Consider the following 60,948-nt stretch of genomic DNA (forward strand, 5'->3'; position numbering starts at 1 on the left):
CAAGCTGAATTGCGTGCGTTAGAAGAAGAACTAGAAATGCAATTCCAAGGAATTACCAGTGCATGAAAATGCAAAAATAGATGGATAATGTAGATATGGTTGCTAAGGTGTAGCTAGGGTAAACATGGTGGTTGCATAGTTTACAGAGAGTTGATAGTGTGAAGGTAGACAGTTTAAAGATGAAACATTCCAGCTCTAACTTAACTAGTGATTTCTATTCATGTTAAAATGTTGATTAGCTAACTTAGGTAATGATTTCTAGCAGTTACGCTAAAAATGCTAATTATGCTAGCAATGATAACTTTACTAACAATGCTAACCAGGTTGATTAGCTAACTTAGCTAATGATTTCTAGCAGTTACGCTAAAAATGCTTATTATGCTAGCAATGCTAACTTTACTAACAATGCTAACCAGGTTGATTAGCTAACTTAACCGATGATTTCTAGCAGTTATGCTAAAAATGCTAACTATGCTAACAATGCTAACTAGCTAACTTGCTAGTGAGGACTTTTATTTTGAAACATTTGTTGCTAGGGTATCCATGGTGGCCACTATCAGGAAACAAGAATTTACTGCAGTATAATCATGTTGGTTGCTATGGAAACGGTCATAAACACTTAATTTTAATGGTTGCTATGTTGGTTGCTAGGTACATGGAGGTTTCATGTAGTTGACTGGAGGCATAGTGGATGATAACTGACAGTTGGAATGGTTGAACAGTTCAATAGTTGAGTAGTTTCAATGGTTAAATGATTTAATAGTGTATTATTGCAGTGAGGACCTTTATTTTGAAACAGTTGTGGACAGAGGAAGTAGTGAAACAGGATCTGTAGTCTTAATGAGATTGTATGCTTAAAGCCTGAGACAGAAGGTGCCTCTCATAGCGTTTACGCGTCCTCTCTCGCTCCTCACTGATCTACATAAAGAATGATGGAGCGGCAACAATGGGATAGTCTAGCCCTTCTTCTATCTTTCTTTATGTAGATCATTGAGGATCGAGGAGCGAGGGAGGACATATAAACGCTGCTTGAGAGGGACCCACAGTAAATACTTTAAAAGTTGTATGTAGATAGTCTAATTAATGTTGATAGATAGAATGTTTAATGGATGTTGATAGGCAGATTGTTTTATATTGATTGACAGTGTAATGGGTGGATGAGTGAATGGTCTGAAGAAGATGAATGGATAGAAGGTTGGATGGAATGTGCCTTATATTCTTGTTAAGAGAGACACTGATACAGCTCTCTGAGAGTAGTTGACACAGGTGTAATCAATTTAACTGGCTAGTCTTAAGAGAGCCATAGTACTCTTAAAGCCTGAGACAGAGTAAATAATTTAAAAGTTGAATGTAGATAGTCTAATTAATGTTGATAGACAGAGAGTTTAATGGATGTTGATAGACAGATTGTTTAATAGATGTTGATAGACAGTTTAATGGGTGGATGAGTGAATGGTCTGAAGAAGATGAATGGATAGAATGTTGGATGGAATGTGCCTTATATTCTTGTAGAATGGAGAGACACAGCTCTCTACTGAGAGTAGTGGATACAGATACAGGTGTAATCAATTTAACTGGCTAGTCTTAAGAGAGCCAGCCTGAGACAGAGTAGATTGTTTAAAAGTTCAATGTAGAGCGTCTAATTGATGTTGTTGATAGGCAGACTGTTTAGAATGGGTGGATGAGTGAATGGTTTGAAGAAGATGAATGGATATAAAGTTGGATGGAATTAGGAGGACTTATTTTGATACTGTTGTGCACAGAGGATACAGGGGAACAGAATATGTAGTCTTCAGAGAGGAGCCTGAGAGAAACTGACAGTTGGTGCCCAGGTGGCTGACCAGCTGGGGTAACATTCTAATTGCTGCCGTGATGTCATAATGAGCAATGTTAAGTCTATGGGGGAAATGGTGATAGTTTTTAACTAATAGTTTAAAAAGTATAAAAGTTACAAAGTTGAAAAATACAAAGCACATATGGCATAAGCAAGACCTACGCAACAAAGTTTGAATGAAGTTTCTACGTTAAACGGTTGAAGCTGAATTGCGAGCGTTAGAAGAAGAAGTTTAATAACTAGAAATGCAATTCCAAGGAATTACCAGTGCATGAAAATGCAAAAAAAGGTAGATATGGTTACTAAGGTGTAGCTAGGGTAAACATGGTGGTTGCATCGTTTACAGAGAGTTGATAGTGTGAAGGTAGACAGTTTAAAGCTGAAACATTCCAGTTCTAACTTAACTAATGATTTCTATTCATGTTAAAATGTTGATTAGCTAACTTAGCTAATGATTTCTAACAGTTGTGCTAAAAATGCTAATTATGTTAGCAATGCTAACTTTACTAACAATGCTAACCAGGTTGATTAGCTAACTTAACCGATGATTTCTAGCAGTAATGCTAAAAATGCTAACAATGCTAGATTTGCTAACAATGCTAACCAGGTTGATTAGCTAACTTAGTTGATGATTTTTTGCAGTTATGCTAAAAATGCTAGCTATGCTAACAAAGCTAACCATGCTAACTAGATAACTTGCTAGTGAGGACTTTTATTTTGAAACATTTGTTGCTAGGGTATCCATGGTGGCCACTATCAGGAAACAAGAAGTTACTGCAGTATAATCATGTTGGTTGCTATGGAAACGGTCATAAACGCTTAATTTTAATGGTTGCTATGTTGGTTGCTAGGTACATGGAGGTTTCATGTAGTTGACTGGAGGCATAGTTGATGATAACTGACAGTTGGAATGGTTGAACAGTTAAATAGTTGAGTAGTTTCAATGGTCAAATGATTTAATAGTGTATTATTGCAGTGAGGACTTTTATTTTGAAACAGTTGTGGACAGAGGAAACAGTTAACAGGATCTGTAGTCTTAATGAGATTGTATGCTTAAAGCCTGAGACAGAAGGTGCCTCTCATATAGCGTTTACGCGTCCTCTCTCGCTCCTCACTGATCTACATAAAGAATGATGGAGCGGCAACAATGGGATAGTCTAGCCCTTCTTCTATCTTTCTTTATGTAGATCATTGAGGATCGAGGAGCGAGGGAGGACATATAAATGCTGCTTGAGAGGGACCCACAGTAAATACTTTAAAAGTTGTATGTAGATAGTCTAATTAATGTTGATAGACAGAATGTTTAATGGATGTTGATAGGCAGATTGTTTAATAGATATTGATTGACAGTTTAATGGTGGATGAGTGAATGGTCTGAAGAAGATGAATGGATAGAAGGTTGGATGGAATGTGCCTTATATTCTTGTTAAGAGAGACACTGATACAGCTCTCTGAGAGTAGTTGACACAGGTGTAATCAATTTAACTGGCTAGTCTTAAGAGAGCCAGAGTGTAGGCCTACTCTTAAAGCCTGAGACAGAGTAAATAATTAAAAAGTTGAATGTAGATAGTCTAATTAATGTTGATAGACAGAGAGTTTAATGGATGTTGATAGACAGATTGTTTAATAGATGTTGATAGACAGTTTAATGGGTGGATGAGTGAATGGTCTGAAGAAGATGAATGGATAGAATGTTGGATGGAATGTGCCTTATATTCTTGTAGAATGGAGAGACACAGCTCTCTACTGAGAGTAGTGGATACAGATACAGGTGTAATCAATTTAACTGGCTAGTCTTAAGAGAGCCAATCTACTGTCTTAAGAGAGACAGTAGATTGTTTAAAAGTTGAATGTAGAACGTCTAATTGATGTTGATAGGCAGACTGTTTAGAATGGGTGGATGAGTGAATGGTTTGAAGAAGATGAATGGATATAAAGTTGGATGGAATTAGGAGGATTTATTTTGATACTGTTGTGCACAGAGGATACAGGGGAACAGAATATGTAGTCTTCAGAGAGATTGCCTGAGAGAAACTGACAGTTGGTGCCCAGGTGGCTGACCAGCTGGAGTAAGATTCTAATTGCTGCCGTGATGTCATAATGAGCAATGTTAAGTCTATGGGGGAAATTGTAATAGTTTTTAACTAATAGTTTAAAAAGTATAAAAGTTACATAGTTGAAAAGTCATAGCACACATGTCCTAAGTAAGACCTACGTAACGCAGTTTGAATGAAGTTTCTACGTTAAACGGTTCTAGCTGATTTGCGTGCGTTAGAAGAAGAATAATAAGAAGAAGTTGCGGAAGAAGACTTGGAATAACAGTACAGTGCATTTTCATGCACTGTAATAATAAGAAGCCTAGGAAGAACAGTACAGTGCATTTTCATGCACTGTAATAATAATAATAAGAAGAATAGGAAGAACAGTACAGTGCATTTTCATGCACTGTAATAATAAGAAGCCTAGGAAGAACAGTACAGTGCATTTTCATGCACTGTAATAAGAAGCCTAGGAAGAACAGTACAGTGCATTTTCATGCACTGTAATAAAAAGCCTAGGAAGAACAGTACAGTGCATTTTCATGCACTGTAATAAAAAGCCTAGGAAGAACAGTACAGTGCATTTTCATGCACTGTAATAAGAAGACTAGGAAGAACAGTACAGTGCATTTTCATGCACTGTAATAAGAAGACTAGGAAGAACAGTACAGTGCATTTTCATGCACTGTAATAATAAGAAGACTAGGAAGAACAGTACAGTGCATTTTCATGCACTGTAATAAGCCTAGGAACAGTACAGTGCATTTTCATGCACTGTAATAAGAAGTCTAGGAAGAACAATACAGTGCATTTTCATGCACTGTAATAAGAAAAAGCCTAGGAAGAACAGTACAGTGCATTTTCATGCACTGTAATAATAATAAGAAACATAGGAAGAACAATGTAGTGCATTTTCATGCACTATAATAAGAAACCTAGGAAGAACAATATAGTGCATTTTCATGCACTATAATAAGAAGACTTGGAATAACAGTATAGTGCATTTTCATGCACTATAATAATAAGAAGACTTGGAATAACAGTATAGTGCATTTTCATGCACTATAATAATAAGAAGTAGTAGAAGAAGAAGAAGCCTAGGAAGAACAGTATAGGGCATTTTCATGCACTGTAAATAAGAAGACTTGGAATAACAGTATAGTGCGTTTTCATGCACTATAATAAGAAGATATCGGATAACAGTAGAGTGCACTCTAATAATAAGAAAAGGGATAACAGTAGAGTGCACTATAATAATAATAAGAAGTAGTAGTAGAAAAAGAAGAAGCCTAGGGATAACAGTACATTTATATGCACTGTAATAATAAGAATACTTTGGAAGAACAGTATAGTGCATTTTCATGCACTATAATTATTATAATGGATGTTAAATATTCCATAACCACTAGATGGCAGCATGGCGCATGAAATAAAGTGCCCTGCATCATGCTGCTAGTGGTTAGAATATTTAACACCCATTATTAATTGGAGGAGATGAGCCATCGACATTTTGTTGTTCTTTGTCACAAATCGTTTGGGTGAAAGTTTACAAAGAACATTTTGTCCGTTATATTTCATGTTCTTACTGAATTAGAAGTTATAATTTGCTGTTCCAGATGTTCTTGAGGATTCAGATAGGATTAATCATTTTTAATGTAGCCTATTTCTGAAATGTAAAAACAAACAAACAAACAAACAAACAAACACATAAACAAACAAACAAACAAAAAAACAGTAGGCTAAAAGTTCTCTGCTGTTGTCCGATGCAGTGGCAGCGCATGCGTTGAGTTGAGTGTTGAAACTGCCCCAAGTGTAATGTCCTCCAAACTGCGGGTCTGAAACTGAGGCTCTGCAGACAGATATTATTGTCCGCGTCCGCGAAGGCACAGAGCGCATGCCCCCATTCCTTCCACAGCAAAATGTCGTCAGTAGACTTTGATGTACCCATGGATCCAGATATGGAATTACTCGATGATGAGGACCTGGAAAGGTAATACTACATGAGGAGCTATTCCCAACAAAAGAGATTAACGTAAAACATTATATATCTGTTGGTGCGTACACTGAATGTTGCTGTTTTCAACACTCGTTGCCGTTAGCTCGTGAATTAGCAACATCCAAGTGGCCTTGTTTTAGCTGAAGCTAAACCACTGAATGGCTGCCTAAAAGTAGCAAGGCAAAGAGTTGGCCTGGCAATCATGCAGAGCAACTCCTGTTTCAGTAGACGATTTGTGTCGATGCTGTTTGCCTGGTTAATAGCTGTCAGCTAGCCTCAGCCTCTCAAAAGTATTTGAAGACTGCGTGTTGAAGACACGTTTTTGGCCTGTCTTGCTAGCTAGCCAGCTAACGTTAACTAAGTTGGGTAAATCAAGTGATTGTAGATAACATTGGAAATGATGACTTGGTGACTACCGCTAGCTGTCTTAGCTGGCTAATGATTTAGTTGTGAACTCGAGAGAACAATGGAAACGGGGCCTTTTCCCCCCTCATGAGGATAGGTAACCTAACCTTAAGTATCATAGCATCTGACGTTAGATAAAACGGATGTCGCAGCCGAGTGGCATTCAAAGGCACCAGGCTAATGTATGGTTGTGGTAACGTTAGTTGCTTCCGGTGTTACAATTTACATTACTAATCATATTGCTTGCTTTTTCACTTTCCGACTGTAGGGGAGGTGAAGTTGCAGCACTTTGTTTTCAATAATATCTGTGCGCAGAGCCGCCCGCTGCAGTTTTACCACAACTGTGATTAATCACAGGAGCGTCATTCCACCTCAATTCAACGGATTTTAGAGAACATTGCTGCTTGACCATCTCAGATTTTCTTCAAACGTTTACCATCTAAAGAGTAACCATTTAATCCATCTTGAAATTTCACAGGAAAGCCCATTTCATACCCTTTCTGGAGATGTGTTCAATTCATTGGTATAGCTTGTCATACCTCTGTAATGGGGAGATACAATATCATCCAAATTGATTATTTGTCAGTTTTGTGTTACAATACTTCCAACAAAAAAATTATATAGACACCTCTTAATTACTTTTTCAAAGACAGCTTAAACACTTCTGTAGAGAGACATAACCATTTGCCAAACATTTTGTTCATAAATTGTGTAATGGGGCACCCAATGTGGGGGTTTGAAAAGAATCTGCAATTTTTCTTCTGATTTCACAAGATTGAAACACAGTCAGTATCAACACATACGGCCTACGAATGAATATGTGAAATCTATAGGTGGCAATCATTATTCACAGAAAATGTGAAGTCTTTAGCTTGAAAACCTTTTGAGATAATGACAACTGAACTTCGCTGCAGATTTAGATGAGGGCACCAATATGCCAAAAATCAGAAGGGTACCATGTTCAACATTTTTTTTCTCTGGATGTATTAGGTATACCAATCTAATATTTTGGCCAAGTTAGTTTAAATGGTTACTCTTTAGGTGGTAAAATTCTGAAGGAAATCTGAGATGGTCAAGCAGAAGGCATTTGTTGAATTGAGGTGGAATGACCCAGCATATTTTAAACGCTTGATAAACTTACACTGGGCTGACAATTCAGGATTGTAGGACCGATTTTGGACAGCCTACAGCCTTATAGCCTGTGCAGATTGGGTGCATTTGAATAGTCAGTACCCAGATAGCAAACAGTCATTGAAACTATGTTAAATCAACATTCTGTTGGGTTACACAACTATGGGTTACACAAAACATATCCCCAAAGCTGTTAGCAAAAAAATCCCCTTAGATTTCACATCAGCAGCTCCATTCTTGCCAGCTTCAGTCCCTTCAGAATAGACTGTTTCTGTGGCCTGTTGCCTTTAAAGAGACCCTATGCAACTTTTTCATAGTCATAAAATCACTTAGAAATCGTTGTTTTGCTTGACTGACCAGTTTTATCGAAAACAGTCACATTTCCTCCCGCCCCTAGTGTCCCTATCCGCTATTACAACCTTGCAACTTTCTGATGAACGATCGTCTGCTGTTTACATCTGGAAGTCAGAGACGCGTAAGGAACAAGAAGAACCATGCTTGCAATTTATATATTTATATATAGCCTATATATGTATAAATATACACGCTAAAGCTGTCGGGGAAGCTCTGCAGAGAAATATGCAAGCATAAAACGAGCGAAAACGAAAAACGAAACCGAAACCAGAGATGAAATCGCCAATCCTGCATTGTTCCTCTTTAATGCAAATTATTTCTTTTTTGGCCACGCCCCACTCCGGAACCGAATCTATGTTTACAGCGATGGAGAATTCTCCACCGGAAAGCCTCCAACTACCAGTGATATAATGCAATTTGTTATGCAGGAAAAGAAAGGAGTGTGTAACAAACGACATTGACAGTTTTGTTTGAATTTCTGTGGTAGACCAATAGTCAAGTTAATGGAGTGTAGCTGAAACGTCTGCTTAATACTATATCCACTATATCAGAACCAGTTCAGACATCTGTATGTATGATGTAACATGGCCTAACCATGAAATCATAATGGTTAAAACTTTATTTAGGTCGGTATAAGCCTTCTCTATTCAACATCAACCACAGCTTGACATCATGTTCTCTCATTTGGACATGATTCTGATGAACCACCTAGGAGAAGTGCATTAACAAGTGCAGTAGGCTATCATGTGCCACCAGTGTAGCCATTTTATAATTTACCAAATAGTGGCACTATGTTATATGCATTGTAGACATGTGAGTCATTACCATATTAATTTACAACCTGTCAGGTTTGACCCAAATCAATCAATGCATGACACATTTGTCACACATGTCCTCTCTAGGGGTGTAAATATTAATCGATTTGCATCGATGCATCGATTCTACAGCCAACGATTCAATGCATCGATACGTCCGCAAGATAATCGATTAATGTATTTATTTTAGTATTTTTCCGTCTGTTTATTTTCAGCATATGCTCCTATGCGTAGTCTACTACCTGCTCCTAATCTGCGGGTAGCGCTATCCTCATTATTGTCTTCTACTTTATAGCCTAGTAGGGGTTTAAAATTGTCACCCTCTGCCACTCGCCAAGTGTGAGTGAAAATCTGCATTGGCGAGTAGAATTAAAAGGTTGTTGACATACATGCTTCACTGTAAACGTTCAGCACCGCAACAAAGCGTTTATAGGCTGCGAATTTTGTCATCATCGCATAAGTTGGTGGACTACGTTTTGCATTTAGTGACCCTCACTGTTAGGCCTACCATAGCTTCACTGATACACACGTTTTTTCCCTGTGGAAAACAGCTGATGGATTCGTCAGATCAAGTGAGCACGCTAACAGTGACGTTAGTCATTCATTATTATACGCAATGACACTTGGCCAATGCATTAGAGACATTTTAGTTAGGCTACTCGTTTTACAAGTTAGGCTACATGTTCTGAACATTTCTGTGTTCTGAGTAGCAGGTGTTATTTAATAACAGTTATTAGGAGGAAGTGGAATTGGAGAAACGAGTGTCCAAACGAATCAATTTAAAGTTTTGGGGAAACGTTTATCCCGTTAGTTGAACATGCTTCAGATTATGATTTGTGTTCGTTTCCCATACTGTCTTGGCTGAGCATGTTCCTCAGATTCAAAAAGTCCTCCAGTTGTGGACTGATTTATTTTGAACAGTGACAACTATCATAGCCTGTACCGCTACGACACGGCCAGGAAATCTTTCCAACTTCAGAACGTTTTCGCAAGTTCACGTCCTTAAAGTGACGGACACCTATTTAATCTCACATCGCCAATACAGTGAAGGCTGCCTATGACTTAAATTACCTAAAGTTAAACGTTTAGCTAATTAATCTTCTAATATTGATTACACACATGCAGATATATTGGGCCTACAATTTGTATTAGGTTATCTCACAGTCAGCAGGTAGCCTACTGTATGTCACAGCGTGTGGAGGAAGAAACTGCACTAAAAGGCTGGTAGAAAGATCATTTGGCCCTGTTTATACTGTAACATACACATCATGTGAATAGAATAGGCTACTGTTTCTGTATTCTCAATAAAAGGCAAATTATTTCTATTTTTCTAGATTTTTTAAACTTAATAGATATCATGTAAAAATCGAATCGAATCGAATCGAATCGTATCGGTGGGAATTCTAAATAATCGAAAAGAATCGAATCGCTGACCTAGGAAATCGAAATCGAATCGAATCGGCATGAAGGCTCCGATTTACACCCCTAGTCCTCTCTATATGATGAGATATGTCCTCTCTATATGATGAGATATGTATATTCATCCTATCGCTATTTCAGTATGTTATATTATATGAAAAAAGGTGACAATTTAAAATCGACAACATAATTCGCATCATGGTTACTAACTTTGACATGAACTGGATGAATTGTCTAGTAGGAGTGCTTCAAAATTGAGTCACCATTTTCACGTGATGTCAGCAGCTGGGTTTCAGTACGTCTCTGGTAGCAATATGCAGTCATAACGTCATTTAACTTTACTCTCAAATCAAGGTAGCTACAAGAGCAATGATCGTAAACGATAACTGAACATAACGTTAGTCCTAACGTTAGGAGACCCCTGCTATACATAGCAGCAACTTCAGCTAGCTAACATTAGCACCAAAGATGAAGTTGGTTTGATATTGGATATTCGGATATTCATTGAAAGACCGTTTCTTATTTTGATTATCTGTCGAATATCCAAGATCAAACCAACTTCACCTTCGGTGAAGCTAGCTGAAGTTGCTGCTATATATTAAGGATTAGGCTACTGACTTTACTCTCAAATCAAGGCAGCTACGTGACTGCAATGATCGCCAACGATAACAAGGAAAATGAAGATAATAAATACATGTGAAATATTAATCTTACCTCAAGCATTGTAACCGTATCACCATAGCTTTTGCTTACGTCGGATGTACTGATACCCAGCAACGCTTCAAAGCGGAAATTGTGTGACGTTACTGTGAAAATGGCTAATTTTTAGGGCTGGGTTCAAAAAAGATTCACGATTCAATATCGATTCCCGTTCAAAAAATATGATATCGATTCAAAATTTGCGGATCGATCTTTTCCAGTCAGCTAGGCACTAATGTTTAGGCACTACTTTGCGCGACTGCACAAGGAGTAGGGTTGCAAAATTCCGGGAATTTTCAAAGTTGGAAACTTTCCATGGGAATTAACGGGAATATACGGGAATTAATGGGAATAAATGGGAATTAATGGGAATAAACTGGAAATGTTGTATTTGGCAAGTTAGTATATAACGGAGACCTTAATGTAGTTGGAAAAAAACCCATCTTTCAGCATAATGTTAGTTAAAACAACCTGATTTAATGCAAATTCAGTTGAATTTCTACCCTGCACACACGTCAATTACATGCACACAACAATCAACATAGGCTACTAGACATATAAGAAACCTAATTTTCCCAGTGAAAACGTCATTCCAAACGTTATCTCATGTGGGAATAACTGGTGGGAAACTGGGGGAAGTTTGCGAACCGAGTCGCCCAGTTCTTGGCGTGTCATCACTGTTGTCCTCATGCAAATGGGAGAACGCAATTTTGCATAAGCTCTAATGGGATGGTTAATAATCATATGGTCATATTACTGGTCTGATTTAGCTTGGCACTTTTAAAATAATCATAGTTATTCTGTGAGGTTTGGGGTCATGCATGTATGTAATGTCGGTATTTTTGGCCAACTGAGGATTAAAATAAATTCATTAAACATTTTTGTAACAAGTTGAGTTCAGTCAGTGTTCACGGCAGTCTTGGCTGGTTAATGTAAGCTGCTAGTAAAAAACGAAATTCCCGTTAATTCCCTAATTTCCTGCAATTCCATCAAAGTTTCCACTATTGAATATTTCCAAAATTCCCCATCTTAACTTCCCATGGGAAATTTCCAGAAAGTTTCCGGAAATTTACCGGAACCCTAGCAAGGAGACCTATAAAAACGTGAGACCGGCAAAATCGAAACCTAAGGCAGAGCGAACCAAGCATGGCTGAAGCTGCCACGTTAAAATCACCAATCTTGCATAGTTTCTCTTTAAAACGCGGCTGAGGCAGTCAAAAGACTGCTGAGTCCTCAGACTGGGATGCTGTTACTTACATGAAAACATGTATCCTTGAACTATGCGTGACTATTTTCCTAAAACTGAATGAAACCCTTAAAGTGACAGTCTCTCAATTAGATCTATATACCACCCCTGTTATAAGTATTCAAATTACTGAATATTTTAAGCTATAAGTATTTATGCAGATCCTAAAATGCTATAAATTGTTAACAAAATGTATACAAATTATGAATTCAAAATATGAAATGGAAACAAGACAAGTCATTTTCTGTGTGTGTGGAGGGTTGAGCAGAGACTAGGATTGCCACTGCTGTGAATGATCTGTATCCCACTTAAGGTTTTGCCTATATTTTTGTAAAGTAATAAACACGGCCACAAAAACTATTTCAGCTTGGCCTATCAGTGCCTTCTTGCCATATTGAACAGATATTTTTAAAAATACTGTGATGGTGATAATTTTGGTCACTATAACCGTGGGGTTATATTTTCATACCGTTACATCCCTAGTGACTAGAATATGCCACAGCATATTGTTTAGACAGGAGATGAATATTTAAGGCATAGGTATAAGCTTTTCTGATCAACTTGGGGCCTGAATTTGTGTGCGGGATTGCGGGTATCCCGCATATTTTTTTCATTTCCCGCACCTTAATGATTCTAATTTGGGAGATTCCCGCACACTTAGTGCCCATAATAACCTCTCCAGACGGGCCCCGCAGCTCGTGAATATCATTGAAATGAATGGCCAAAGGGAGGAAGATCCTCCGCGGAAGTGCCTCTGTCAATGCATGTCAGTGCCATTGCACTTCCACGCTTTAGCCAGCGGTCCATGTTTACATGGTTGTAATGTTACTGCGTTTTTAGAGAGTGGATGTGCGCCCGCGTGTGTGAACTGCCTGTGCGTCTGCTGTTTTTTTGTCAGTTTTTTTTTTTGTAGACTACGGGGGGGAGGTGGGTCAATCAGTAACGGTTCAATTCAAGTAACATTGAGAACAGAAGGTAGCATTCACACTGATCCATTATTAGATTGACGTTGTCAAGGCACTTATGTGTGCGGGAATCTCTCTCATTAGAATCATTAAGGTGTGTGAAATAAAAAGAATATGCGGGATACCCACAATATACAATATGACCTTGTTCGCAAATGAATAGATATGCATCTGTTACCCTGTAAACTTAAAATGTCGCGCTGTAGAGTGAAATTAATGAGAGCTACAACACATAGGCTAGTAACTTTACAGCTAGCCTTAGGTCTGGACTTCATAAAACTCATACTAGCTAGCTTGCTAACTAACGTTACACACTTCAGAAACTGATTACCATTGTAAACAAAAGCTTAGCAATGTGTCACCACTGTTTTAGTTCTGTTAGCTGTTTTTTCTGGTTTACTTTTCAGAAACTCTTTGTGGAGTTCAGAATGATGGCTCTTAAGATCTGTAATTAAGTTGGTACTTTTTAGTGTCATGTTAGCCCTCATCGCATCACTTGTGCAAATAGCCATTATGTTATCAGTTTCTGTAATTGACCTTTCGCCAGTGTTTGATTGACAGACAATCTGACCAATCAGAACGCTTCTAATACCGAGCTCATGGATGTCCGCCGTTCTGTCCGACATCACAGCAACAACACAGCTGTTAACCTTTCATTTATTGTCTCAGCTGATTCGGTTTCCCCCCTTCAAAATGGTTAAACGGTGTTGTTATGGCAACACTGACTGCAGATACAAGGACTGGGTTGAAAACGTCGATTTAGTCCCTTTCCCGAAAAAAAATAGAAAAATGGTTACGTTGGATAAAGTTATGCGGACAACCACATCAACAGCTGAACGTCAGCACATTAAGAAATCACGGCACAGCTACCAGAAACATTTCTACGTTTGCTCAAAGGTAAGTCGTTTCAATTCTATATCGATGTAGGACAGATTAATGTTTTTGTACATCATGGTGTGGCATTAAGGTAAACTCGAACATTATAGTTGTTACTTGTTAGCGCTAGTTGTAGCTAACTAGAGGCTAGACAGTTGCTGTTACTAACGTTATCAATATGTCCTAACAACGTTAGCGTTAACTTTAAACTTAGGCTATGCTATCGCTTGTATCGTCAGAAGTTTTGTTTTAACGATAACCATTAGATATTGGATATTAGCTAATTCAAATGTCTGTGTAATTTACCAAAACAGGTTAGCGACTTAATCTAAACGTGTCAACAGTAATCTCCCAGCTAGCAGAGGCTACCATGGCAGTAAAACTGTACACTGATTTTAAAGCTTTGTGAGTTGCAAAGAAAGTTGATGTGGGATATTTTATATGTGTGGTTCTTTACCATGTAAACTCAGCATTTCTATCATCTTTCACCAGCACTTTGTTGAAGGCAAAGCGACCCAAGACCACCCTGATCCTCTGCAGCATCGCCTTATGATCGCCCATCATCTGTAAGGCGCCCACCACAGCTGCGAAGAGAGCCACAGCCCCTCAGGAAGAGTGCCACTAGGCTAGGTCTACTGAAACCATAAGGTAAGGATGTCTTTCAATCACAGATGATTTCTTTATTAAAGATACTGTGGTACAAATCTCAATCACATAGGCCTACTGTTAACAGTAACATTTATGGATATATCCATCTGCATAGGGTCATCATGGTGCATCAGGAGCCTACTCCACACACCCAGGACACTACTCCATACGCCCTGGACCCTACTCCACACACCCAGGACACTGCTCCACACACCCAGGACCCTACTCCACACGCCCTGGACACTACTCCACACACCCAGGACCCTACTCCACACGCCCTGGACCCTACTCCACACACCCAGGACCCTGCTCCACACACCCAGGACCCTACTCCACACACCCAGGACACTACTCCACACACCCAGGACCCTACTCCACACGCCCTGGACCCTACTCCACACACCCAGGACACCATGAACTGTGCTATTTACAGTTTTTTGCCCGTTGCATGAACACATTTTGCAAAACTTTGCTTACTGTGCCAAAACTCTACACACAATAACATAACGGCACACTAGAAAATATACCTTTCACATCTATGTAAAATTGAAACTCTACTATCAGTATGTAAATTCCAAACCTAACAATCCTTATATATAACTCTGGTGACAAAATGAAACACACTTGCATCATATGCATACACTTTCAGATCAGGAGGAACACACTAGTCTACTTTATATAAAACATTTGCTTGAATACATTTAGCAAAACTTCGCTCATTGTGCCACAACTCTACACACAAGTAAACATCACACAACACTGGGAAATATACTATTCACATCAGCATTCACAATGGCTAAACTGAGGGCTTTTTTTAGCTGGCTGATTGGTGTTCAGTTTTGCAAGAAAGTGCCTTCAAGTGTGTATTTGAGAGGTTGCAATTACCCGATGTGTTTTGTATTTTGGATACATGTGTTTAACAAATGGTACTCTGAGATTTAATTTTTGAACAAACTGTCTTATGTATGACATAGAGAGTAGTATGCAGGACCAAGTGTGTCGCATAAAGGAGTAAGTGTGTTGCAGAATTGCAACTAGACTGCAAAGCAGCACTTTTGTTTTAAGGTATAGGTGCATGTGTTTGAGATTATGGCAACAACACTTCAAGTTGTGTTACTTTAGTTTAAGCATGGGTCTTTAATTTACAGTTTTTGCCCATTGCTTGAGCACTAATCATTTTGTACATATATTGACTTAAGAAACACAAAACACCTTTATATTTATTTATGTATATTGTTGGTCATGCCTGTGTGTTTTTAAATGGCCCTTGGTCTGACATTAAAAATGATACTCTTCAACAACATGTGGCTCTGTTTTCTTTACAGTAATGTCATGTTGCAAACCTAATTTAAACTTGGGATGCCACCTCTGCATTAACGTTGTGCTTATTATGTTCATTGATAATACCTATAACCTTGGCCATTAGGCTACGGGGCGCCTTTTCCTCGATCGAACGGTTTGGAAATAACCATCTGTGAGACGGATTCTGATAATATATTTTCTCCACGTGGCTTGTCCCATTGCTGGGGCATACTTGTCGAAGACAGTAGGGTAGGGACATCTTTTATGCCACTTATTTTCCACTGTTCGAGTTGGTATAACACAGCATTGACACGAGAGCAGCTGCCATCACCACTGAAACAAAATCGTTATGCATTGATGGTCATTATGCGTGACATAGCCTGCGATACTTATGACAGGATAGTCAGCAGACGCCAACAGTTAGTTTAAGCTAATATCAACGTATGTATGTCCTACCCTTGTTGACACTTGCTAGGCCGTTAAGAGTTAAGCTAGCCGCTAATAACAAGTAAGACTATCGACAAAGATTTTACCTGTAGGCTACTATATTTTTGTACATTTTGACGCTATAGGCCTATGATCCCGATATGAATCCATATGCCTTTTTCTTTTTCGTTAAGGATATGCTGGATTCAAGATATGATAAGATAATGTCATCTGGTATATTGCTTAACTTTCTAAAGTCCATCATTGCGTTACTTTTGGTGTTTACTAGCCAGCTGATGTCGGACAGAATGTCGGACTTGACGGCAGAATTCTCCCACAATACAGGGGGGCGTGATTAGAACGCTCCTGGCGAAAGGTCAATCAAGGCGTTTTTCCACCAAAAACGAACCTGGTGTTGAACTGGTGCCGTTCAGAATTATTTGAACCGTAGTGCTATCTAGTGAACCGGCCCGCATTTACACCAGTTTTGAACCAAACCAAGGATGCGTCATCAACAATGGGTGGTGCATGCAAAAGCAAAAGTTAATGAGATGCATAAACGGGAGAGTGATATGACCAGTTCTCCCATGAAAAACGGCAGAAACTAGCTGTTTAACGTCAACGTCTGCAGTGTAATGCTAGTTGAATCGTTTTGTTTACTCATGGCAACAGTTGATATGGACGGAAAACTCCCCCACTGAATGGCACATGACACGCCCACTCAGGTTCGCAAGAAAAAACGAGTATTTTTTGGTTCGACTTCCCAACCAAGGTGCCACGTTCCGAATCGGCTTTTGTTTGGTGGAAACACGACAATCGGTTCAAATGTTGGTTCGCGAATGGGAATGGAGCCGGTTCTCTGTCGGTGGAAAAGGGCCTTTAGTGGGTTTGCTGCACAGCAAGGCCCACTATTGTTCTTCTTAAGCTTACTTCTTTATTATTTATTATTCCGTTCACCCACTCTTTGAGAACGTCTCTTCTCCTAGAGCATTTTAGCTATCGACGCGGTTCCAACACTAAAAAATCAGGCCCGGTGTATCCTGCCAGTTATTTTCGGGTGGCTGCCGGTTGCCGTTTCTCCGGTATTCCCGTTTTTCTCCGGTTTTCGGTCCCATTGAAATGAATAAGGGACTGTTCAGGCGTTTACAACACTGCCCCCTTGTGAGCAAGCCCACTCTTGCAGCTCCTCCGCGGAGATGCACATTTCTAGTTTTTAAATACTGCCACACAGCTAACATGTTGAAGTAGACTATGTTGTTGTCGTACAGAGAAACTTAAACATTTGCTTCGCTTGCACATACTTAACAGGTCACCTTATCGGCCAGGCACATCTGCAGAATTGTTCATCTGCAGATACCGTTGCTGTCATGCATCCCTATAATTAATTAAGCCACAAGAATCTGGGTTTCCTTTACTGTGTCTTTTTTCCACACCAGGAAGGATCAAGAATGTCTTTTTTTCTGAACTTTATTTATTTGAATGCAATGCCATCTTTATAGAATAGGCTTACTTTCATTTATAGGGAATGACTACATTAAATGTGTTTAGAGACATCAGATTGTATTGCATTGCACCACACGGTACTCATGATTAATAACTTTGTATTTGCTTTGCATATTGATTTCTAGGGAAGCAGAGGTGTTTAAAGAGCAAGGCAATGCCTACTATGTAAAGAAGGACTACACAGAAGCTTTCAACTACTACACAAAAGCAATTGGTAAGTTTTTGTTAGTTGAATTTGGTCATCTTGGTCATAGATGTATAATAACGTCCTCATTTTTAGATTTCAGTAAACTTTCAATATCAGTTTCAAATGGCGCTTTACAGTGTTAAACATTCAGAGAGGGCCCATGAGATTCTTTTTTTTTTCTTCCTGAAATGTCACACATTTAAGTCATCATAGGGAGGGAAAGTGATCTCATCACCCCCTACTGGTTGCGTTCCTAGAGGCTAGCGTGAGTGGATGGGATTTTCTTTTAGAAAAAATATCTCGCCCCACAATGGGAACTTCGTGAAATGCCTTCCATATGCTATGCATTGAGGTCAGCTCTATTGCTTCTAGTGGTCATACTTTATTTTTTAGGATCAGTTTAATTGTTTTGAGTTTCTTTGTAACATGGTGATAACGAACTGCAGTAGCATGTGACGTCACCAGTTTGGGCGCTTCGTCGCCAACTGATCAAAACGGCAATTTGCTAAACTGGCTCTACATATTTTTGTAATGACAGAGAGCAAGGTTATTACCTTTTATGTTATGATAACTTGTGTTGTGCTCCTACTCACACAAGAGCTGGCAGCAAGTGTAATTGTCAATGCTAACAGGCTAATAAACAAACCATGCTAGGTGAGTAACGTGGAAGGGTAAAGTCACGTCACTTGAAGGTGTAGTCCATTTATGAGATGAAAAGAGCAATTGCGTTTTTTTTAAGATAAGGTGAAATAGGGTCTGACATTTTCACAGTTAGTAGATTATTACAGTATGCAGACTGAAATATTTTTGGTGGATAAGATCGCTGGTATAGTGTAGTATTTATTTGAAAAATCGGTCTATGGGACTTAACATTGGAGCTGCTCTTCGATAGGAACGCAACCGCTTGGGGCGCTGGTTTTCACTTCCCCTCTCTATTGCATATCCACCAAAACAGAACCACCAAAAACATTTTTAGGTGTTTCCACTGCTAATATCTGCTGGGGCTCACATATGCAACCAAAAATGGGTGAAGTCCGACCAATTTGCACTGGGCACACTGGTGCACATGAAATCGTATGTTCTATATACAGCTGTAATAGGCAATGCAATCTACATTTTATTAGGCAGCTACTATGCAAAAATGTCAGACAACAAATATATAAAAAATATTGAGACACAGTGCCAAATATAATTCAGACCATTTATTCAATGCATTGAGACTTTGACACATTTCCTTTTTGTGGCGAGGTATTAAAATCATAACATATTACAGCATATCTATCTGGCTTACGGTAATGTCAATATCATCATTACCATGGTATTCAGTGTTTCCCCCTAGAAATCTTTCCAGCAGTGGTGCTAGGGGCTGTCTTTGTTTTTTATTGCATTAATGTCAAGTAACCCAGTAGAAATATATTTGTATGTGTCTGTGTGCAGATTGTCTGGAATCTGACCATATACCATGGTGGTGGGATACTCTATGACTAAGCAATGTACAAAAATGTTTGTACTGACATAATAGTTAACTTAAAAATATGTTATAATTTCAGCCCTAAATTGGAGATTTTAGGGCCAAAATTTCAAAACCGTATTACTCAGCTACCACTTTTTGTAGAGACATGCTTTACATGCTCATATGAGGTAAGGTCTGCTGTTTATTTTAATATACAGGTTGCCATGCATTGAATGAGTTCGTAAGATATTTCACAGAGACCAATGGGTGCATAGGGCTGTGTACACTGCAGAATGTAAATATGATTCAGGCAAGTTCAATGATAATATTCTGGCGAGCCATTTATCTCAACAATGGGAAAGCCTAGATTTCACTCGTTCATGTGATATGCGGTGTGACATTTCTGTGACAAGTAGGCTACTCCTTGACTAAAGATTTTACTGGAGCACAGTAAACTGAATAGCCTGAAACGTAACCGTAGGCCTGACAACTTTCAGAAAACAATTTCAACGATGATATTGGCAGTTGTGCTTTTACAATGTGCAATTGTTGTGACATTACTAATCAAGTGAAGATTTTGCAGTGGTGCTGAAAATCCAGCAGAGTTGTAGGGGAATACATTGTAGGGGAAACACTGGTATTCAAACAGGGTGTCACAATTTTGATTTTAAGTTGAAATTGATCAAAATTACATCTCAATCTCGACTTAAAACTCAAAGGTGGTGTGACGAGAAGTGACGGATGTAGCCACCAATCCAGCATGTATGCCAAGATGTAAGCATACTTGATGAACTGCGGTGTCGACACTAATTTTAGGCTGCAGTCAGTCAGAAAATACACATCAACTGACCAAACCGAAGCCCCTCTTGCTACTCTGAATTTGCACTCTGTATGTCATTCATTCATGTCAATTAGCCTGACATTAACTTAGGCTACTCAACTTAGCAAGTTAAGAGATGATGTAGTTACTGTCCAAAATGACTTAAAAAGCCTTAAAATGTAAATTGATGACCACATATTCCATGAACAATAACCTTGGGTGTCTTCTGGTTGTGGACAAACAATCAAATTATCATTCTGTGTTGTTTCAATTTACTATGTTCACGTCTATATAAATGTTTGTTCTGTTTTACAACCTCACGGTTGAAACGCTTTCAAAATCAAAAGGGCTTTCAAAATAAAAGCCCCTCGAAACAGAATAGGAAAAGGCCAAAAAAAAGTAAATAACATAAAAAAAAGATTTGGAGAATTGTGATGCCCCTAATTAACATCCATTTAGCCACACATCTTTCTGGGTATTTTTTTTATGATTTGAGTGGTGGATGTTTACATTTATGGGGAAAAAGTCATTATCTCATCTTTTCATCCAATGTTAAGGATCTTTATCTGAATCGCTGTGACACTGCTATGAAATATGTCAAACTGACCAGAGCCTTGTAGACCATAATGTCCCCATAAGCAGTACAGAATTTTTAAGTGAGTTCATGAAACCTCTTCGGGGTAGGGCTATTTCTTGGTTCCCATAGATTTTTTTTATGGGGAAATAACATGGGGATATTCAATTATCACACCTGTTAAACTCTCGCGGGGATGATGACGGCCTCAATTAACTCCCGGATCTCCTTATATGGGCAAAGATGGCAGCTTTGGACCCTTTTTGTAGGTGAACTTCAGAGGTCTATTATTTGCCAAGGTATGCTCATTCATTTTTAAAATGCCCCATAGACTTTTGTCTATCCAAAATGCATACTGACAATCAAATGCTTACTGCACATGAACCCCTTTGTGTAGCAGCATAATCCTGGTCTCAAATGAAAGGTAGCACTCTGAGGTTTCTTTTAGACTCTTTGGATTGTATGTCAGGTGTTCTGATAAAGAATGACTACACAAAATATGGAATAATTGCACAAAAGTCTATATTTTTGCATTTACTTTGTTGGTTGTGTATGATAGGCTATACATCTGCAACACTAATTGGATACAACATGAAGATTCTATGGATTCTTATGAACATTTCAGTACCCAATATGTTGCATCTACTTATTGTGCTGTAGCTGCACTGCTGCCAGAGATCAGGGTAGCACCAAAACCAGAGGAGGAGGGCATTTTTATATAAAATAATTGAGACATAGTAAGGTTAATCTGACAATATTCAATTGTTTATTTCTATTTGCTTGTTTATAACAGACATGTGCCCGAAGAATGCAAGTTATTATGGTAATCGTGCTGCCACTTTGATGATGTTGAGTCGTTTTAGAGAGGCACTGGAAGACTCCCAGCAGGCTGTTAGACTTGATGACACATTTGTGAAGGTAAAGTCACTGCAAAGATTTTCTAACATTTTGAGTAGAGTTGAAAGTATACCCATCTTGCTACCCCAGCTTCAAACTAAGCTAGGTAATACAAGTTCTACTGTAAAACTGTTCTTGGGCCGCTGTGGTTTGGTGACATTAAGTAGGTTTCTGTGGTTCGATGGAGAAAATGCAGGCATGAAAATCATTTAGTTGAAAATAAGCAAAGCTTTATGAATTATCATTGCATTATGGATGGAACAGTATGTTGTGCCCACGGTTCGGTCGATAGCATGGTGTTTGGAACACAGTGTCGGTATCTAAATACTCTTATTGTTAATTATTAGAAAAATTCAAGACTTTGATATAAAGAAATCCATGAAAATGACTGTGTGGCCGACTAGTCTAGCAGACTACAGTGTACAGTGGGGTAACTTGCAATTGCTCTGGAAGTATCCGTGGAGAGAGCTAGGAGTGTCTTTTAATTTCTTAGAATTCACTTGCCTGGCTGAATGTGAGTGAGCGGGGACAATGTAGGCCTAACACACATTTATAATTTTATAGTACATCCATATTAGGCTACCTTTATGGTGCAGTTTGTCGACAAGCAGTACGACGTCAAGGCAGGCTGGATGGAAAGCAAGTGAAGTTGGTGTGTTTTCTTTATCAAATGTTCTTTACATAGCGGTCATCATTGAGCGTTGAAAATTTAAGGGAGATTTCCTGGGTTTACCCAAAATACAGGAACATTTCAGCATTTGTCTTTCTGTTGCTACCCTAATGCTAACAGCAAGAATTCAGACTACAAAACTGCTGCATTAACTAAATGAGGTGTAGCTAGGTCTAACCTGACTTTGCTTACTGATTTGTGCTCTTGATAAAAACAACAAAAAAACAGGTATGTGTTTGCCCTTGCCATTGTTGCCCTCACATCGGAAAAGAAAACAGTGGTGGGCCTATTTCTTTTTGTAAATAATTGAAAATGACAGACATTCTGTATCATTGCAGTTCATGTCTGTGAATCATACCATAGGGGGTGTACTGTTTGGTTCGATAATGTACTGTACTGTGCCATCCTTAAATCATAAATTGAGTTCAAACTATGAGGTCTTTTGAACATATATAGACTGCAAAATGTAATGTTGTCACCCAGGGTCACCTCCGTGAGGGTAAGTGCCACTTGTCACTTGGGAATGCCATGGCAGCCAGTCGTTGTTTCCAGAGGGTTCTTGAACTTGAACCTGACAATGCTCAGGCTCAGCAGGAGGTAAGTCATCTTTTCAAAGAGTAGTTAGACATCATATTTCAACTCAATTAGTGGTCCTCACATAACACTTTTATCTGTGTATAGTTGTGTTCAAATAAATGGCAGTGTATTAAAACAAGTGAATAAAGTGCAGAATAGTTGTAATAATTTTATTTCCATATTTGGAAACATTCCACATTAAGTCATTGGCCGCCAATGACGTCTATAGACATCAATTTAAACACAACCATTGACTGCCAATGACGTCTATAGATGTCAATTACATTTTTCAGTGGGGCGGACTGGGGAACAATCTGGCGGAGCTTGTCACTAAGAAAAGGAAAAAAGGTCGCACTTTGCATAAACGTGTTTTTTATTGTTGAACAGACGCGTTTCGGCTTAGCGCCTTCCTCAGTGTGCTCAACAAAGCGCAGCCTCCCTAGAATAATGTTCAATCTTAAAAAAAAAAAAAAAATAGCCTAGTATGGCGAAAACCAGACTAGCATTCTGTTGCTTTACAGTAAAACTAGAAAAGCACTCAGAGAGCGCAGACCTCCGCCTGTATTGTTCTTCCTAAGTTGTCATACATTTGAACCTAAACTATTCAGATTGCCACCACATGGCCATACCACTAAGCGAAAAACATAAATGGCTCGGGAATCCCGAGGGTGATACGGATCACTCCCGAAATGTAATCGTTTCTTCCTTGGGTCATTTCTGACCTTCCCTGAGATTTCCATCGAAATCCATCGATTAGTTTTTGAGTTATCTTGCTAACAATCAGACAGACAAACAAACGCCGGTCCCCGATGAAAACATAACCTCCTTGGTGGAGGTAATAATGGTGTCCTAAAAATGGAAATGTACTTTCTGTTTCTTTTTTAGATTAAAAATGCAGAGTCCATTTTGGAGTATGAGAGGATGGCAGAGATTGGCTTTGAGAAACGAGACTTCAGAATGGTAATATAATGATCAAAGTTATAATTTTTTGCACTTTTTTTCTTGGGAACGTGATGGAAACTGTCTTTTTATGTGTTTTGTATATTTTAATGATTGGATTGTTTGAGAAATAGCATGCATTGATAAACGAGTTTCTAGCCCTAGCTCTCTTTTTTAAAGATAGATGTTCAGCAGCTTTATTTTCACAGCTAGTGAACATGTGATGTCAGTTCTGACAAAAGCATACATGGACATGTTTATGTAAATATGCCTATATCTCTCTTTGCATTAATAACATATGTCTCTTTTTTTTCAACATGTATTCTCTTCTGACTCGCATCTCTCTCACAGTCTTTGTATATTTTGTGCATTTGTAGGTAGTTTTTTGTATGGACCGAGCACTGGAGTCTGCACCAGCCTGTCACAGGTTTAAAGTTCTGAAGGCAGAATGTTTGGCTTTGCTGGGCCGCTACCCAGAAGCCCAGTCTGTTGCCAGGTAACTATAATTGTTTGTGAAACATGATCAAATGTCAACAACCAGGGAGATAATGAAGAGCAGTAATTCTACTCAAACTACTTGTGCATGTAGGTTATGGAAGATTGGTCAAATCTAGCAAGAAGAAAAGTTTAAGTGGATAACTTGAAAGTAAGACATTTGAAAGGCCAATGAAAGTTAAGGTTGCTTTTGACAAAGTACAAAGATGCAAAACTGGTGCTCTGAATGTTGTCTAACAGTTCCTCTATTGACGCAATTAACTGTAATTTGGATTAACACCTGCTTTTACCAGGCGGAAATATTTCAGCGCAAAACAGACATGTGCTTTTTTGGGCGGTTTTCGTACATATAGGGAAATGCCTAATGAGGCACATGTTTTGCTTTTCTCCCATCTTTTAACATGAAACTCACACTTTCCCAATGACCTTCCTATGATGGGAGAGTGCAATTTGTTATTTTCAGCTCCTGCGACAGGCAGTCTGCGGTTTTACCCATGTGGGGCTAAGTACAGTTGGGACATGTATACTGTTGAGATACCTTAAACATCCTAAGTGCGTGGCAAGCCGAAGTTGTGATATTAGCTGTGTTGTTTTAGTTGTGAATTTGCTGTGAGTTAGTGTCCTCTTTGATCATAGAACAACACAACAATACAGGTATCTCCAATCCAAAGATGACGGCAATTTTTATTTATTTATTTATTTTTTCAAAGTAAGCTGTTCACTTCACCATGAATAGCTCATTACCCTTATGTTACTGTAAAATGTGACTGATATCATTACAAACTTTATTCTTTATATGTCACCTACAGACTGCAACACTACAACTCTTTTATTGTTTTGTTTTTTCGGGTGTTTGTAAATTCAGTCTGGCACTCTGAAAATGTTCGCAAGGCTCTGCACTTCGAAAAAGACGAGCATGAACTAACAAACTATTTGTCATAGGCCTAGTTCAAAATTGCCATTAACACAAGCAGCAGATTGAAATAACACTTTATGTTTCATTGGAGAGTTTGACAATGGTGAGGATGATATGCAAACAAGTTTTATTGAGTTCGACTGCTCCTCTATAATAGTTCCGTAATCTGACGTAGGCTATTTCCTCATGAATGTAATTCTGTAATTTCTCTTTGGATAGCTATCTATCTATCCAATGGCGTCAGTTTAGTTTTCAGGGGACAAAACGCTATTTTACAGCTTGGTTTAATAAGTGCTGGGGACATACATTTTATATGATCTTAACGATGTTGAGGACTGTTGCGTTTCTGACTCTGCTGCGCTGTTGTCGCCAGAACCAGTTTTAAACGCACAGGCCTACTAGGCTATATTTAGGTTACTTTATGAGCTTCGTAGGCTACTTAAATGGCTCATTCCGAGGAGAATGAAGGCTAGAGTTTGCTGGTTTCTATCATGTCCTCTGGACTCGGCTCGCCCCAAAAAAACGAAACCAGAGCCAGAGTGATGCTGAAATCGCGTAGGCCTACCGGTCTGTGTCCCAAGTAGTCATTCTAACTCCACGAAAATTACCACCGCTGGTTAGTTTGCTTTGGTTTGTGGAGTAATCCATATGGATTGGTGAAAATGTAGCTATAGGCTTTAGACCTACTTTCTCGGGGGGCAGAGACATTTTTAAAGGTGGTCTAGGCCCTCTATGAGATACAGTAGCCAAAGCAAACCTTTTAATCGTAGTTCCGTGGGCTATTCGAAATTGCACTCTGATCAGTGGAGGACGGGCAGTGAATCTAAATATTGGTCGTTTATCGAAGAACAGCAGCCTACCATGCCTTACCATTATCTTTGATATTTCAGTGCATGGTTTTGAATATTTTAACAGTTGCCAAAAATATAAGGGATTCAGTCAGTCGAGTTTATTTGATATTCGCGGCATACACTTGAAACGTACGATCAAAACTTCTGACATGCATACTGACGACTGTCCCTTATTGACAGTCAGCTGGGCCACATGATAAAATGCAGTCTAGCTTGACGTACAGTAGCCAACGGTAGGCCTATGCCTATCTCTGAATCAACATGAACACGAGTATCTAGTTGCTAGAACTTTATTTTGCGTAGCTATAGGTCTAGTCAATGGTGAAAATGAATCACCACTCACTGTCCTATCGCCCTGTCAAGCGTAGCCATGTATTAAAGACATTTTATTTTCAATTGTCAAAAGTGGTGGGGACAAAATCTTGATAACAAAAAGTGTTTAAATGACGCCTATCTACCTATCTATCTATCTATAACGTTCGGTTTCACTTGCGCAAAAAGACGAGCATGAACTTTGCGAGGTTATCCGGTTCGTCAAATTGATGAGGGTTCTGTTACATCTGCGATCAAGTGATTTGAAACATAGAAAATATTACAACGATTAGTCTAGTCTAGTCTTTGACTTTTGAGTCGTTTTCCAAGCATCTATGCCGTGCCGACGATGGCTACCACAAAGTGATTTCTAATAGGGCTCCGAAATGGGCAGCAGCATCAAGTGTTGGAAGCTAACTGTACCATCCCCCCTCTGTGAGCTGACCTCTGTGCCTTAGAACGCGAATTAAAAAATCCCCCACCCCCCAAGAGCAGTTTCACACATCATTAGCAATAGCAATGTTGAGTGTGCGTCTGGCTGCAACAGTGAGCCTATGCCTACTCCTTTTCGGCTTTCGGAAACAGCAGCATCATTTTCGCCGGGGACCGGGTAGCCTACATGTCTCCACCACTTTTTATGACGAACGATTTTGTCCCCACCACTTTTTAAATGTTTATCAATTCATCAAAAAAGTTGGTGCCCACCAGTGATGCGTGGGTACGTGTCTGAACGGTCCGCCCCGCCCCGCCGTTTACAACTAACCCGACCGCAACTCGGACCGCATAAAATAATTATTTAAATACTGTACCCGACCCGCTTCCCGACCCGCTTACTGTAAAAATGAGTCTAACTTAGTCGTAGCGTCATTGAGCTACGCAAAACTGGTATCTCATGCATGTAAACAATATAGGCCTAATTATATATAGCCTATTGCTCAGAATTTGGGAAACATGCATTTAGTCTACGCCTACCTTTTTTTGTTCCGTGTCAGCATTCATCCAAACATTAGGCTATTTGACTCAACATTGAACATAACTAGCCTAAGGATTTTCCTATACAAATTCTGTTTCAGCCGTTCCTCACATGAATGCGTTGAGGCTCCCAAGCATGAAATGCAGGCATAGAATATTACAGTATTACTATTAAGAAACTCTTTATTAACGTCTTCATCAATGGACCAAAACAAAAATCAAAACCCAAACCCATAGAGCCAGATTGAGTGCATCATTGATCCACGATTATAAATTGTAGCGAGATGAAACCTTTATTGCAGGAAAGAGCAGATGTGGGGCTTTCCAACGAGCCACTTTATAAGTTGCGCAAGGACGCACATTGCATGCTCATACCAATTGTAGGCTATATGCCTTGATGACATTAAATTAAGAAGTAGGCCTATTTCCTGATCGGGGACACTTTTAGTTTATTTCTCTTTCAGTCCATGGTTCCACCATTCGATCTTGCTGCAAATGATCAGACTTGAGAAGCAGGCATCGCATCGGCAACTTCGCTGCTCAGTAGCCGAATTTTCTGTCGAAGAGGCCAGTAGTTTGAGAAAAAAGTTGCAGATCATAGACAAAGAAAGCATATGCTCTGAGAACAGAACACAACTGCATGTCAAGTGTAGCCGAGGGTCTGTCTACGCCGAAACAACAAGTGCATACATGTTCGTGACAAAATATGGGAAATAGAATCGCGTTTCAGTGGGAATGCTGCAAATTATGTTTTCCTCTTCTAAAGACAATTATGTACGATATAAATTACAAAAAATTAACGGCATATTTCTTTTAACCGACCCGACCAAACATGACCCGAATATCATTAAAAATATGTTTACTTGACCCATAACCGCGGGTGACCATGTGATGTGCAAATCTAACAACTGAGATGCATCCCTTATAATCATTATATTGATCAAAAAAGACAAGTAGAACACACAAACAACCATAGGATTCATGAGGTCATATCCTTTTGAAATAAATTAAGTCACCGTTAATGCTACGGGGCAAACATGTGTTTCTTAGTGTCTTGAAACTTTCTTCTGTGAACTGAAAGTCCGATCAAACTTCATTCAAAGGCAGTCCATAATTCAAATGAAATAGTTTTCTAACGAAAAAGTCCTACCTTTTAGAATAGGCCCAAATAATAGAATATTTAAATATACAAGATGTGTGTGGTGCCGGTGCGTTGGAAAATGGGACATTTTATTTTTAATCGTTTCCCGCATTTAGAATCAAGAATAACATTCGTGAACCATTTTGTTTTGTTGCCAGCATAAAAACAAGCGTACCATTGGCCTATCCGCACATTTGAAATAAAATGTATGAATTGACCCAAAAACGAGAACACAAGTTGCGCTTTGGACATAGGCATCAGGGCCGTATGCTGTCTTTGGCCTTAGTTTACCAATATGGGTTAAGAGCTCCTTTTGAGTGATGTGAAAGTCATTTGGGTTTTGATACTTTTTGATTGACAGTTCTAATTTTTCTAGCTTTTTAATTATGTTTTCTCGATCTATGTTTTGGTCAGATTCCACACTTTTAAAGAGTGTCTGGAAGTGGTTAGCCCATATATTCCCATCTTTTATCACTAATTCTGGATGATTTGTTTTTTTCAGATGATTCCAATTTTTCCAAAAAGTATTAGTCTTAAATGACTCTTCAATCAGTGTCAGTTGATTGCAGGTATATTGGGGTTTTTTTTAGCTCTGAGTGTGCGTTTATATTGTCTTAGTGCCTCAGAGCTGCAAATTCAGAGAGTCAAATTGATTTATTATTTGGGTCTCTATGTTTCAGGTTAGATAGGTTGCGGAGATCTTTTCTCATTGCTTGACATTCTGCATCAAACCAAGTGTCCTCTTTCTTAAGTCTTGGTTTTGTTCTTGATCTTTTTAATTTAACTTTTTTCTGCAGTCTTTTCAAATATGGTGTTTATTTCTTCCACAGCCTGATTGATACCCTCCTTACTAGGGGTATAATGAGTATCTTAAGAAGGAGTTTAGATGAATTTGGATGTCATGACTGATTGTGGCTTTCTTGAATTCTTCTGAACTGTTTTCAGTCCATCTGAATGATCTTTTGACTGGAAACAGCTTACTAGGCTGCGGTTTAGGGATGTTAACTTCTGTTGTTTTTATGAAAACAGTAATTTGGCTGTGATCTGAAAGGGGGGTTACAATGAATGCTCTAATTGACAAGGGATCTATGTCAGTTATTGCATAGTCCACTGTGCTGTCTCCAAGAGGTGAGCAGAATGTCTGTCTTCCAAAAGTGTCTCCTCTTGTCCTACCATTGATGATATATAGACCAAGACAGCGGCAAAACTGTAAGAGTTCTCTGCCATGTTTGTTTATAATTGGGTCACAGTTCTTTCTGTAGGTGTGGGTAGAGCTATTTGTTAGGTCAAGGGAGTTACAAATGTAGTTGTTGCCATCCTCATTGATAAAGTCCTCTAGTGTGCCTGTGCGTGCATTCAAGTCTCCACAAACAAGAATATTTCCTAGGGCCTGGAAAAGGCTGGTTTCTGTCTCTAATGTAGAGAAGGTGTTTTCGGTATGATAGGGAGATTAAGAAGGGGGGATGTATGTTGCACAGAGAAAAAGGTCTTTTTTTGTGTTTAAGATATCTCTCCTAATTTTTAGCCATCCATGATATTTTCCCGTTTTCATTACAGTTATATGTCTATTTAATTTTGATTTATACCAAATGACAAGATCTCTCTCTCTCTCTCTCTCTCTCTCTCTCTCTCTCTCTCTCTCTCTCTCTCTCTCTCTCTCTCTCTGTGTATCTCACACACACACACACCGAATGTGCATGAATGCACACACACACACACTCACTCACACACGCACGCACGCAGGCACAAGACAGATAACGCAGCAGTAGGAAGGGGAGAGAAGAGCCAGAGGGATGTCGCACACGGACACACACATACACTCACATTAACGTTACCTCGAGATAGTTCTCATTACCGAGTCCAGTAGGCTAATCTCCCGTTAGCGCAACTGCATCTGCCCCAACGCCTGCCCCAACGCCTGCTCCACCTTAGTCTTCTCAGTTTCGTGCAAATTCTCAATGCGGCTAATAATAACTAGTCGTGCTACGATGGTAACTAAGTTCACATTGACAGTACATGCAGATAGCTTTGCTCTTATCAACTGACCCTGGCAATGTTTTAAAACTAAACTTTCCATTTATTAGTTAGCAGCCCATTATAACGTCTTCAGCTGGACATCTAATGGCATATGTGGGGCGCGCTTACTGTTTTGCTTCTGATTTACAGCCGGGTCCTGTAGTTTTTCTACGTGGCCACAGCAGTTTATGAAAAAACTTCTCACAGGTCAGGAAGAGCGTTAATCTAGCGATTAAAAAAATAACGCTGTTAAAAGTATTTTGCGTTAACGCGTTAATAACGCAAAATTTTTGACGGCACTAGTAAGGAGTCCTCTCGAGTTCTTTATGTGTGTACCCCCCTTTATGGGCTACTTTTAGTCTTAAAATTCTTTGTGAATACGGACCCTGACATATCTCTGACACTATGGAATGTGCTGAGAGAGTTACCTCTTTACCTATGTCTAGATAAGAACATCCATCTTATTTATTGATCTTGGTTATTTTGGCATCTAAGATAACACCAAAACTTCAGCTTTACACAAGAAGATGTGTAGCGCCTACCACCTCTCAATGAGACGTGGTCTGGCAACCAAATGTTAATTTTTTCGCATTTGGAAAAATGCCCACATCTGTTCATTGGGCGCCTGCGTCTGTGCATAGCTCACCATTGTCTTGCTTTCCCCCCTGTTCTGAGATTGGTCTCCTATCTGAGGCAAAAATTAAGGCAGTAGTCTCCATGCTGCCTTATCAGCGTGAATCAAATTGCGCGCAAGGCAGCATGGGAACACCCAGGCTAAGAAGATACACTATATGACAATGAAATTAAAATTGTGTTATTTGTTGGTTAAAAGATGCCATGACATTGTGGACTGTGTTTTTTCCTCCACGTTTCTTCATTCTCTATTCCTTTCCCAGCGATATTTTACGGATGGACTCAACCAATGGTGACGCACTGTATGTGCGTGGCTTGTGTCTCTACTATGAGGATTGTATCGATAAAGCAGTTCAGTTCTTCATCCAAGCACTTCGTATGGCACCAGACCATGAAAAAGCCAGACTGGCCTGCAGGGTAAGTAATTAATGTGTTGTGATTAAATACATAGGAATTAGAACTGGGCGCCATGTTTGTTCCCCGAGAAAGTTTTCCAGCAGTGATGGTGTCAGTCATAGAAAGTTGGTTGTTCAGCAAAGTTAGGGGGTTCCTGGTAGCCTAGAAATCCAGACTAGAAATAGAATCTAATTGGCTGCCCGGGTAGTCTAGCAACTCTCCGTTGACTTTGGAGCTGGAAAAATTAAACTTCTATCAGGCCAATCACATTGTGTATAGAGCCAGTAGGCGGGCTTAACATAATGAAGACTGACCTTCAATCAGAAGTTGCGACCGTTAAGTGTGAACTCCCCATCCTGCTACTTGAAAACAAGAAGAAGTTTCAAGAAAACTCTTGAGACTGCAGTGGGAGAGACAGCAATCTTTCTGGCAAAGGAAATTATTGGTGTGCCATTCAGGAGGAGTTGGTCTACCTGTGCAGCCTCTGTAGGCTCCAGATACTGGCTTATGCTACTAGTAGTAACGCTGACCCAAACCAAATGCAAAGCTAGTGAAAAATCTGTCAAGGAGGGTAAAGATAGAAAAATTACCAGTTGCCACCACCTGTAAAGCCATTCCTGGGGGTCGTCTCATAGTTGTCCCTCTAGTACACCTTAGTACACCATAGTAAATGTCATCAAAGCAGGTGAACGTGATTCACAACCACCTCTGTTACATAACTGGCCAGATCAATATCCCAAGTGTGACTGACTTCGACTTGATGCTATACTCCTATGAAACAGTGTTCCCTTAATTGTTTTGAGCAGTGTATAATATTTATTTATTTATTTCAAATTATAACTAGTGCACCACTTCTGAATACGTATAGCCGAAACACTGTCTATTATTATACAAATGAAGTATTACTGTATCCTTAACACATCATTTTATCTGATGAAATTGCATGTTTGAATTGGTTCCATATTTGGTCTCTAGCAAAGTCTTGAGGATGAATGTTGAATATTTCTAAAGTTTGAACATCCTCCTCTATGCTCTTAGCTTGGATGACTGTGTGACTTCTTTTTTTCCATAAGCAGTTGATCTCTACATGAATGACTTTTTTAACTTTAATATTTATTTTATGTTTTTTTATATTTTTATCTTTTAATTATTTTACACCTGGATTTGTGGTTCATTTTGATGACCATTATGTATTGACTGAGTGACTATATATTTGTGTATCTGTGTGAAGCACTTTGAATTTTACCTATGTATAAAATGTGAGATACACAGTCATGGCTGAAAGTGTTGGCACCCCATGCTAAAGTTGACTAAAAAGAGGAATATAAAATAATTTTTTGGAAATTGATCTTAACACTAGAAGCGCTGTGCCGTTCTGACCCACTTATACCTAGAAGCGCCGCGCCCCGGTCATTTGACCGCTTTTACGACCTACTAGAAGCGCCGTGCTGGTGTGAACTACTTAAAGCGCGGCGAGGCGGTCAAAAGACCGCTGAGTCCTTAGACTGGGAGGCTGTCACTTACACATAATGATAGCTAGATGGCGCTTCGTGCACGAATCAAATCGTTTGGTCATGAATTTAGTTTGCACTAAGCCATGTGTCATTCATGTCAGACCGTGTTGTTGATAATCTGTGGTTGTTTCATTATGACATACAGCACGTTTGAGTTATCTGTTCATTTATTTGTGTTGATTTGTGTTGTTTGAGGTAAAAACTCTGGAAGAGTTCTTGAACCAACCTTAAGCAAACTTGACTTTCAACTTTTTCATAGTATTTCCTTTTTTATATTTCGTTTTTACATTCTGTATGCTACTTAGAAATGTTATTTATAGGCTATATTAAAACGGAGGCATGCGTTCTGTGATTAGGAGCCTGACCCGATGGGAGGGGAAGGATGAAAAATGTCGACCCAACACCAGTGTTGTTGGATCTCGAGATCCGTTAACACCGGCCCGCAGTTCGGGTTTGGGCAGATAATCTAAACTCTAAAATGAATGGGTGGCTAGTTCTAATTCACTCCCCAAATTCACCTCTATTCATTTAATAGGTAGCCTATATGTTCGCGCCGCCGAAAATGATCGGACCTGGAGCAAAGAGCCTAACAGTCTGGTTTCAATTACACAGTAGCCAGGATTTCATGCAGCATTTTACAGGCTACCGTGGCTTCTTTCTAAAACAATTTTCATTCATTTAGGGAGAAGCATTTTATAGGGTCTAGCTACCTCGGAGGGAGGGAGATAGAGAGAGCTATGCTGAGCAGGCATAGGCGCGAGAAGTAGCCTAATTAAAAATGAGTGAAAGATGTTCTCCGTTTTGCGAATGTGTAGGCTATGTTTGCGATGTCTGCTGAAAAAAAGCTATAGGCCTATTGTTTCTACAATTTAAGCTAACTTCTATGTGAATTCGAGATTCAGGATTGAGACACACACTTTCACTCAGCAATAGAGCAGAGCTGTAGCCGACTGGTTAGAGCTTCGGCCTTAAAATCCAAGGGTTGCTGGTTCGCTCCCCGATGTGTTAATTGCTGAACCTCTTTTGAGCAAGGCATCAATAAAGTATATTCTATTCTATTCTTTTCTATTCACACAACTACACGCACACTGGCGAATTCGAACATTCTGAACGCGCATATGCGATGAAACATGATTGCGCATTCTTCCACGAGTTGCCTGAACAGCCAGCGGCCAGCCTACAGCCTATGCAGGGCACAGAGAGAGGGGGTGGGGTGGGGAGGCAGTTAATTGTCCTCAATGACGCAGTGATGTCTGTAGCCTAAGTAGCCTAGACGAGTGTTGTCTGTAGCCTAAGTAGCCTAGACGAGTGTATGGGGGAGGGGGAATGATCGGTTTCAAATAGGCTATGTTTGCAAAGGATAGTGTGTTATGTATAGACCCCGAAGCCATTTGCTTTGAGAATAACGGCTGGCTGATGAAGTTGTTGGCTGGCTAGCTGGCTCAGCCAAAATCTAAATGCTGCTGCAGCCGCCAAAGTTTTCATGACTGATAATGACTTTAGTTGCCACTTCATGTCTACAGATGTCTATATTGTACTAGATCTCAACACACAATGTTATTGTATTGTTTTGGACAATGTTCTGCATGTTTCACTTCAATGTAGACTGCATGCGTTGTGAACAGCGCAGCAATCTCTGGAAAGGAAACGGTGGAAGTCGCAGTAATAGCCTATCGCGTTCAATGCTGTAAATCTGTCTGTTCCAGAATACTTGGTTCATATCATCAATCTTTGGTTTTGGTGTTTGTGCAACCGGGCCCTGAAGATTTAACAAAAGTCTGAGTAGCCCTACGTAGAAATTAGGAAAGTATGTAAGGCGAGATAAAGATTAGGCTACCTTGTTTGCTTCTTTCCCCCATGTCATTTTAATTGGGCGTCAACTCACTGTGAGTCCTGTACCGTAGCAACGAGCACAATACTGATGTGGTGTATCCAGAGGGAAAATCTCATGTAGGCCTAGTTTCTAGGCTATCGTTTATTTTTCGCGTGTGTCTCTATGATATAATTATTTTTAGATGCAAAAAGTCTAACTGGCTTAGCCAAAGTTTGTCAGATGGCGGCTCAATTTGGCTCAGAAAATTATCGTCTGGCGAAATTATTTTTCGTTAATGGTAAACAGTATTGTGATTCATCCATTTATTTGAGATAGTTTGTTATTAAAAACCATTAACAAAAAATAATTGTTTGTCGACGTTGAAAAACAGTCAGTGAATTCAGTCAATATGATCTACATTATTTCGCTCGTGCCGAGTTGTGAACCCGGATCTCCTGCGTACTAGTTGAAGGAGTTAACGTTGCGCCACTTAACGGCTTGTACGTTAAGCAATTGGAAATCAGTACTACAGACTATTTGAAGCGACGCAACTCAGTCAGTCCAGCAAATATGGAAGAAAATGCTTATACATTAGTCTGAGCTTTAAAAGATAGCCTACAAATAGAAGATAAGATATACAACTATGAATGTACGTAGGCATAAGCACCCTACGTACATAAATTTCAGCTGAAAATATTTTTTACACACGTAGGCCTGCCTAATAGGACAATGTCGCAACGTTTTCAAAACTTGCATTTTACCACTGTAAATCGCCTCCATATGCCATGTAAATGAAAAATAGTTGTGAAAATAAATCACATATATACATATTGCACATATATAAACTATATGTTTTATGGTAAAATATTATTCTCATGCCCGACTGACAGGAAACCCTTGCGACATCTGCTGTGAGAAAAGAGAATAGCAGCCTGGACAAACATGGCCGAAAGGGAGACAACATAGTGTTGTCACATAAGTGAGCGCAAAATAGCTCTAAACTAGCTTGTACCGGTGTGCTTTTGATCATGTAAAAATTCTGGGTGATAAAACACGCGTATTTAGGAAAAGTTGTGAACGTAGGGTCCTGGAATTTAATCGAATTTAATATTTTTTTTTTGGTCATCACTGCGGTCAAAAGACCGCAGCCCGGCAGTTCTAGGTATATCTAGGTCAAACCTGCACGGCGCTTCTAGTAATACGCGTCAGCAGTCAAATGACCGGCGCTTGGCGCTTCTAGTGTTAATGCCTAAAGTAATACAACTTTATTTATTTATGATACATTATTCATTCACAAAGGAAATTAGTGACCAGGTTTGATATATTCTCATATCCTTTATTACTTAAGGCATTAAGATCAATTTCCAAAAGATGATTTTACATTCCTCATTTTAGTCAACTTAAGCATGGGGGGCCAACAGTTTCAACCATGACTGTAAATAAATTGCCTTGCCTTGCCTTGCCTTACATTATTTTCTCGATTAATCTTAGTTGTTTGATTAACAGATTAATAGTTGACAACTAACTGATACATTGTTTAATTGTTGCAGCCCTAATTCTGTCATATTTTCAGTACATATTTTTAGTAATGGTAATAGCAAGAAGATGGTGAACACTAACATTTTAATAATGCTAATAAGATTGTATGATTCCTCTTTCTGCAGAATGCAAAAGCCCTGAAAGCCAAGAAGGAAGAGGGAAACAAAGCTTTCAAAGATGGCAGTTACACTGAAGCTTATGAACTGTATTCTGAGGCACTCACCATTGACCCAAACAACATCAAAACAAATGCCAAACTCTACTGTAACCGTGCCACAGTTGGATCAAAGGCAAGATACACCTCACATTTATGTGTTCTTACTCTTATTTTTATCGTCCCACTCAGACAGATGGCTATACAGACCGAAAGACACATACAGAATGACACAGATAGCACACATGCCGTTTTTGAAACAGAGAAAAATGCTGCCTTTTAAAGGAACACCTCACCGTTTTTTCATATTAAACTATGTTATTCCCTTAATTAAGACGAGTTGATGCATACCTCTCACGTTTCAATTCGGCACTCACTGGCTCTGGCGCCCGTTGCAACTTTGATAGCTTTAAGCTAGCCCAATGCATTCATTAGGATCCAAACAAAGATGAAGTTAGAAGCGACCAAACACCTCCATGTTTTCCCTATTAAAATACAGTTACACGAGTAGTCACACGACCAAGTATGGTGAGACAAAATAAAACGTGGTACATTTCTAAGCAGGCAAAAGGGATAATAACTATATTGTGTGGCGGAATAACATTGGGAGCACTAAGACTCTGCGTAGTAATATCCTCACTCCAAAGTGAAACTGAAAGTGCAATAGTGAGGATATTACTGCGCCACACAATATAGTTATCCCTCTTACCTGCTTACAAATGCACCACGTTTTATTTTGTCTCACCATACTTGGTCGTATGACTACTCTTGTAACTGTATTTTAATAGGGAAAACATGGAGGTGTTTGGTCGCTTCTAACTTTATCTCTGTTTGGATCCTAATGAATGCATTGGGCTAGCTTAATGCTATCAAAGTTGTGCCGCGCGCCAGAGCCAGTGAGTGTACACATTGAAACGTGAGAGGTATGTATCAACTCGTCTTAGTTAAGGGAATAACGTAGTTTAACTCATTGGCTGCCCGCCATTTTCAGTGCAGAGCGCTCCATACTGCCAGACGTTTTACAGCATTTTGACTGTTTTTCTAAGATCCACCGAACAGTGAGTTTTATGACTATGTAAACACACAAGCTACCAAATGAAAGAGTAGACTCTCTGCTTTCACCAGTTTCTAATGTTTTCCGTTCTTTAGTAATCGTCAGTAGAACATGAGTTAGTTTTGCTAAAAACACCTGTTTTTGACCAAAAAATTGAGAAAACGATCTTTTTGTGAAAATCAACTTTTTAACGTTAGCATTTCAGTAGTATGTCAACCACGATTGCACATGCACTGTTATCTCGTCAGTCTCTTCAAGGTTGCTAGGGACTCTGATGGTCGCTATAGACTCTGAACAGGACGATAGACTTATTAGCAAGCTAGCACTAGCAAAGTTGTTGTTAGTCTATATAGCAATATTCAATGTAAATGGATCATACCGTTCACATGTTTTCCATCCTTGATGTAAGAAATAAGCATAGGGTCATTCCACGTCAAATCAACCAGAGCGCACGCACTTGCGTCTCAAAAAAATCTGAAAAAAATACCATGCGTGCCTATGTTACCCAGGAGACACTCTGTAAAATGGTTTTGCACTAAGATCAATACTTTTTTTTTTTTTTTATATACTTTTTATTTATGATCACAACACCGTATACTGCCCCACAGAACAATCTTGTCAAGTTACAAGAAGATTACAGATGGCATGTGAGCCTCTACCAGCAATCCATGGACAGTACAGTGCTAGTATAGTTTTTTTTCACAGAAACAGTAAAGGGTTAAACAAGGAAAGAAAATACTACAGAGGGAAAAACAGAAAATAAACCAAAAAAAAAAAAAAAACAGAAACAGCATGAGGTCATAGAGATAATGTGTACCGGTTATAATCAGAAAGGTATGATCAATTAGATTACAATGACAAATCTAGGTCATGTATGTAAATGGTCCATTTCCCCCATCTCTCTCCAATCTCTTTTTGGAGCCGTATAGAATATGTCATCTGCTCAAGGAGGTGTAAATGTTTCACAATACCAACAAAGGTACCCACAGTAGGAGCGTCTTTCTGAAGCCAATATTTTGTGATAGCCTTTTTCCCAGCTGCCAACAGAATTTTTAAAAGATACTCATCGTCTCTGGACAGTCCCTCAGGGAAATGGCCCAGGTAAAGATAAATGAATGTTACATCCACACTAAATCCCAAAACCTTAACAATGACTTCTGACACCTCCTTCCAAAAGGTCTGGATTGAGGGACACTGCCAGAATACATGGGCGTGGTCTACCATGTTTTCTCCACATTCCCTCCAGCACCCTAACTGAGTGTCTGTTTGTTTACCTTTTTGTTTAGGAGTGATAAAAAAGCGAATCACATTTTTCCAACAAAAGTCTCTCCAACCAAATGAGTTCGTAGTAGAGGACTGTATTTTCCAAGCGTTCATCCACATGTCCTCTGTTATTTCAATGTCCAGTTCTTTTTCCCAGCGTTGCTTCACATACTCAGTGGAGTCCTTTTTAAGTGATGTGATGCCATGGTACAGTCTGCTTATCAGTCCTTTACAGTTCCTGCTGTTATAGGCATCAACAAATATCTGGACAACAGTTGACAATTCCCTCTGGTTAGGATCCTTAAAGGTGCACTATGAGATCCTGCTTGATCTTAGCGAGATTTCATTTGTATCTCAAATTGTATGTTTCTCCCCTTGATCAGCTTGCTGTCTGTCCACTGAATACAATGTGAAAAAACCCGATATCAAAAGACAACACAGGGGCTGTGATCCTCAAAACAAACGTTAACAACAATAGGGGCACAGGATGTGCACCAAAACAATAACAAACCAAAGATTCTAGAACAGAGCCAGATTGATCAGTTATTACGTCAAAAGTTCGACGTCAGGCGCGCCACTGTGGTAGCCTAAGCACAGCGCAACATTTCAGACACAGTTCAATCATAACACCTAAACAGCTGTTTTTGCCGTTGTCAGCTGTTTTTTTTTTGTTTACACGGTAATGAACTGCAAGATCTGGCCGTGTGAAAGGCACGATTTATTATTTTTCAACTTTCCACCGAATAAGGAGGTAGCCTAGGCCTTTACTTAGTCACATAATGTAGGCCTATAAATGCGCTGGTGAATAGATCACATCAATTCCCATTGGGAGATTCTGTTAAGCTAGCTAGCAGGCAAACTAACTTAGCTACGTTATATTATCATCTTTTTTCTTTTTCTATCCGTAGGCTAAGTCAACCTTTGTTTACGGCCACTGGTGCATTACCAATCACTATAATGTAGGCTAAGTCAAGTAACATGGTACGACAACCACTATAAGCCTACTTTTCAAACGGGAGTCCAGAACAGGACCGAACAGGTGTTGTGAGTAATGAAGAAGCAGTGATCATAATCATAATCGTAAAACACGCCGCATATGCTGCCTCCAGTGAAAGCTTGTTGTGCAGTCTGTGAAGGCACAAAAAAACACAAGCTTGATGCCTGTAGCGTTCGTTTGCAAGAAGCCTATGCCATAGCTTAATTTAAGAACGATCCGATTGCATCATATTGTAGCCTACCTATCTTTCGTTGTCGCCTGACTTGAGAGAATAGGTTCATTGTAGCCCATATTCTCTTATTTCTCTCAACTGCAACATTGACAGACAGCCTATACTAACCACGACAGCCTAGCGTATCCTTATAGTTAACTTGGTCTTACGGTATCCGTCTTTTTCATAACTGGCTGCTGTGCTGTGTCGTTCATAGACAGTATAGGCTAAAGAAGTCGCTCATCGCTCCCTTTCATTATCTCTAGGCCTAGGCTACTGTGCGCAAAGTGTCGAGGCCACATACAGTCGAGTCGGGACATAAAATAGTTTGACGAAGTTTAAGGCATGTTTAGTAGGATATGGCAGCGCCATAGACTATCAGACTGTTTATTTAAGGATTTCCGATGTTGTGGAAGGAAATTCGTTGGGATCCTCCTCGTCATATTTTAACAAATAAAGCTAATTTCCCTCACTAGACCTAGGCCACTGGTATTTATGGGGGAGTAAGAGGGGGGAAATCGTTTAACAGAGACCTCACACCCCCCAAAAAATGTCTGCCCGTGACATGAATGAATGCATCATTTCCAGGTGCCACTGTAATCGCTAACTGTAAATGGATTAATCCAACACAACTCCTCGTCCAATTTTCAGTTTGCATGGAAATCATTGGTATGTTTGCCTAGGGCTGCCTGTGGCCTGGCTTTTCCACTCGTTTTATACCAGCTAGCAGTGTTTTAAAAAGCTTGACTACTTAGACTTAATGGAACAAGCTCATGGAAAACGAAATGTTTGCGCAGAACGTGTTTCGATAATCTATCCTACAGCCGAAGGTTACGTGAGTAAGTGTATCTCGTTGTTATCCAAATGAACGGTCTTAAAGTTAGCAAGTTACAGAGGCTGGCTATAACTCAGCTGACAGTCAGTCCGACAGAAGATGGAAGCATAGAACGCTGATGTCGGATTTGCAACAATATATTCCGACTCCACAAGGAACATTCTAAAATCCTGCGCACCTTGGGTTTGTTTTGTTTTGGTGTTTATGGAACGTCAACAGAAGTGACGTCAAAAAGGATCTCATAGTGCACCTTTAAACTCTTTACAGAAATAATCAGAGATTTGTAAGTACCTGTAGAAATCCCCTTTACTCAGTCCATGAACCTGACATAGATGTTCAAAGCTATGAAGTGCCCTGTTTTTAACTATTGTGCATAGAGATGTAATGCCAAGATAAACCCATTGTCTATATCTGAGATCATACAATGACGGCTTGTAGTCAGGGTCGTACGCAGGCCACCTGAGTAATTTTACCTCTCGCTGGAGCTGAGAGTGTTTAACTACGTCAGCCCATATCTTCAATGATAAGTTCACCCATTGGCTCTCTGTCTGTGATTTTTACTTATCATTGTCAACACAACCTATTAATGATTGTATCGGGGCATCTGTCAAAGATGTCTCTATATCTTTCCATTTGGCTTCATAAGATGGGTTACACAGGCATATAAGTGGCCTTAGCTGAGCTGATGTATAGTAATCCTTTAAGGATGGGAGAGCCAAGCCCCCCTTTTCCTTTGATAGCTGAAGTGTGGAAAATTTTACTCTAGGCCTCTTTTTATTCCATATGAATAGTGAGATATGTCTATTCCATTCTCTGAATTGTTTTGAGGGAATATCTATAGGAAGAGACAAAAAAAGATACAGTAATCTAGGCATGATGTTCATCTTGACTGATCTAATTCTATCGCCAAAATCAAGGGGGAGCAGGCTCCATCTATCTAGGTCATCATATATTTTTTTGTTTACACAATTGTAATTAGATTTGAATAACTGAGACAGGTCAAGATCAATACTTTTCAAGTAACAGCCAGTTTTACGGGGGGAGGGGGGTGTCAAACTTGTTCTGCCTCTTTTTTTTGTCAAAGTTCACAAGCTCATTGCTCAAGAACTAGAATCTGTAGGAGGCTCAAATTTTGCAGGCTGGTGCATAAATAGGAAGAGTATGCAGTAAAATCACCACGAGTAGTCTGGATGATCCTGCATGGTCATAGCAGTCCCTCAAAGTTGATAAAAAAAAATTTGGAGTTCTTGGCTGGGCTTTGACACCCCCCTCCCCCCGTAAAACTGGCTATTACTTGAAAAGTATTGATCTTAGCACAAAACCATTTCACAGAGTGTCTTCTGGGTAACATAGGTGCACATGGTATTTTTTTCGGATTTTTTTGAGACGCAAGTGCGTGCGCTCTGGTTGATTTGACGTGGAATGACCCCATATTTATTCGCTGGACCACGTGCAAACTAGATCCACTGTGGTCGATCTTCAGTATGTTTGCTTGCTGGATGTCTCTGCATGTTGGCTCTACAGGCAGATACTAATCATCCAAATGGCACTGCTGCCATCTAGCGGTTCGGATCGCTAGTACAGTCTGTTTACAAGCCTGATAGGGACACTGGGGGCGAGAGGAAATATTACTATTTTCGATGAAACTGGCCAGTCAAGCAAAACAACGATTTCTGAGCAATTTTATGACTATGAAAATGTTGCATAGGGTTTCTTTAAGAGAGCCCTGTCCACAGGGATAGCAGAAAGTGAGAGAAGTTTAGCCCAGACTTTTTTAGCAAGGGGTTCACACAGGCAGTTTTGAAATAATCAGGGACACTACCATTACATAGGGAACTGTTAAAGATGGAAATCAGGCAGGGTCCAACAGATTCTATTACCTCTAATAGGAACTTAGTTGGTATAATATCAAGAGGGCTGGAAGACACTCTCATGTGAGACACAGTTTCTAAAAGTTCAGATAATGTGATGGGATTGAACTTGTTTAAAATATCTTGTTGAGAATGGGGGACCTCTTGAACATATTTAACAATATCTTTTGCATTACCTATCCAAACAACATCAAAGTTGGCACTGCACTTATTTGTGCTGGTAGCAAGATACCTGCATGTTTGAAATCAATATGAGGAACGATTTTAGAGATATGTGAAAAACAGACAGATAGACAAACAAACAGATGGGACCCCTTGGCTGAGAGACACTGAGATGAGAGTGACATTTCTGTGCTTCAGATTGGGTTGCGGTCTCGAACTGATTCTAATGTATGCAAACTATTTCAAAGTTTACCGACTGATTGGGGCTTTGTTTTATGTGTAGACACCTAGAGCAAGCTGCTGACGAGGTTTGGCGCTATGTTAGTGGTTTAAAAATGCGATTTTGAAAGCGTATGGCTGTAAGCCCTATGCTAACCCACTGTTTGCGATTTTGTGCTGTAGATCTTGCCTGTGCTAGCTCTGTACTGCATGACCAACGGAAAATACTTCTTCCACGGCTTAGTTGATGTTTTTTCATTCTGAAAAAAAATTGTTTTCGCCGGACTTACACTTTAAGATACTTCTACTAAGCAATCAAGGAAAATGGGCCTTGATCATACAGGTAACCTAGGACCCACTGGTCTCTATGAATGACATCCAGAGTTTGTCTGTAGACATGAGAGAACCCTAACAGAATGACAACTATCAGTCCAGCTTCCACACATGTTGTTGGAATTGTGGTCAAATAGATCAATCTTTGCTTCAACAGACCAAAGGATTTTACTTCTCATGGTCTGAGAGTCGTTCAGATGCTTTATGGTAAACTAGCTTCCGTCTGGCCACTCTACCATAAAGGCCTGATTGGTGGAGTACTACCTTGATGGTTGTCCTACTGTAAGCTTCTCTCATCTTCACCATCTATGGATCCCACTCATAGTGACTATGGGTCCTTAGTTACCTATCTGACCATGGTGCTTTGTCCCCGATTACTCAGTTTGACTGGGAGGCCAGATCTTGTTGTCTGGTTGTTTCAAATCTTTTCCATTTGAGAATGATTGAAGCTACCGTGCTCTTGGATACTTTCAATGCTGCAGACATTTTCCTGTGTCCTTCCCCAGATCTGTGTTTTCACACAATCCTGTGTTGCAGATTTACGGACAAGTCTCTCGACCTTGTGCTGTGGTTTTCACTTTGAAATGCGCATCAACTGTGAGCGCTAAATAGAGATATAGACGAATGTGTACATCTCCTAATAATGGCCAAATGATTCAATTAGGCACAGGTGGACTGAAGGAAGAAGGTGGATGTAAGTAAGAATAGGATGCACCAGAGCTCAATTGCAAGCATCATAATAAATGGTCTGAATACTTATGTAAATTACATATTTCAGTCTTTTTTATACATATAAATGTACAGTTGTTGCATGTCTGAGCATTGTGTGTAGTTTGATAGGGAAAAAAATAGTTGAATCCACTTTAAGAGTCTAAAACAGCAAAATGTTGAAAACTTGAAAGAGTCTGGAAACTTTCCGGTTGCACTGTAATTCTCTCTCTCTCTCTCTCTCTCTCTCTCTCTCTCTCTCTCTCTCTCTCTCTCTTATTTCCTCAAAGTACACATGACATCAACACAATATCAACACACATACATCATACATTAACAACAAACAAGCATTTTCTAGGACGAAGGGTGTGTTTCATTACTTGTTGTTCTGTGTCTTTTCAGCTAAATAAACTGGAGCAGGCCATAGAAGACTGCACCAAGGCCATCAAGCTGGATGAAAGCTATATCAAGGCTTACTTGAGGAGAGCACAGTGGTAGGCTTTTAAATAATTTTATGTTGAATGTTACATTTTATATTGAAATATGTTTTAGTTAAGGCTTGGACGATTAATCGACATAGTCAATCTTATTGACTACATAAATTCGTCAACATGCCGACAAATCTGTGACTCTCATGAATGTAACATTAAAACTGTAGACTATCAGAATTGATTTTTACAGCTGCCAATGTCATCTTTTTTTCAGTTATGTTATTCGAAACCTATAGAGAAATAAACACTTTCCAATTATGCTGTCCTTGAAACTTGTAATAATCGATAACGTCTGTCTGGTGAAGGCCTGTCAGTTAACTTTCTAACGTTAGCTTGTTAGCTCACATAAACAAACATATGAGAAGACTCTACCGCACTGATTGAAACCATCGATGTCTGACTTGATGAGTTTACTCCAAAGCCATGTCTTAAGAGACACCTCTCTCTCAGAGTAGACGCCCTCTGTTCTTCTGTTCGCAACAGATCAGGCCTACTGTTACTGTTAGGATGGAAATGCACCTTATGGATACAAGCCTACTTCATGTTTGTTTGAGGCTCTGACTTGTTTGTGTAATCTAGATAGCCTATGGCCCCTATTTCCGCAGTCTAAAAGGCATGGTCACTGGCGAAAAGCTTATTTAAATTTAGTTGGATGTCCAGTCCACATTGGGAGAGTAATCGTTATCAAACGTCGGGTGGATGGCGCAACAAGGCGTTCCTATGTTTCTTAATCAGTCATCATGGGTGTGTTTTGGGCGTAATATCCTTTAAAACAATAAGAGTGACATCTGTCATTCCCTTTAACAGCAAGCAGCGCAACTTCAAACAGCGCATCGGTATTTTGATGGTCACCAGCGCATTTGAAGGATTCTGCATGCACGCGAGACTGTATGGAACAGGTATTCCACTAAACTATGCTTTACTAAAACCTTGCAGAGTATACAGTATAGCCTACAGGCATCTGCACTCGTCTATTATTTGAACTCACTGGCAAAGTGAAACTAATTTCACCATAGTCAACGACAAAAACAGTTAAGACACGGCCTGAAAAAAGCAACACTTACCCCAATAATGTTCAAATGATTTATCCTAAAGAAGAGTTGCTGCTTAGCCTACATCTCGTGCCACACCCCATCTCGTGCCGAACTTGAGTGTGCATTAGGAATACGTGTTGCGTCGTGATGATTATACGCTTTCCGCCAGGTACTGTGCACTAAAATAGGGCCTGAAGTCATTAATAACGCTAAACTGTAGCCTAATGTAGGTTTTGCTGAAGATGCCAAGGCAAATGGTGATTATTGGCATGGTGCTTTTTCCAGTAGGCCTATTAGCCTGTTTCATGCTCATTGAGCTCAATGCAAATCAAACAGGCTAATAGGCCTACTCGAAAAAAGCACCATGCCAATCTCTAGCTATGGTGAAGGGTATGTGATGATGTGGGGCTATTTTAATTCCAAAGGCCAAGGGAACTTTATCGGGATGCTTAATATCCTGGATCCATGAAATAGCTGGCCTTAAAAAAACTAATCTACCTGCCCCTATGTTAAGTTGTTAACCCCATGTGTTAAAGGGATATTCCGCCCTTTTTGGAAATGCGCTCATTTTCCACCTCCCCTCGAGCAAAGCAATCGATATTTACCTTGTTCCCGTTCATCCAGCCATTCTGTGAGTCTGGCGATACAACTTTTAGCTTCAGCCTAGCATAGATCATTGAATCGGATTAGACCATTAGCTTCTCGCCTGCTAGCTTGATGTTTAAAAGTGACTAAGATTTCTGGTCATTTTCCCATTTAAAACGTGTCTCCTCTCAAGTTAGAAAGTGCAATAAGACCAACTGAAAATGAAACCTGGCGTTTTTCTAGGCTGATTTGACATGGAACTACACTCTCATCTGGCGTAATAATCAAGGCAACTTGCAAACTACTGGCACTACTACTGCTTGTTGTCTATGGGGACTATTTTCAGATGCTGCGTACGATATCACTGTGCCTATGGTACGTTTGCAAGTTGCCTTGATTATTATTTATTTACAATACATTATTCATTCACAAAGAAAATTAATGTCCTTAAAGGTTGAATAGTTCCTCAATGTTTCATTTAAGGCATTAAGATAAATTTCCAAAAGATGATTTTATATTTAACTTTAAGCATGTGTTCTAATACTTTTGGAGGGCAATGTACCTCTCACGTTTCAATGCGTGCACTCACTGGCTCTGGCGCGCGGCACGTCTTTGATGGCACTTAGCTAGCCCAATGCATTCATTAGAATCCAAACAGAGATGAAGTTAGAAGTGACCAAACACCTCCATGTTTTCCCTATTAAAATACAGTTACACGAGTAGTCACACAACCAAGTATGGTGAGACAAAATAAATCATGGTGCATTTCTAAGCAGGTGAGAGGGATAACTATATTGTGTGGCGCAGTAATATCATCACTATTGCACTTTCAGTTTCACTTTGGAGTGAGGATATTACTGCGCAGAGTCTTAGTGCTCCCAATGTTATTCCGCCACACAATATAGTTATCCCTTTTGCCTGCTTATAAATGCACCACGTTTTATTTTGTCTCACCATACTTGGTCGTGTAACTACTTGTGTAACTGTATTTTAATAGGGAAAACATGGAGGTGTTTGGTCGCTTCTAACTTCATCTCTGTTCGGATCCTAATGAATGCATTGGGCTAGCTAAGTGCTATCAAAGTTGCGCCGCGTGCCAGAGCCAGTGAGTGCACGCATTGAAACATGAGAGGTATGTATCAACTCGTCTTAATCAAGGGAATAACAGTTTAATATGAAAAAACGGTGAAGTGTTCCTTTAAGTAGTATTTCTACAAAACAAGAAACCTTCACTTGCAAGATTTCCGAATAATATAAAATAATTTGAATAACCTATAATAATTATAACAGTGATTTAAGGTCATTGCACTTTGCTAGAATTCTGTGTTTTTTGCAGTGTAGGCTACAGTGTAGAAGGCTACTAGCAGACCCTCCTCTTTGACAAGTGCTTGTGTTTCTACTTGAATACAGAGATGTGTGTACTCCAGCCACCTCAGCCCACCAATGAGTCAGAGAGAACGAGTGAGCAGTCTTGTGACTGATTGTAGTGGGCCATTCCGGCCAAAAATGCCTGGCCCGATTTTTTTTTTTTCTTTCTTTCTTTCTTGTTTGTCCCAGCCCTGGCTGTAACAGGTTGCAAAAAGGAGTACAGCCAAACCTGAACAAATACAGTCCCCTCCATAAGTATTGAAACACATGCTAAAGTTGCCTATAAAATAATCTTTTTTGGGAATTGATCTTAATGCCTTAAATGAAAAAATTAGGAAATATCCAACCTTTAAGGACATCAGTTTTCTTTGTAAATGAATAATGTATCGTAAATAAATAAACCTTTTCCTTAAAATACAGGAGGTCATAAGTATTGGAATGCCTATGTTAACCCTATGTGTTAAATGCCTATAGAGGCAAGCAGATTTTATTTTATTTTTTTTTTTTTTTTAAATGCCAGTTATTTCATGGATCCAGGACACTATGCACCCTGATTTCAATTTCAATTTAATTTTGCTTATAGAGCGCCAAAACATTACACATGTCTCATGGCGCTTTACAGAGTGTTAAACATTCAAAGAGAGCCCATGAGTAACAGGGGCAAGGAAAAACTCCCTAGAATTGGAGATACATATAGGAAGAAACCTCAGACAGATCCACGACTCAAGGGCCCAACCCATCTGCCTGGGGTCAGTTACAGTAAAGTCATTTGTAGTTTGAAAGTTACAATGACAATGAAAGTTCAAACAAAGGTCAAGTGGACTGATAAAGTCCACTTGACCTTTGGAATTAAAATAAACCCACATCATCACATACCCTTCACCATACCAAGAGATTGGCATGGTTTTATTTCAGTTAGCCTATTAGCTGGTTTGAATTGCATTGAGCTCAGTGAGAATGAAACCAGCTAATAGGCTAACGGAAATAATAATAATAATAATGAAATCACGAACAGTATAGAAGTGTATGGGTAGGTATCAATGACCATAACAATACTTATCTTTAGTCATATGTGTTTGTATGGGGTGCATGTACACAGGGCTCCAGAGTGCGCCTGAAAAAAAATCTAGGTCGCACTGGTGCACCTGACGCTGCTCGGGTGAAAGCATACATTTCTTTCACAAGTTTTCATTGCAGACATGTGTGCAACTTTACCAAACTGTATAGAAGTAAACCCCCTCCTTGGCCCGCTCTCTCTCTCTCCCCCTCTCCCTCTCGTGCGCGCTCAATGGACACCCACCCCTCGACATGCACATACGCAATCGTGAAATGACGCATAGAAGACGACTAGCTAAATTATACTGAAATCCGGTTAGCATCATAGCATACTGCACAAAATTAATGAAAACTCTTGCATTCAAGTTGACTGATCATCTCAATGTTTTCCAACTCCAAGACTCAAAAGGGCCTGTCCCATGGAGAAAAAGTATTAGCCTACCTTGAAACGTAAACACACGTGGGGAAACTGAACAGTCCAACCAGTAGACTAAGCTAGTCAACTATGCTACTTTGTTTACAATATTTTGAGGCTTCCAGACAGCTGAATTAAAGAGGCGGAGTTGTAGTATGAATAGTCATGATGAATGTCATGAATATCAGATATTTCAGTATATAGAATATATAAAGAATTATATAGTCTACTATACATACATACATACATATTATATACAGTATATATCTTTAATTCTTTATAAAGAATATGCTCCTTATATTCTTTTGTGTTTCAAATTAAGACAAGCTTTTTCTACGCCTTATTGTTAAAAAAAAATAATTCACATTATATGAAAGGAGAGCGATAAAAGGTGACCTTTTGACATTAAAGGCAATGCAATGAAATGATGTGGGTGCACCTACATTTTGTGCTGGTGCACCTAAAAAAAACAAGCTAGGCGCACTAGTGCAACCAACACAAAAAGTTAGTCTGGAGCCCTGGTACAGTACACCTGCCATTGTATAAGTAACTGTATGTGTTCTCTGTAAATGTTAACCATTATGGATACATGGATATTTATGTGCTCTTTTGTTTAGCTATATGGACTCTGAGATGTATGAAGAGGCAGTCAGAGACTATGAGAAGGTTTATCAAACGGAGAAGACAAAAGGTGGGTTTTTTCCAGTCCTCATGTGCTTACTCAAAGGAAGATGAGACTGCAACACCATTGTAGTCTTCAATATTACATCAGACTCTCATGTTGCAATTGAATTGACATCACTGACTGTATACATTTGCCTGTTCCATTTAAATCACTTTCTGAAATATGGCACCAATATGGTTCTGATATGGCACTGGCCTTATTAGCCAACCTCCCCAGCTGTTACTTGCAACAGAAGCATTTGACATTACATTTCTTTCATCTTTGCTGTGTACCAAAGAACATAGGGTGTTAATCTGTTATGCAGATGGAAGCTATAGCACCATGTTGACATAAAGATCATACTAAAAGTAGTTGCTGGAGGCCAGGAAGTTAACTATTGAGGTTTTTCACCTATGTCACAATGTCACGTGACTATTTGTTTACCACCAGACTGGTAGGCAGAGTGGAAGGCTAGTCAAGTGCAACAGTCGATTGCATAGACTGCACATAATTACATTTTTTTTACAATAGTACATTTCAAATGGATTCAAAACTGACATTTTAATATGAAATATTTACAGATATGCCGACCACTATTGTAACAGTTTCTTTTGCATCCTGACATTGAAGTCTCAACTTAAGTCACCAAGTTTGGTGTCTTCATGTTTGACAGCTATGCCGTCAGTTTCGTTTGGCTGTGATGGGCAAATACTTCTCAAAATCAAAAATCCTTCAGGTAACTTTTGTGAAGTTTGGTCTGAGGATCATGAACATCAAGTTGCATGAAGATCAGACAAAATTTGTGATGTGTGACAGTTTTAGTTTTGCTTTCTATAAAATCCAATATGGCGGAAAAAAGACATTGGTCAGTGACTGCATCTCCGTGAGCAACTTACACTTGTTACGGCTGGACATTTTAGAGTTGGAGCGGTGTCGATATCTCAAAAGCTCTAAGAGAAGGACCTGGCCAAGAAATGGACTGACAAGAATACAAAAAAAGATAACTAGAAGGCAATTCCGAGGAACTGCAAAATGTGACTGCTCAGGTGCGTTTCACCAACGTGAGCAGTGAAATATGCTACGTTGAACTTGGCTTGATCTGAAGAACAGTGCCTTTCAGAGTTGGCTCCAAGACAGGGCTATTCAACAAGTTTTGTTTTGATAAATGAAAGTGTTGCTGAGATATGAACTTACTTCCTTTTTGGCAACTTCACAGATTATTTTGATTGGCTGTGACTGGTGAATGCTTTTGAACATTAAAAATCCTTCTGGTAACTTTTGTGACACATGGTCTGAAGATGATCTATGTCAAATTTCATGAACATTGGAGAAAATGTATGACCGGTGAACATATAGTTTTGCTTTCACTAAATTAAAAAATATGGCCAAGGACCATTCTGGAGGAAAATCGGTCAAAAGTTACGTACAATAACGCAATGTCCAAAACGCTTCAGCTGACTAGAGGTCAAAAGGCATTTCTTTTGCATCCTCACTTTGAAGGTTTGTGATATATGGCCGACTTCCAGCTTGACGGCAGTGATTTTTTTTTTGGCTGTGATGTGCAAATGCTTAAATTGAAAATAAAAAAAAATACCTCCGGTGACTTTCGTGAAGCTTGTTCTGAGGATCATATACATCAAGTTTTGTGAAGATCGGACAGAATTTGTGGCCTGTGAAAGTTTAGTTTTGCTTTCTATTGAATCTCATATGGCGGAAAAACAACAAGGGTCAGTGACGCCATCTTCCAGTTCCACACTACACCGGCGCCGGCTGGATGTTCCAGAGTTGGACCTGTGGTGTTATCTCAAATGGTCAAGGAACAGAAGCTGTGCAGCTTCAGCAAGCACTCTAATAAGATGGGGAGCTTAACGGAATGTTCCAAAGCAAAAATAAAAGCTTTTATTTTGTTATTTGACCTTAATTTAACCAGGGGAAAAGAACACGTTGAGATTTATCTCTTTTTCAAGTGGATTCTGGACAACAAGGCCACACACAAGAAGACAAAAGACAACACTGACCAAAGGAAAAAGATTGTAGTAACAAAGACATGCAAAGTTAAACCTGAAACAATACAAATTCAACAAGAATAGACTGGCTTAGTAAACTCCACGCAAAGGCCCACCATTTGCATTCAGCAGACAGGAAAACTGCCTTCGCACATCAGCGCCTGAGTGTGTATGATTGCCTGTAGCAATTTATGAATTGTGGTATCTTTAAAGATAGTTTTCTTAATTAGCATGTTGTGCCATTTTGTTTTTCTTTTCTCCCAGATCACAAGCATCTGTTAAAAAATGCCCAGCTGGAACTGAAAAAGAGTAAAAGGAAAGATTACTATAAGGTGTTAGGTGTTGACAAAAATGCTACTGAAGATGAAATCAAGAAAGCTTACCGAAAACGAGCACTTATGCACCACCCAGGTACTTCAACCACATTTTCTCCCAATATTGTTTAGCCTGACTTTTTAGTTACACAGTATTTAGCTACATATACATGGCTATGTTTCTGGTGAATAATATGCGGATAATATGTATATACTGACATGGCTATGTTATTGGTGAGCAATATGCAGGTGTCAGCTAATTGAAATTGAAGTAGAGCATTTATATGTATGTTCACTCAAAGAAACGACTTCTCTTGTAGACCGTCACAGTAGTGCAAGTGCAGAGGTTCAGAAGGAAGAAGAAAAGAAGTTTAAGGAGGTTGGTGAAGCTTTCACTGTGCTCTCTGACCCAAAGAAGAAATCCCGCTATGACAGTGGTCATGATCTCGAGGATGATGGCATGGGAGGTCAGTAACTGTCTAAACATACGCAAATCATATTAAAGTAAACATGCTTATCCCATTTTGCCCCCCTGATTGTAACAGTAAATAGGTGAACCAACCTTTTTTACTACTGTTTTTCCTGTTTGGTTCAAAGTCATATTGTACATGACAGTAACTGGCCAGGCTATTCCTTAGGTATTTTTTTTTTTTAACTTCAGGTCAGAAATCCTACGCAAATGCAAAAACAGCTTTTACAGCAAATATTAGTTATCAAACCTGTAATGCTCCTTCAATTACAATGAAGTTAATTTCTCTTCACCTTTGCCTCTGGATGAACTGATTTATTTTATTATTATTTTTTAATTTTTCAGTTTAGTTGGTCTGGCATGTCAGTATTGTTTAGGGGTTAGCGATATGGACACAAAATAATAAGCTAAAGTAAGCAGTAAGTAAAACTAAGCAGACCAACAGAGTACATCTCAGTTACAATGTTTTACAAGTTACAGAATAGAAATGAATGTGTTACCATCTCTATGGGGATTTCTCATACATTAGCAATAAGCTAATAGTTCATAGGAAGAGTTATTTGTTTACAACTGACTATTAAAATACTGAAAGGCAAACATTCATTTTCTCCATATAATGCAGTGTAGTTAGAAAACGCGACTGTTTAACTCTTCAATGCCACTTGAACTAAGTAGCTGCACAAAATAAACATGATGAGGCTACTGCATGTGTGTCTGATCATGTGACCTGTGTCCAGTGTTTTTCCACGAAGTAATTTAGATACTCGATAATGTCAATTTGCACATCGTTAAACCAACAATCACAATATTATTGTAGACAATATCGCACACGCCTAGTAATGTCATGTCAATGCAAGTCAGGACAGTGGTTTATTTTGACGGTTATGAGAAAAGTATGTTGGTAAGAGTGGGTTAGCCTCATTGTTACCAGCCACTGGTAAATCTATGCTTTTGTGTATGCTTTTCCTCAGATGTGGATGCTAACAACATATTTAAAGCATTCTTTGGAGGACCTGGAGGTTTTAGTTTTGAAGGTAATTTCTGTGTGTGCTTCATCTTAATGTGCATAAAGCGTAGCTCGCCAAAATGCAGCCTAAGGTGTTTTTAAGGTGTTTTTGAGCATTTTTTGCTCGCCGCCATCTTGTCAGTCAAGGAATGAGTTGTCCTTAGTGTTTTAAAAATAGTGATTTTGACGCGATCATGTGTCAAAATAGTAGTGCCCCTATGATTCCTGAAAACGACAACACAGTCAAAGCTTCAGGGAAGTTAAAAGTGGTGCTTCGGACGCAATTATGCTTTTAAACGAAAGTTTGACTCGGATGCATTCACAAAAACACCATAGGTTGCATTTTGGTGAGTTACGCTTTAATGCAATGCTAATCATATATGTAAGGGATAATGTATAGAACGCTGGTCATTATCGGGAAATTATTACACGGCTCTTCAGAGTGCTGAAGAAAGTTCCATTGACATGAATGGGCCTTCCCAACGTTCGGAGGTCTGTTAAATCTACAGTTAAGCCCAAAATTATTAGCCCCCCTTATGAATTCAGACATAATCCTTTGTTTATACATGAAAATGACCATTTCCAAAAATGTGCCTAGTTTGTATGATTACAGAAGCGCAAAGACGGTATGCCCACAAAGTTTGATGATCATTGTTTACTCATGCTCTGATTTGTGACAAGAAAAGCAAGAATTGACATGTTCAAAATGATTAGTCCCCAGACCATTAATAGTCAATAGTGTAGCCTTTCTTTGCTTCAACTGACAACAACTTCTTTGAATAGTCTTTTACTAGGCTGGCACATATCTCTTAAGCACTCTTTAGCTCCAGCTCGTTCAAACTGCATGGTTTTCTTGTATGGACTCTTGCTTTAAGCACGTGTCACAGATTCTCAATGGGGTTTAGGTCTGGTCTCTGTGTAGGCTATTCCAGCACCTTGATTTTGGTATCCTTTAGGGCGTTTTAGACCACTCTTCACTATGCTTTGGGTTATTATCATGCTGAAGGACCTGGTGGTGACCTAAGCCTAGACTAAGAGCAACTCACTGCCCATCTCAATCTGTGTCATGTGCCACTGCATGCAATGCAGTTTGGATTTAGAGCAAACCATTCCACGGATACTGCTCTATGCTACCTTGTAGAGGAGATTAAATCTAAGCTAGATAATGGGGGAGTAGTTGGAGCAATATTCCTGGACTTGAAAAAAGCTTTTGATACAGTAAACCACAATGTTTTAGTTTCTAAACTGTCCATGCATAACCTCTCTTCTGACACAATTAAGTGGTTCACATCATATCTAACAAGAAGGAAGAACTGCACTAGAATTAAAGACACAATTTCCACAGAAAACACCTGTTCAATAGGGGTGCCCCAAGGTTCAATCCTAGGCCCGCTATTGTTTAGTATTTACATTAATGACCTACCCTCAGCTTGCCCAGATGTCAACATCCAAATGTATGCTGATGACACAGTAATATATGTCCATGCCAAAACAAAACAACAAGCGGCATACAAACTCACTGGAGCAATGAACAATATAGTTGACTGGCTAGATTATTCTTGTCTAACACTGAACACATCAAAAACTGTCTGTATGTATTTTTCCTCACGGAAAAACACTACTCAACAGCCGGACATATTTGTCAAGGGTCAAAAACTAAATGTAGTTGATGACTTTAAATACTTAGGGGTCATTGTTGACTCAAATCTAACTTTTAAAAAACATATTAAAAAGGTCAATGGTCGAGTTAAAAGGAATCTCCTTAATTTTAAAGTAATAAGAAATCAGATGACCACAGAGGCAGCTAAACTTTATTTCCACTCTATGATTTTATCACACATCTCATACTGCTTAACTACATGGTCTCAGGCAAATGCAACCGCCCTGTCACTAATACAAAAATCATATAAACAGGCACTGAAAATTCTGGACAAAAAATCTAACAACTACCATCACTGTGCTATTATACAGAAGTATGATTTATTTAGTCTGGACAATTTCATTTTCTTTTCAAACTGCTGTTTATACTTCAAAATTATCAATAATTTGGCACCATTACCCCTTAAACGATTTGTGAGCCTGTGCAGACCCACAAATAACATGACCACAAGAGCATCATCTAGGGGGGATTGCATAAGGGTGTTTAAGCATTCTACTTTTGGACAATCTGCCTTCTCAATAAAAACACTAGGGTTGTGGAATAGCATTCCTGTCAGTATTAGGCAAAGCGCCACACTCAGCACCTTTAAACTAGGTCTTAAGAGATGGCTGAAAGCAGAGCAACATTGTAAACATTTTTAGTTATTGATCTCTTTTGTTTTTCTTTTCTTCCCCCCCCCCCCCCCCCCCCCATAATTACTGTGTTCATGTTGCTTTGACATGTGCGTTGGTCATTGCTCCCACTCATTGCGTATTATTATTATTATTATTCTTTTGTTTTGTTTTGTTTTGTTTTGTTTCTTTTAACCTTTCATAACATCAACTCCTGTCCAGGGACTAGAGATGCAAATTAGCCTTGTGGCTAAAATCTGGCTCAATTATATATTGTGCATTGTCCCTGTCAAATAAACATAAATAATAAATAATAAATAAGGTGTCTTGATGTTATCCCTCAAAAGGTCAACATAATCTTTCTTTTTCATGATCCCATGCACCCAAACAAGGCTCCCTGTGCCTGAGACAGCAAAACAGCCCCAAAACATGATGCTCCTACCACCATGCTACACTGTGGGAACTGTATTTTTATGGTTGTAGGCCTTCCCTTTTTTCGCCAAACATAGGCAACATCCATGTGCCCAAACAGCTCCAGTTTAATGTCATCAGACCAAAGGACAGTTTTCCAAAACTCATTTTTAGCTTTTAAATGTGCATGGGCAAAGTTCAGTCTGACTTTGAAGCGTCCCTTTTGGAGTAAGGGGTTTTTCTCAGCCGATGACCTTGGAGGCCTCCACAATAAAAATCCCTCGCTACTGTCTTCCTCAAGACTTTAACCCCAGAGGTCTCAAGGTCAGCAACTATCATTTTGGCGGATGTGCAAGGTTGCTTGCTAACATCCCTGATGATTTTTCTCTCTAGATTGAGATATTTAGCATTTTCATCCACACTTAGGTTTGTTATGCACAAACTTGGAACTCTTTGTACTTTGTAATGATGCCTTGCATGGCTATTCTACAGACTGTGAAGCATCTAGAAATTACAATATAGCCTTTCTCCATATTATAGGCCTCAATGATGTTCTTTCTGAAGTCCAGACAGATTTCCTTTATCTTCAGTATGCCTGTAAAGGCAGTCCCCTCTCAGACAGGTGTTCAAGTGCCTGTAGGCCTGTTCCTTGAAGTCTTTAGGTAAACAATCAATGCTGGTTGGGTGATCAGGTGTTGTCTGGACATTAACTAACTGCAAAGGTGTGGCTTGAAAGGTGACAGGTTGGTCGTGTGTGTTTAAAAGCAAAAAAATCACATGGGGGCTGTTAATTTTGACCACTCCACTTTTCACACAATTTGAGATTAAGCATTCCTAATAATATATTAACACTCCAAAATGCACCAGATTCTACATAATAACACTGGCGAATGTTTGATTTTTAAAATTTGATCAGGGATGAAAAATTTAGGGAGAATTTTAGAGTAATGTTCCAAAATTTCAGGGGGGCTAATAATTTTGGGCTTAACTGTATATAATGACTGCTGCAAAGTATGACCGCTGCTAATGGCAATGGGTTTTGTGCTTTTAATTCACGTCTTTCATATCAATCCGCATCAAATCCGTTTGCTGGTTGCAATGGAATTTCATTGAAAGTGAAACTCAGCTATGTTGCCAGGCAACACCTAACAACTGTCAACTATTTATTTTGCTAGTTCTAGTGGGAGCCACGAAACGGTAGCCAAGTCATTGCTAAAGACACATTGAGTTATGTTTCTTTTCTCGTTTTGGCAAGCCGTATAATAAGCGGGATAATGTATACAGGTTTCCCACGGGTCAGGGAATTCCTGGAATATCATGGAATTTCAGAAGAGGAATTTCCAGTCAGGGAAAGTCATGGAATTTGGTCAATTTGCATGCACAGTAAGGGAATATCAGGGAATTTTATCAACAGTAAATTATGTAATAGCCAAAACCTGCTGTGTATTCTCGTTTCATGTGTGAATGCACCTTTTAATGTTTTTGTTTTGCCCGAAACATTTCCCGCTCTAAAAATGTGCAACATTCTAAAATCCAATATTTTGGCTGATGGCGTCACTTCAGGCAAACATGCCAGGGAAATGCCGGTTTCGAGGTCATGGAAATTCTGTTTTATGGTCAGGGAAACGTCAGGGAATTTCAAGTCTGACTTAAAACCTATTCGGACGGGACTAGTTTTACAGGAGGATGTAGAGTAATGCTGGTTTATCACATGACCTCTAATGTAAATGTCCAATTTGGACGGGACTTAGAAATCTCTGTACTTTTATTTGACATGGGAGGAGTAACTACTTTTACGTTCTGCCGTCACATCTTCGTCGCGTGCATGTGATACGTTACGTCAGTTGCGTGCGACATTTTCAGATTTCAAAGACTACAAACGTTAGCTTTATGTTATGCCATAAGTAGTTTGCAATTGCTAACAACATAAAGCTATTAGGCAAACTAGCTAATGTCTTATTAGAAGCTGCACAGCATGTTATGTTTTCATTCAGACTATGGTGTACAACATAGGGAACTGGGTAGAATTGTTTTTAAATCAGGATGTGATGAAATATTACAGGAATCTTTACAGAGGGTCGCGTTCGCACGGGATTAATATTACTTACGGTAATTTCCCCGGACCATTTTACTGAAGGTAAAAGTGGCTGTAAATTTCACGGACATACTCCGTTATGTTTACTGACATGGCGCGTCCGGACTAAATTCCCTGGTAATTATTACTTTACCTCATGTTACCCCATGAAACTAATCCCGTCCGAATTGGGATTTAGAGTGGGAACCTTGTGTATAGAACGGCGGTCACTGTATAGAACACCGGTCATTATCGGAAAATAAGTCCCTTCAGGATGAAGATTACTGTAAAAAACGTTTTCATTATGTTATTGTCCATGCTGTAACGTTAACCCGAGATGACAAAAAAGCCGCTAGCCAGCTTAAGTTTGTTTTCTTACGGTAGACCTTAATTAGTCTACGTTCATGCGCCGCCTGTCCAATCGGAACCCTTCCCGACCCCCAGACGTTCAGCGGAATACATTAAAGCGGAAATAACCTATGTTCCATGTAAACGCCAATTCGGAATTATTATTTCCATGTAACTCGAAGGAGAATATTTTAATTCTGAACTATTTAATTCTGAATAAACTAATTCGGAATTAAAAACATCATGTAAACGTGGCCAATGTGTCTTTAGCAATGACTTAGCTACCATTTCGTGGCTTCCGCCAAAAAAAAAAAAATAGTTCGCCAGAAAGAACGTGACTGTTTTAGAGGTTGCTAGGTAACCTCTTACTAGCTGTCTTTCACTTTCAACGAAATTTCAACGCAGAGTGATATGAAAGACATGAATTAGAAACACAAACTCTGTTGCCATTGACAGCGGTCATTATTTATTTCAGAAGTCCTCTATCAAGAAATAATGACCGGTGGAACATTGGGAAATCCCATTCAAGTCAATGGAGCGTTCTACTTGCATTGAGAAGAGCCGTATAATACATATTTGTAAATTAATAATCTTCTCTTTTTTTAAGCTTCTGGACCAGGGAATTTCTTTTTCCAGTTTGGCTAATGAAGAATGAAGAAGTATGCAATTATCCTCATCCTGATATTAAGTTTATATGGACTGCCTCACAGCCACAGCCCTAAATCGTCTGCCAGGCCAATCATCTCAGAACATCAACCAGGAAGTCTTTAATTTCGTACAAACCAGGCATATGTTTTTGTGTGTCTCTACTTGGAGGCAATCACGAAAAATCATCGATTTCTGTAACCCATACTCATTCCATATCAGTGCTGTGAGATAGTGTGGCATATGTTATCTATTTATGATTTTTTTGGTAACAGTATGCATCCCTAATGAATGTTCATGAAAAATACTGTTGTCGTGTTCTTGGCTCTTTCTTTCTGGTAATTGTGCTAGTATGAGTGATTCTTAAGCCCTATTCGGACGGGACTGATTTTACAGGGGGATGTAGAGTAATGCAGGTTTATCACATGACCTCTGTAATGCAAATGTCCAATTCGGACAGGACTAGAAATCTCTGTGATTTTATTTTACATGGGAGGACTAACTACTTTTATGTTCTGCCGTCACATCTTCGTCGCCGTGCATGTGATACTTTGCTTCAGTTGCGTGCAGCATTTTCAGATTTCAAAGACTTTACAAATTGTTAAACTAGCGAACGTTAGCTTTATGTTATGCCATAAGTAGTTTGAAATTGCTAACATCATGCCATTAGGTAAACCAGCTAACGTCCTATTTGAAGCTGCACAGCATGTTATGTTTTCATTCAGACTATGGTGGAATTGTTTTTAAATCAGGATGTGACGAAATATTACAGACATCTTTACAGAGGGTCGCTTTCGCACGGGATTAATATTACCTACGGTAATTTCTCCGGACCGTTTTACAGAAGGTAAAAGTGGCTGTAAATTTCACCGACATACTCCGTTATGTTTACTGACATGGCGCATCCGGACGGGACTAAATTCCCTGGTAATTATTACTTTACCTGATGTCACCCCATAAAACTAATCCCGTCCGAATAGGCCTGTAGTCTCTTCAGTTTGTGAGGTGGTAAGAAGCACTTCACTTGAGGATTTTAGTGGTAGGCCCTTCTGAGATGAAAACATTAGTACTTACAACAGTCTTGTCTTTGTCTCAAAGCCTTTTTTTTCAAAATGAATTTTGAACTATTTCTCCGAGATCCCTAGGAGAAATAAAGAGCAAAAGCTCTCATTTTGATTTTAAATTGAATCAGTTGTGTTTTGTAGAAACAAATGAGTGTCATACCTTTTAGTAAAGATATTAGATAAAATAAGTTAAACAGAATATTTAAAAGGCAAGGCAGCTATATTTATATACTGTAGTACCTTTCAAACATTGCGTCAGACACATGCACACAGACATCAAAGAGGGCTTGAGACCCTGCCCTTTTCCTTCCATGAGAGAAAGTGCCCCTTTTTATGGAGTGTTTTCTTTTTAAAATAAGTGAATATACATATTCTTGTGCACACAGCTTCCCTGTCAGAAATGGTTGAATAAAACAAACTACATATGAGGCCGGGAGATTAGACTTTGTTGAGTTCCAGCGCCCTCTCTACCTCCCCTCACTCTACATCCTGTTAAGCGATTTTTGGCCCATTTTGCCACGATTTTTGAGTCGGGAGAATATCAAACC

The 60,948-nt window shown here is 39.3% G+C and overlaps 1 protein-coding gene and 1 long non-coding RNA gene across 2 annotated transcripts; both read left to right on the plus strand.

Annotated features, from left to right (window-relative positions):
- The first annotated feature begins 5,714 nt into the window (after window positions 1-5,714).
- Window positions 5,715-59,643, plus strand: dnajc7 (DnaJ (Hsp40) homolog, subfamily C, member 7). Its single transcript, XM_062533290.1, has 14 exons — window positions 5,715-5,863; window positions 17,784-17,872; window positions 21,486-21,610; window positions 22,743-22,856; window positions 23,721-23,795; window positions 24,152-24,270; window positions 31,374-31,527; window positions 36,498-36,662; window positions 44,582-44,673; window positions 49,746-49,819; window positions 52,063-52,209; window positions 52,433-52,579; window positions 53,553-53,615; window positions 59,299-59,643. The coding sequence occupies exons 1-14, from the start codon at window positions 5,793-5,795 to the stop codon at window positions 59,334-59,336; spliced, it is 1,473 nt and encodes a 490-aa protein (XP_062389274.1). The 5' UTR covers window positions 5,715-5,792; the 3' UTR covers window positions 59,337-59,643.
- On the plus strand, window positions 10,548-15,728 carry LOC134077587 (uncharacterized). The gene is made up of 3 exons (XR_009938696.1): window positions 10,548-13,800; window positions 14,272-14,427; window positions 14,543-15,728. It is a non-coding gene; the product is annotated as an uncharacterized LOC134077587 (long non-coding RNA).
- Window positions 59,644-60,948: the final 1,305 nt, after the last annotated feature.

The sequence above is a fragment of the Sardina pilchardus genome, chromosome 3 (assembly GCF_963854185.1).
Source record: "Sardina pilchardus chromosome 3, fSarPil1.1, whole genome shotgun sequence".
In the NCBI taxonomy this organism is placed as follows: domain Eukaryota; kingdom Metazoa; phylum Chordata; class Actinopteri; order Clupeiformes; family Clupeidae; genus Sardina; species Sardina pilchardus.

Excerpts from the sequence above, each read along its gene's own strand:
- dnajc7 (XM_062533290.1), top strand. The coding sequence starts at position 5,793 with ATGTCGTCAGTAGACTTTGATGTACCCATGGATCCAGATATGGAATTA. Across the intron at positions 22,857-23,720 it reads ATGCTCAGGCTCAGCAGGAG|ATTAAAAATGCAGAGTCCAT; the intron begins GTAAGTCATCTT and ends TTTCTTTTTTAG. Across the intron at positions 44,674-49,745 it reads TACTTGAGGAGAGCACAGTG|CTATATGGACTCTGAGATGT; the intron begins GTAGGCTTTTAA and ends TCTTTTGTTTAG.